The sequence below is a fragment of the Apteryx rowi genome, unplaced genomic scaffold (assembly GCF_003343035.1).
Source record: "Apteryx rowi isolate R43461 unplaced genomic scaffold, aptRow1 scaffold_12, whole genome shotgun sequence".
NCBI classification, from domain to species: Eukaryota; Metazoa; Chordata; class Aves; order Apterygiformes; family Apterygidae; genus Apteryx; species Apteryx rowi.
In genome coordinates, this window is record NW_020447419.1 from 3,902,841 (window position 1) to 3,974,929 (window position 72,089).

A 72,089-nucleotide genomic window follows, 5' to 3' on the forward strand; every position below is an offset into this window, starting at 1 on the left:
CTGGCTTCTCTGGTTTTCTGCTTGAGGAGGAGAAAACAGAAGGAAGTTAAGCAACTCTGGAATAACACATGCAATATACCACGCTAGCTCTTTCTTCGGGGCTACACAGCAAGGAGGGTGAGGCTGGAGCCACCACCGGTATCTCTATGGTTACTGATACAGAGATGATTATGGTGGGGAGGAGTTAGGAAAGCTGCAGGCTGAGTTAGCAGCTTCTGTGGGTAGCAAGGTGCAAACGATTTAAAAAGTCAGGGTAGCAAGTTCCAGGATGCAGGGAGACCCTGTTTTTGCTTTGAGTCTCCTTGTTACATTTTTCCCCCTGAGAACATGTGTACAACAGCTTACCTTCCCACCTCATGCAGGCAGCTTAGCCAGAGCCTTCTGATTCACACTATTTCCTTTACACCCATTGGGTCCTCCAGCTTTGCATCCTCAGAGGACCCATCGTCTTGACAGGACCTACCTGTCCTTCCTCCCAGCCTATCGATAAACCGGGCTTATTATATGTACTGGTGACCTTCCTCTTCCCCAGCCTCCACGCAAAGGCACCTTCACGCTGAGTATCGCAGCCCGTTCTTTTGCACCAACTGACATAACCTTGGCTTCTGTGTGGCATGATTATAAAAATGAGCCTTCAAAACCCAGGCAAATTATGTCCACTCTTTCTCCTTGCCATCACAGCTTGTTACTTGTTTTAAAACCGTCAGACAGGTATTTTTAGGCATGATCTCTCTTTTGTGAATCCAGGCTGACTCTTCTTAACTAAATAATACATTTGAGGAATACCTAGAAAGGTAGCTCCAATTTCCATTTTGCCTGTCACTGAAATCAAGCTGAAAGATGCAGCCTGTTCAAATCCTTCCAGGCCTGCTTTTCAGAACTACCAAAGCTGCACAGAACCCTTTGAAGCCACAAGAGAAATACACTCCTGGCTTTCTTAGGGCATCCTTGGTTTCTAGCTTAGATACCAGTGAGAGTAAGAGAGTAAAAAAACAAAATTCACAAAAGGTTCCTGTTAGGCCCCAAAACTCTTTTTTATATATGATGAAGCTACTAATAACAGCAATGTAAGCTTGTGTATAATCCCATAATAATCCATCAATTCTGCCTTGGGTAGAGCACATGGAAGGGAGCAGTTCAATCGCATGCAGCTCTCTGCTACGGAGGTGCAAGAGTCAGTGACAGCTGGTCAAAACACCCCAAGTTCAAAAGCCATCCACGGAGAAGGAGAAAAAGCAAACAAATGAGTCACAGTCCAAATTTCAGTGTGGCAGAATACAAATCACAGAAGCAAACCTCAGTCTCAGAGAACCACTAAAACATCAGTTAACTCATCCAATGTCTCCCCGTTGGTGCAGCCTGTAGGCACCTTGTCACGAACCCGTTGGCCACGGAGACTTCCCAGTCCCTGGAAGGTGACTGCACTTTCCAGTTGCTTCCATGAGCCTGAAATATCAGAAACAATTGACGGCACCAACACTGCTGTAGAAACCCAGGCCCCTTGAGAGCGCCACGGCGTTTTACAAAAACAAATCACTGAACTGTACACATAGAGGAGCACAGTGTCTTTGGAGGCCGAGAGACAGAGCCGTGGAGTCAACACTGCACTAAAGGGAGCCTCAGAGATCAGATAAGCTGACACAAAACTCCTGCCTTACAGTCCAGAGCTCCTGCGGTGCCTACACTAGCTTTCCTTACTGTTTCAAACATGCAGGTAAAAGAAAAGAAGGATAACTCACCTCTTTATTTTGGTTTTAATTCCATTGCCGGCCAAGAGATAAATTGCCTACTTTTTCATTACCACATAAATTATAGCCACAACAAACTAAGGAGAGAAGGGAAGTCAAGTTCTCAGGCAAATGTGCTCTGTCTTATTAGAGCAGTGTTGGTGCATACAGCAGTCAAAGCACAAATGGTGATTAATCCTCTGGTTTACTTAAAGGTACCATTTCTCCTACAAATCCTCCCTCCCACACAAACAAGAGATGGAGACAATTCACAGGGCAACATGCAATCACCCAAGTGCTCGGCCCTGCGAGGGACCCAGGATTCACCACTTCCCCTTTTTTAATTTCATTTCTCAAAATCCTACTTCTTCTAATTAGGTGTTTGCTCCAAAGCTGCCTCCCAGCTCTCTTTCCAAGCACTGCTTCCTTCTCGTTCCAGATGTTCCCCATTTTTCCCCTTTAACTCCCATTACAGCCCATTTTTCTTTTTGCATCCTTCATTTTACCCCCCTCTCTCCGCTACCTAACAACCCTTGGCCCCATCCAGCAGGTAAAGGGCAGAGCAAAGCCCAAAGCCCAAAGAGTATGTGCAGCACAATGTCGTTGAACTGCTTTATTTACTCTGCTTGTCTGTGTTAGTCTTTCCTCCACAACCTTGTCCTGTCTTTAGAGGAAGCTCTGTCTTTTCTTCTCTCTTGCAGAGTCTCTAGTAGGAAAGTGGTTGCTCAATACACTTCTGAACCAAACAGATGCTTAAACCAAGCTGTAGGATTCAAATTTGCCAGTTAATGCTGAAAAGCAAGGTCAACTTTCCCATTATACCTCAGCCTACACTGAGAAATGGGCAGTTCAGAGACTAGACCACAACGGGTTGATACCTCCAGGTTCAACCCCCAGCCTTAAGCCTTGAGGTAGCCCCGGGTGCTCTGGTGTCCCTCAAGCAGGGCACCAGCCTGCCCTGGAGAACTGCTCTGGGCACTCACAGTACCTGCCCACGCAGCCACCCTGCGAACAGCTGTCTCACGGCGGGATTCTCAGAGGCACTGAGGGCTTCTCCATGCTATCCCTTGGCTTATGACTAAGAAAATACTGCAGATACAAAAACTACAGTTTCTTCCGATCATTTCTCTCTCTTAGCCGACCAAAGCGTGATGAGTCAAGACACAAATTTTGCTTACACCAAAATATCATAGTTACTGTGACATTACTCAAATGTCAGTTTGTACTTCACTTAACCATGTAATTTAGTGGTCCTTCAGTTAACTGTCATGTCATACCTCATCACAAAAGCTTTAGTTATTATTCTGTATTAAATTTATAAATAAAATAATTTACAATCGTGAATCATTTGTTGAATCAGATTTTGCATGACATGCAATTAAAAATGTAACCTCTGAGTGAGCATGGCCTTAAACATACATAAAACAATAACTGCAATGTAAAATATACAAGTCATCTGTTGTGCTTAATTGTGGGTTTTAGACAGTATTTAAATTCCATTTCTGCTCATGACAATGGGTAAGCAAAAGCCTAAGTTCTGTTTGATTCTGTGGGATGCAAGGGAAATACAGTACTGAAAACAGGTTTTTCTGAAATGGATCTCCATCTGCATACCCAGAGAAAATGGCATTAGATTCTTCATTTTCATTATGCTAATAAATGAATTTTAAAACCAACCTTTCTTCAGAGATCTCTTTCCTAGCAGCTAAATCCTGGCCTTCCTAAAAGCTGCCATTAAAAACTAGCTATTTTCACCTATATCCACACTTTAAGAAATTAAAAACAATCGGTTGATCCTAATAATTCGCCACCTCCTTGACAGCAAATCCAGCTACCTAGGCAATAGAAATTGCAGTAACACAACGTTTAGCAGAATTGGTTTGAACTGCTTCTCACTTAGCAATACTTTGTGTAACACAGGCAGCCAGGCAGCAACGCATGCAAGAACTAGGAGCAGCTCAGCTGGGCGTGAAGGGAAGCAGCTCCGTCCTCACCAAGGAGAGGAGGCAACAAGAGTCACCTTAGGAGAATGCTGCTGACTAGCCAGCTTGACCCACATTTACCCAGATGCGATACCGCGCTGGGACAAGGCAACGGCATTATTCCACGTTTGCCCGGCGACCCCAGCTCTTTGCATGGAGAGGAACCTATCCAACAGCTGTCCTTCATAGGCTGCAGATTTTCAGTAAAACCAACCCTAATTAATAGCCACTTTGACATCTACAACAAAACCCAGCCAACACAACCAGAAGCACTTCCCTGACTTCAGTGCACTTGGATCTGAACTTGTCTTTTATGCATACTCTTAAGTATTTTAGATAAAAAGGCGAGGAAGGGTGACACGTACTGAACATTGCAGATCTCCTCTTCACAGAGGACCCCTTTGCAAAGCACTTTCGGGATTCTGACTGCTACATTTACTGTGAAATGAACAGAGCACATACTGCAGGCTAACTCGTTAGCTACTTGCGACTGATTCTTGTTTTCATCACCATGAAAAGCAGATTTCCTGCAGGTAATATCATGATCCTGATTCCCCCTTTGCTTATACACACTTAAATCAGCCACAGCTCCACTGAGTCAGGAGTTGCTACACCAAGGCTAAAATGGGTTTAATGATTGGAGACTTGGATTTGGTAACTTAAACACTGGTATCATTTACTCTAGTTTCAGAGCACTGTCCAAAATGACTTTTAAGCTCTCTGTACATGAGAACTACTTCACTCGTCTCTCGGAGGTAATTGCCTTCAGGGTGAAAAGCAGCAGCTGTTTCACAGCGCTCAGTTACACTGTCCATGAGTTTAGGGTAGGAAGCCGAAGATGCCACATCCAATTGCCATCACCGGGGAAACTTCTGGAAGGTGTAACATAATTATAGTCAAACCTTGTTTAACAAAATGGGATGGAAGACAAGAAAGCCATTAGGCAAAATGGTATTTCAGATAAACACAGGACTTCGAAATCTATCTGATATACCTCAAGTATACCTCAGGACGTGACCTTCTTTTGGATGAACAAGTACTTTGCTCAGTGGCATTTTAGATGACAAGCCCAAAGGGCAGTACTGCCAGGAAGCCAGGGAACTTTTCACACTGTTTCTTCAACCACCATGGAAATTCTTCCTACTGTAAGCCATCCGGACTGGCTTATGCTATGTTCAAAAGACGGAACTACTGTTCACCAGAACAGTGACCTACAGCAACACTGACAAACACTGACAAAACAACATGAAAAGGTTTGCTACAACCTGAAAAGCAGATGGGGAAGTCATGGTTCAGCAGAGAAGCATAGCAAAGATGCACAGAAGAGTAGCATGGAACATTTGCCTCAATTTTCACAAGTAAGAAATGGTTAACAAATACTGCATGCAATAAATTTTAAACGGAAACAGAATCTTGGGTCAGAATAGGAAAGAACAGGTTAAAGAACGCTCAAATAAGATAGACACAGTTCAGCAAATTTTGAGAGTCCTTACTTACTGAAGAAGAGCATATAAGATTTCAGAACAGATCCCAGAGAAGATCAAACATAGCGCTATCTTTTGAATGGAAGTCATGGGAAATTATAAACCAGTCAGCTTAACCTCATTCCTGCAAGTATTTTGGAACAAATAACTAAACAAGCAATTTCCAAACACCTGGAGGGCAGTAACATGACTAAAAAAGATAAAGCTGCCGATATGAATTTGTCAGTAATAAAACCCAGCAAACTGATCTCATTTTTTCCTCTGACTTTGCATTTATAAAATATAAAATTTCACATGACACCAAGTTGGGATGAGCTTTTCTTACTCAGAAAAGCAGGTCCAAAACCTAAGATGATCACAGTATGCTGCAGAACATCTTCTGGATCTAAATGTCAATAATCAAGAAAAAGGCTTAACAGCATATTGAGAAAAGAGGCCTCAAACATAGAGCTAGACAAATAGGGAATCAGTAGCTAGGCAGTAGTTTGGCAGGAAAAGGCTTACTGTGGGCAAAAAAAGACAAATCACATTTTTATTTATCTTAATGGAGATGCTGTACCTAAAACACTGATAAAATTATTCCATTTTCTTTGTTGGTGGTGATGTCTCAGCTGGAGAAGTGCCAAAATTTGGCTTCTGCACAGTAAGAAAGATGGTGGCAAACTGGGAAGAGTCCAGATACAGGCAAAAGGAGAGGAGAGTTTGGGAAAACATTCTTTTAATCTTTCCTCATAAAGATTAGGGCTTCAGATAGGTTTCACTAAAGAAGAGAAAACCAAAGAGCAATAAAAATCTTCCAGAGTATATGATTTAGGAACATGAAGCAATCAGCAACATTCTAAATTGACTTGGAGGGGAGAGGAACAAGAATTCACTGGGTTAATTAACAGCAAAGATGATTTTTTGGTGATGTATTTCAAAAAAACAACAACAAAACAACAACAACAACAACAACAACAAAACCTTTCTAATGCTAAAGCACCAGAAAATGCTACCAAGAAGGGTAGGTCAAGCTTTCTTTTTTATTAAAACAAACAAACAAACAAACAAACAAAAACCCACTAGAGACAGTGTCTAAACACGCTGAGTGAATGAAGGTCCAGGTGTCCTCCTGTGGTCCTATCTTATATGTGCCTGGTTCCTGGAACTGTGCAACCCAGACTATGCATAGACTGGGCACCCAGTATAGCCCCCAGCAAAAATCACGAGCGCCACAAGGCAGGCCTCGTTTATATTGCCTTCTTTTCATCTGCCAGAATCCAAATCAGAAGCCACAGTGCTGAAACTGCTCCTGCCACATGAAGGCTGGTCTCCCTGAGGACATGGCTGGCAGCCCTTAAACCAGGCATGACAAGCCCTGCAGCTCTTCCTCTAGCAAATTCCACCTCCCGCTTCCCTCTTTGCTGCTGGAGCACCTCTGTGGGGCTCAGGACAGGACCAAGGCAAGGCCCTTGCTTTTTCAGAGTGCTGCTGAGATCATAAGTTTGGGTCTGGTAACACAACAGTTCTACTGAGTTGGTGACCTGCCATCCCCCAGACTTCCAGCCAGTCCACAGAGCGGGACTGGTTCAGATGAAGCTGCTGGTCCACTTTTTAAATTCCAAAAGAAAGATTCAAGAATGTAGGTACTCCTAGCACTGGCAAGGAGACTCCCTGCTTCTTTATAAAGAGCTCATAACCAAAGTCGGTCTTTGGGCATGATGGCTCTGACATTTGAGCAGAAGCCCAGAGCAATGATGTGGAACCTGCAAGTAGAAAACCAGGAGCACAACACTATTAAAAAAGACCACAGAAGGAAAGAAGAGGATATAATAAATGGAATAACTAATACACATTTGCTCCAGGGTTCTCTCTGCACCAATTGGCAAAAAGAATACAACTGAATCATTAATAATTGAAGAAACCCGAAGACAAAGACATTTTCAGCCAACATCAGATACAGGGATGAAAGAGGGCTGTAATGAGAATTCTGATGATGGTACCATTGGGGGTGCAGGGTGGGAAGGAGGGTGTTATATTTAAAAGAAATAGTTCCTTTGTAAAATGAGAGCAAGCACACTCATTACTAATGCAGACAGAGGCATTGGAAAAGCCTTATTCAGCTGATGGTGTCACTGAACACCCTTTTGGAGGCGAGTTCTCCACTAACAGTGTTAAACAAGGAGAGGATACTGCTGTAGTGGAATATGAAGTGTCGCATTTTTTTGCCTCATAAATCATTAAGGGATGAATATTAACAAGCATCCATCCTGAGCTGCTTCCTAACTCTGATAAATCTCTGCAAGCAGTTGACAGGGGTTTAAACAAGCTCRAGCCCTCAGTTCTTTCAAAAGTTGGCCATGTAGACCAAGTCAGCTCAAACATTCCCAGCAAAGCTGGTAACGCTGTCCCTTCAGGACAGTTCAGGAGGCTACTCTTGGACAAAGGGATTTCCACAGACACCTTTAAAGGCCATCACCAATGGACTTAGGCACATTTATGTCAGCCTCTGGTTCAAAGCTTTGAGTACTGCACAGGTTTCTGAGTAATTAAACTGTATAAAGAGACAAACAAAAGGCACATGAATTTTACTGGCTCACTGCCATATTTTGGGGAAAAAATGTTCATGAAAACCCAGTAGGAATGAAATGCTTTTTTTTTTTTTTTTTTAAACAAGCTACAAACCACCAAATTAGATAATTTTCCTTGAAGGAGGGAAGAAAAAATATCTGTGCATTGCCTGCACAAAGGACTAGCAGCAAGCTGCCATGAACCCAAAGCACACACACTCTCAGGGTATCCACCCCCAAATTAACTGGATGTATTCAGGCAAAAAAGCTAATGTGTGTAAACCTTTCCAAGCCTGAGGAAAACGGCAGTGCAAACCACAGAAGACACAGAGGAATTTTCAGATTTGTATTATACTTTGTGTTATACCATCACAACTCCCCACAGCTGAAGTCAATGGGAAATGAACAACCAGGCACATTCCATTATTCTGCAGCCAAATCTGCAAGCAAGCAAACACCCATTTTAATTCCTGGAGAAATCCCTCCCCACCCCAGATAATTATTGCTTGAATTCATCTTATTCCTTTTTTTTCCCTAGGAAGTTAGGGCAGCGGAAACACAAGCAACCTGCTGAGCGTGGCATAAGGGCACAACCTGTCTGCAATCCCATGTACACAACAATAAACAGCAGAAGGGGAGCCCACTTGCAACTGCTCCCATCCAGAGGACTTCTTCCCAATTCCCATTAAGGTTACCCTTTCTGTTCTACCAGATTTGTTCAAGCCACCTTCCCCTGCACGCTGTGAATATCCCCACTGAAACGAATGGGACCACTCGAGCTGTAATCGCTACTCAAGCCAGGCAAGCGCAGCAGACCGGAGCCCCGAGGAGCCTATTCCTGGCTGCCCTCCCCACTCAGAAGCACAGAGCCGTAGAGGCAGAAGGGGCAGAATTCAGTTTACAAAGACAGTGTTTTTCCTTTGCGTTACTCATTGCAGATAACGCRGACCCCTAACACATGCAGTATCACCGTTGTAATTCCTGGCTTTTGGGCGTTATGTTATTTGTTGATATCTTCAATGACACAGTTTTAGCTGAGTCTCCCTGAGAAGGTCTTTTCAGTTCTTGACGAGAGCGGGCTATTTGCTTGGCTTGGAAACACCTCCACGGCTGTGCCACAGCTGGAGGCTTTTCAGCGAACATCAAGGCCATCCACCCCACCTGGCTCAGCACGGCAGAGCACCCCCAAGGCACCCACCTACCTCCCAGCCACTGGAGGGCCTTGACACTAGCTTAGGCTAGAGCGCTAACCCCAAGACAGCTCAAGTACACTAAGCATGGGATTCAGCTCAGTTAATAGCAGCCCTCATTCATACAACTTGCAAATTGCCTAATATTTTGTGCTGCCCTCATTAATCATTTTTAATTGCTTTCTAGCCAATGCAAACTAAAAACCTCAGAACTTGGACAACTAGCAACATTTTTTCAACATTTCATTGCTTACACTCAAATATAAATCTTCTGCCTGACAGAGCTTCCACAGGACAACAGACTAGTGAAAAAGAAACAGGTTTTCATTATAGGATTTATTTTCTGTTCATTGTACATGTGATTTTTTAAAGCACAAAATCAGTCTGTGTGCTCATTTGGAAAAGAAGTGCCAGTCCCCTCCCCAACTTCATTTCTTTCTTATTCCTTCCTATTTAGAAACTTAATTTTGAAGAATAGAGAAAGAAGTAATGATTTCAYTCCTTAATAAAGGGAAACAATGAAAAGTTATTAATAAGTCATGAAAAGCTTTAATAAACAAAAAAAAAAATATGGCTGTGCCAAAATAACCAGCTTTCTCATGCAAACGAAACACAAGACACCTACACCTGCTGCAGAAAGTTGCTAGGTCGAGAGTCAGAAAATTCACAGGTGGTAAGACCCAGTTTGGGCCTTTGTTAACATCTGATATTTCCCCAGAATATTCTGATTCTTTGCTGCAAGATGTCATCTGTTAAGACTATCAAAGGACCAGGAATTCTAGCACAACTCATGCTAAGTCTTTCTGAAACGGCATCCGCCGGTTACATCTGGGCCCTAGAAACCCAGGCACCTGAGCTTTAACCATTGCAATGCTGTGAAACATGCTTTTCCTCCATCCAGCCCTTTTCTTTCCCCAACAGACTGTGTTTGCTGATCTTTCTTGCTGGAGCTAGGCCACTTCCAGCTGCTGACCCCCTTGAGTCCAGCCGGATGGGGCCCCTAATGAAATCAGCCTTCTCATAACAAATTTTCTTCTCACTGCTGTTCCCCACTGTTAAATTCACAGATGTCTTCTCTGCTCTCTTCTGCAGCCGCTCGTGAGGGCAGAGTTCAACATTACAGAGGCAAATCACGTAAGGAGCGTATGCCGAGGTTCAGTGAAAGACGGCAGTGGCGAGAAAGGGCTTGCTTTTCCTTTTACGTTTTGGAGAGGCTGAGAACAGCTTCTCAGTAAAACCACAGCTCTCCACATGCCCCACCTACCGACTGTCACACGGACTGACTGACTCCTGTCTCCCACCTTTCCCAAATTCCAAGATACTCTGTTACTCTGAGAGTTCAACTGGATTTTTCAGTCATTAAACACACTTAGAAGTTGTGGTAGTCTTACAAGTATTCAAACCTTTTTTAAAAATGCACGGGCTTATCTTATCCTCTGATTTCCACTTCTTAAGTCACTACTCACAGTCCACATCTGATTTGAAAAGCAGCTTTTCCTCTCTGAGACTCACAAAGGTTTAGGGCTATGCAAACACTGTATTACCCTGAAATATTTAGAATTCTGAAATGTTTTTATGCTTATTATAAATATAGAAGTAAGCTTAAATAAACATAAATTAGATAAATGTAAAATACCAGCTTATATTACTAGCGCCCCGTTTCTTCCATCCTTTTCCCCTTGTTCCTCAATCCCTTTGCTGTAATACTTAACAAATCTTTCTCACTTTTTTTGCTTTGTTCCATCTCTTTCCCTTTTCTGCTGTTTCTTTGCATCTCTAAACCCTCTTCCGCTCAGTGTCCCCTCTTCCTCCATTGCCTCTCAAGGACTGTGCTTGCCGATGTGCCGCTCTGCCACAGCGCACAGCGCCTTGCTCCCCCGTCCCGTCRCAAGCGTCCCGGCTGCGCTCGCGCTGCACCAGGCCCCGTTGGAGGCCCGCGGTCTCCCAGCCCGCCAGAGCACAAGGCTTCCGCGGCCGCGCTACGCTGCTCTCGCACGCTGCTGCTCCCAGGTGCGCGCTGCATGTCCTGCATGGGGCATAAACCCTCCCTCCCCCTGAACCCCGAAGCTGCGCAGATCCCCAGCGCAGCCTTCACTGCGCAGCTCCACCCTCCCGGTCATCCCAAACGGACCAAATGCTGCTTCATCATCTCACAGTGGTGTGCCAGGAGGCACAAGTAATTACCGCTTTGCAACGCATTTCTCAACCCTTAACTGGAAGCTGTTTAGTACCTGCGCTGAACTGTCCGTCAAACTGCTTTCAAAACTGCAGTGAGCATGCCATGGGTGTAAGCAGAACAGAGCAGTGCTTTCTTTCCCCTTTCCCCACCTATCCTTAAAGCCTTTCTCCTTGTCTCTTCCCTTCTCCTTAAACAAGTGAGAAACCAAGTGTGGAAGCCTTCTCTATATAGAGCTATTTTTTATTTATATGTATATACATACCCATTTGTTCAGCTTGACTCCAACATTTCAACAAGGTAGAAATAACTGTATACTATTTTATTTTTTGTGTCTCGGTACAAATGGTTTTACACTTCAAGAACGTGAAAAACAAGTCACTGTGACCAATAAATGCCTTCTACTCAGCAACATGAAATCTGATGAGCAGAAGGCAGAGTGCGAAAAGCAGGTACCACCTGAAGATAAAAGTCTCCTGACAGCATGTCCCCAATATCCAATATCCATGCACTGAGCAAGTGTTTACCATCTGATCAAGAACTCTGAAAGCAAGATACGCTAAAAAGCTTAAGGCTTCTTTTTTTGCTATCCCATTTTATTTTTATTCACTACCACTCCACATGTTGCTATTTAATTTTTGTGGCTTAAGGTTTTGTCCCTTTAAAAGACCAAAAGAATCTCCCGTCCTGAATTAATCTTTCATTCCTGAAAAGCACTGGGCTGAATCTCCTTATTTCCCCTGAAAAAAACAAGGCTAGTGACGACAGATGCTTGCCCGCACTGCCCAGTCGATTATTGCTATTTTCCTTCCACAGCCCACAAAGACTCCTCGTGAGCCAAAGCTCCCTTAGTGCGAGGCACTGCACTGACACCCCCTAAGAAAGGAGCAAGTGAGATGAGAGAAGGGGCAGGAGGAGGAAAAAGGGACAAAACAGATCACTTGAACCAGTTTACATTTTATCTACACTGCAGCCGCCCGAGGCCTCAGTCCCAGAGCAGCCCCAGCACACCAGGTATGGTATGTGCTTGCCAGAAGCTTATCAGCTATGGATCAGACAAACGACGACGTGAATACAGATAGACAACGCTGAGCAGAATGATGAGACATCATCTCGGCTCGGACCTGTTGATGCCTTTTCAGCTGGCGTCACACGACATGGGAATTGTCTGGGGGCAGCAAGGCGGCTTTGTGGGAAAGCCTGTGGAAAGCTTCCACAAGAAGCTTTCCCGCTACTCCCAGCCCACATGGAGGGGAAGCAGGAAAGAAGGCAAGGGTGCAGCTTGAGCGTTTGTAGCAAGTGGTGTATGGGCTGAGAATAAGACGAACACTGAAAAGCCCAGATAAACAAAGACCCCTGAAGGCAGAAAAAGAACAGTCAGGTCCAAACAACTTATACTTCATACCGACCTTGGCTGAACAAATCTAATGTCTCTACCAGTCTCCCTAAGTGAAAGACAGCCAAACCCCTGATGCAGCCAGGTTCCATCAAGCTCTTAAAAACTGAAAGCTAACCCACAGTATTCTTTAAAAAAAGAAAAACGGATTTAAAGAGAAAGAACCTCTCTAATGACTTATCTAAAGATTCACAGAAACAACTATGCAGTAAGCGAAGCCCAGCCCTACATTAACGCCCTGCCAAAAGCTCCTCTGCGCCCAGGGAAGAGCCCACCTGAGCAAAGCCTGACCGTAGGGACAAGCCTTTGGAAAGAGGGGCGAGAGGCCCTCCAAGCAAACCTCGTCCTCTGGGGAGCCCTGGCCATCAGCGGAGCAGAGCATCCAAAGGCAAGGCCCAGCACCTCCACCATGGGATAGATGCTGCAGAGCAGAGTCCAAGCTCACAAACAAGCTTATTCATTTGCTCGCTGTTTATTATGTACGAGCACTGTGCCGTCTGCTTTACTCTATCCTTTAAAAGGCTGTAGCAGTGCGGAGGAAGGCTGCCTGTTTGCCATATTGCTGCTGCTGAGCACTGGGTGTAATAGGCTCCCCTGCACGGAGGCGAAGCTGCCCCTTCCCCGAGAGCATCCGGGGGCTCTGCTGCAGGGCTCCTCTGGAGCCCAGGCACTGGGCAGGCGGAGAGGGACCGAGCCAGAGGGGAAACAAGACCAGGACACGGCTGGGAAAAGCAGAGCGCTCTCACACAGCGGGGAAGGGGGAAATACTTGTACAGACCCAGAAGCTGTTACAGGCCAGAAAGCCACCAAGTTGCCGGACTGACAGCAGGCCTGGAACAAGAATCGCTAGAACAGAACGAGCAGGCTTTACCCATTAGGTTTTCCCATGTTGTCTTGCCTCGACTCTTTGGGTTTGTGGTTCTGTTTCGGTGTAAGGGCTCCAGGGCTTACAAACCCTTTGATGCATTTTGGGGGTACTGACACCTGGGAAAAGCTGCAAGCAGATCCACTTCACTGCTGTGGTGATTCAGTGCCCCATCACAGGCTCACTGCTGGCCCTGCCAGTGAGGGGGCAGCAGGGAGACTGAAGAGTCAGGAGTGAAGTGGGCGTTCAGTCCGTACTTGGGAAAACACCAGTGCCTCTGACTGTAACTGGAGCACTGCCTGAGCTGCACAGTGCTTTGGGCACATGGCCACAGGCATCCTGGCTGCTCCAGAAGCCTTAGCGAGAAAGGGGAACCCACAGTCCTGCAAGCTTTGCAATACAAAAAAAAAAAGAGTTGCTGCTTCCAGAGTCAATTCTCCTTCTTCTAAAAAGGGTCATTCCCTAGAATGAGGGAAACGACCTCGGTACCACTAAGTGAGATGAAGGCCAAGGTCTACGAAGAAGTTTGTCTATGGATTTCAGAGCTGGTGGCTCCAAACCAGGAGACAAGACACTCTTGTAAAGGGTGCCTTGAGGTTGCCACAAAATGCAATAAAGCTGCAAAATATGGGACTGTTCCCTGAATATGGACACATCGCACAAGGTCTAGGGCAAGCCAGTATTAGATCAAACACTCACCCACTGCTGGTTACTGCCATCCTCTCCCCCTCACACCCCCAGTCTGAGCGTGGCTGGTAAAGCCTCAGTGCAGCCCTATGCAATCAAGTGCTAGAGAATTCCATGTAATTTTTTTATATATATATTTATATATGTGCATATATATATATATATCACATAACTGTGAAACACCCCATCTGCTCACGTTACGACACTTTAAACACATGCAATTAACTGAACTGAAATGGCATAAGGATCTGGATCAGGCAGTGTCTTTTTCCCTCCTCCCACTAGTTCCACCTTCCTCTCACCCTAACATATGGAATGCCATATGAATTACTGAATGGATCAGGCTAAAACTGGGGCCTGTAAAATCTACTTTTAATACAGATTACGGGGGGGATATTGTCAGTCCATGCTGCAGCATTGTTTGCCTTAAAAGCTTGGTCTGTCACTATTTCTGGCAAGCCCCACTTACAGCTCTGACAACCAATCTTCAAACTAAATATTTTTCTTCAGCACTCYGAATTAAATCTCATTTTCCCTCCAAGTTATTTGGCTGGAAGTTTGAGAGAATTGTAGGTCAGGTGAGAGTTAGTACACTGCAGTTTTTCCAGCCTGCCACTGCCGTTCTGGAATAGCCATGCGATGTCTAACAAGGATGCCCAGTTTTCATTGCCAAAGCCACCAAGGTATCTACTAATCGAGTGTGTAAGGCAGCTAATCTGAGGTTTCATGAGAAGAGCAACAGACAAATGAAACTTCAGGAAGAGACACACAAATCATGTGCTGCCCCAAGAAAGAGCCAGAGGAGTCTGTATGTATTCCCGGTGGTGGGTATAAGCTGGGAGGGTACAGGTTTTCGCCTTCACGGAAAGCCTCTCCACCCTAAGAAGCCCACAACACTGCGGTCAAAGTCTTGGCAGGAGAAAAAATCGGAGCAACCTGGTTTGTTTGCATGCTGATAATTAAATCCTGATGCAAAGCTAGGAGGATACTCGCAGTAGAGATCTAGCTGCAAAAAGACATGCACAAAGATACAAAATCTTTTTACAAGGCCACAGTGAGCTCTACTGGGCATTTTAAATCCAAGCCAGGTCAGGTCAGCCAGGTCATTACTAGCTTTAAGCGGCCCACCCGTCAGTTTTAGCATACATCACCTGAAGCTGCAGAGGTTCTCAAGTGCATTTTCTCCTGCTCTTGAAAATCAGTTAAATCATTACCAATCTGACCTTGGCAATCAAATGCACTGCGAGCAATGCAGAGTCAGGCCAAATCCAGTGTCAGAAAACAGGCTTCAGGTCAGGTCATACAGCTTTAAAGTGAACATGTCAAGTGCCAAGAGAAAGTGATTTTTGGACAGTAATCATTTCTCTCTTTTTAATCTATACAGGCTCATCAGACTTGAGCTCCACTGGAAACATCTTCCTCCACAATGAATTTAACAATTAGAAGAAAAGCAACACACACACGTGGATACACAGTTTCTAACTGATTCCCAAAGTGATGCTCACATTTGCTTTTTGATTTTACCTGAGGAAACGCAGGTGCTGTCTAGGGCAAAATCGGAGATTGGGAACAACCCAGCATTTCCGGATATGGCTGGAACGGAGACAGAGCGGAGATGAACCAGCTGGTGGTTCAGAGTTTCCAGCAGTTCGGGAAGGGAAGCTGGGTGCACTGAAGCAGCTTTAAAAGTGTTTAACAAAGCAGAAACTGGAACTGATGCGTCACAAAACACTATAAATTACCATGAAACTGTTACTTTATTTTAACGTACAACAAATCTAAGTCTGCCTCTTCAGGGTACCGCCACTTCATAAGTAGAGCTGGGCACTGTGGCAATAGTGGCATAACTCTGTAGGCAGCTCAGATCCTCACACTTTACATGTTTTTACAGATTTCCCCTTTTCCCTCTGTGAAAAAGAAATCCCCAGCCATTCCCTCCTGGTTACTCTCTGCAGGATTCAGGAGTTTTGGAAGCGCTCGCACGGCTTTGCCTGCAACTCGGAAATTTGTTGGCAAGGCTCTGCCTTCTCGCTGCATGTCTGCAGCATATCAGACTTTCACCCTTTATACAAAAAACCCTTTCTCAAAACACCACTCTGCGCCTCAGACATTTTATTTTATTTCCCCTGAGGTACCAACAGATCAAGGGACCTGAAGCATTTTAAAACAGGGCTAGCATCTGACACAGATTAGGCATCCGTGTAAAGGAACAGAGGCCTTACGCTCCCACGCGAGCTGTCTTCTCGTTGGACTCAGGCGCACACAAAAGCAGTGGCGGACGTCTGCTCCTCCTCCTCCAGAAGGGGCAGGAAGGAAAGGGTAGACACCCCACTACTTCTGGTCAAAGTGGCTAAACTACATAGGGAAGGAGGCCCAAGCCGAGAGGCAACAACCAGGAAAAGCCAGCAGGAAATTAAACGCCTAGGACGCAGCAGGGCTGGGGAGAGGCCCCGTGCCCGAGATGGTGCCCAAGGGGCGCTGCACCTCGGCCCGGGCGCCAGGGCCCGGCCCTCACGGAGCTGCCTCGCACGGCGGCACAGCCCTCAGGCTGCTCCGCTGAAGCCTCCCCAACCCGTGTGTTACGCTGGCTCCGGAAGCGCCATACGCTATTCCTTTGCTCAGGCAAGGCAAAGGGGGAGCGAGAAGGGGCAAATGAATTCAGAAGCTCTTGGCAGGCATATCAGTAGTAACAAAATAAAGGCAGAAGTTATGTAGAGCTGGTCTGCGCTGCCAAATGAAGTCACAAGTGGCTTAGTTCAGATTTGAGTCTTTTTATTATTATTGTTGTTGTTATTATTATTAGCATTTGGCAAAAGTATCCAGGAAATACCTTGCTGGTGATGTCTGCTTCTCCCAGCGTGAGTCAGTTTGGAAAGCTGAATGGCTTACCCTGAAAAAGGGGCAAYGGCACCATTTCTTAGCCACCAATTTAAAACGCTATTTATTTAAGCGGCATTGCAACAATTTTTTTTAAGACGTTAATATGCAATGAGAACAAATCCTGCTAAGAATGTTCTTTTTTCCCCCTCCTCTGCTAACTGGACACTGTCTCCTGAAGAGGGGGAGATTTCCAAACACACACACACACACACACACACTGGTGAAAGTTGAATTCCTATTTAACAGGAAAAAGCCTCTGTTCACTCAAAGGCCTTATAAAGAAAAGAATCTTGAAAGAATCCTGTCTTTCAGATGTGTAAACACAAAGCCAGAATTCACTGGTTCCTCTGAAAAGTGAAACACATGATCCCCCTGCAGGGTATAAATAACTCCCAGGCAAGTTAACATGAATGACTTGCTCCTTGCCGCAGCAGAACGTATGGTCTAAGAGGGCATCTAATTTTGAAGGAACCCATTTTTAACTTCTGAGCAAACAAGAGCTTTAAGCATAGGAGGATATAAAATTCTATATTTTACCTACAAAAAAAAGGCCCAGTTTAGCAATACAGAGAACATGAATTGAATTCATAKAAAACTATGCAAGACACCTACAATTCTCTTGCTTGAAGTAAAAGCCAAAAATACAGCTCTCTCTTTGACGGAATATACCCTTCCATCTGCCTGCTGCTTCAGGTCAGATTAAATACTGTAGCTTCCTGGTAAGCTAAATAAGCTTTACCTAAAGGGACCCTCAACACACGGACRCACGACTCAGGCTGGCTTTCTTCCTCCTCTCCAGAGTTTATAGCCCCAGAGTCCCGTGCTGCTGCCGAGACTCACCACGCTACCCCGAGGCACGGCTCCCTCGCACCAGGCTGTTGTGCCAAACGCTACACCTTTATCATGTTATCTAAAAGCAAGCCGGGGTTGGAAACTTCTCCTGGGTGGGCCCCAGGACCAGGTTTCCCCATTCTGCAAGCCAAACGTTTTTCAGCGGTGTGGTTGTTGGTAGGAGTTAGCTCTACAGTCACGCTTTACCAGACACAACAGGGTCCCGTATGCTCAATCACACACAACGCAAGCAGTTTGTACTCCCACAAGCAAAGAAACCTTACAGGGTAAACCAACCTTAAATCCAACAGCTTGGTGCCAATACTTCATGAATCAACCTAATAAATATTCAGATAATTGTAATTATTGCAAATGTTTCATACACATATTCTTGAAAAGTCAGGACTCCAAGTCCTTTGGTTGAAAATATAGAACTAGTGGCATCTCAAATGATGGAGAACAACTGCAGCTGTTTGCATTGGTTATTATCTACCCAAATTGGATGGGACACCAGCATTCTCCATGCCGTACATCACGCTCACCACTATATGCCAAAATTCAGTTTAACTCACTCTTCCATGCCTGTCCTAATTTGCAAAGAAGGGCATTTACCTCTCTTTCCTAACTACTTGCTAAAAGCTGACGGTTGTTCACACRACTACATAGAAGACTATTTCATAATATACTGGATTACTGAAGGAATGAGCTACTTCAAGAACATAATAATACCAGTGTGTCTTAGATGCAAAATTAATCTTGCCAAAAACCGTCCTTACTTAAAATCTGTAGTAGACACAAATACTTATAAAAYCTGGTGGTAAGAAACATGAAACACACACAGGCTTGAGAAAGATATCTGAAACAGAGCATCTTTAACCATCCTGTATAAATAGCTGTTTCAGAAACACCTCTTGTGCGTGAGTGTTTGAGAAAGCTCCATTATTGCCAAGATGGCATTACGCGCTTTACACAGTTACATGCCTGAATCACTTCCATGCTAAGGTTTTACGAACCGCACAGATTCATTGCTGTTCTTTCCTACACCACCATAAATTCTTGATGGAAACACAGCTCTGGTAACCAGCCACTTTCAGTTTGCTGTTTCATATCTCAGGCTCCCCTTTTTCTTGTAGCCATGGCTGCCAGAAACCACAGGTGCAGGCTGTATGTGGAAGCAGGAATTACCAGATTTATAGTCATTACTAAAACAAATGAAAAGTCAGTGAATGGATCAGGGAACATGAGGGGTCATAACGTCTACCATGTCGCATGTATCAAGTGGTTAGCAGAAAGATAAAACTTAAATCAGAACAGCTATCCAGCTCTTCAAGAAGAAACAGGGCAAGAGAAGCAGCAAAAAAGCAGCAGCCAGAAACAAGCTGGATGATGATACCCATAACCCTTCAAAGCGTACTGTCACAAAGCTAGTGTCAAGCACATCAAATTTCTTCAGAGCACTTGCTAAATAAATGTCAATCATTTTGTTTTAGCAGCCTTTTTCACCCTACTGTGACAACTGTGTAACTGCACTCATGTAAGAGAGCTTTCGCAGCCTGCTAACCACAGACACACACGCAGAGGATAAGGTTTGCTCCGCAGAGGATAAGGTTTGCTCCTGAGGACACAGCCCAGACTCTCCCGAGCACAAGCGCTCACAGCGATGCCGACACAGCTGCACACACGTGCGCTAACCAAGCTTTCGGCCCGGAAGAGACCGCGCAGTAACCAGCATGCTGCAATGGCCCTGCGATTCTCTGCTGTCTCCCCCGAGCCCTGAGCGTGACAGCGAGGTGCCTGGGATTAGTTCACGTACAAACCAGTAAACGAAGATGTAACACAAAGTAACTTACTTTTTTAAGTAGTCACTGTATTGTTGCACAGTCTACTTACTGTTAAATCACTATTCCTTTATATCTCTATAGTAGAGAGATGTATGTCTACACGTATAAACAAACCCTAAATATCCACAAGACCACATAGGTTTTTCATATGGCAGAAGCAGCGCTGCACCCACGTTACAGGAAGACAAAGCTCACAGTGCCGACCAGCGTATTCATTCATTCACGTGTCCAGCAGCACCAGGTGCCACCCTGCGCGACAAGCAGCAGACAGCCAAATTACAAGGAAGACCAGTAGGGCACGAATTACTGCACTTCCTTCTGAATCCAATGCGGTTCTACCCCTTTTCAACGCTTCCCTTTCCATCCCTTATTGTCTCTCTGAGCTGAAAGATAAAACTGCCGTTTGACAGAACCACAGGGAAATGCAAGGACACAGACGAGTTATTCGTAATCCAGAAAATCTGCCTTCTGAATTAGATGCAGCCAAAGGCTGAATTCTCCAAGGCATCTTGCTCCCAGCACTTGATGCGGCTAAGGATAAAGCTGACAGGGCAGAATAAAAGCTCAAATTTAAGCAATCACTTGCTGAGCTGCTGAACTGAATACAAGCACAGAGACAACTTAAGAACATTACTAGACACACTTTGGCTTAATTTCTGCATCAGCAGCTTCCCCCTTCCCCACCTATGGCATACAGCTGCAGCCGAGGTCAGCAGAGCTGTCAAAGCCAATGCATTCCCTCTAYGAACATGACAGACTGATGGGCATTTCTCTTTGAGGATTATTTTGGCTCATTCATGCTGGCCCTCCACGAGCTCCGGTTTGCTGCAGCAACCAAAATAACCTTATTTCAATAAAGCAAGAGTTATATGGAAAGAGTAAATTAACTGGAGTTAAGTTCAGAGAAGACTGAAAAGAGATATGGTAACGGTACCATATCCAAATATTTAAGACTACTGCACATTGCAGGGAATGTGCAGTGGATATGAAAAATAACAGTCTACCACAGCCGCGAAGATTTAGGTTAGTTATCGGGAGAAACTTTCTACCGGTAAGGACAGTGAATCAAAAGGAAAGCCGCACCAGCAAACAAGCCACATCCCTGAACTACAGCGAGRGACCTGGGAACAAGCTCTAACCTCTTCTAGCCGACCCGCTTCCTTCAACCAACCAAATACTTTCATTTGCAGTTTTTGCAGCTCCCAACACTGCTGCTTCTCCCCTTCATTGCTGCGATTTTCAACTTCATACACCATCATTCTCTGTCCTGSTATATTCCCTCTGAGCTAATATCCTGCTGTGAGGGACAGCAAAGAGCCTTTCCGCTAGATTTTAACCTCCCATTTTCTGTGACGTTCATGGGGTGCATATTGCCACATTGCAGAAAGTTTTAATTCAGCAGCAGTCCCTTTTGCCCACTAGCTGGATCATTTGGCAAGAAAAGGCAGCTTAGGAAAGCATGAGAAAAAACATTCTGCATACGCCATAAAAAGACCAACCACTCCCCAGACTCTCCTTCCCCATGTGCAATCCATCCATGTCCCCACAGCCCAAGTTTGACAGCCTCCAGGGAAGAAAGCTCAGAAGAAGAGGCAGGAGCGGCATACGCCCACTCACAGCTCTGCGCCCGACCAAAGGCTGCTCCAGAGTTTCCCCTGGGAGGCAGGACTCACGACTTGCAAAGCAGAGCCTGACTAGAACTTTGCTGGCAAACGCGGAGCCGTGCTTTCTTCGAGCAGGAGGTGCTGTTAAGTCTTGGCTCCCCTGCACTGCTCATCGGCAGGAACAGGGCTGCGGGAAGCAGCGCAGTTACAGCAGCACGGACCTGCCGGAGCTGTGCAGCTCRTGGCCAAGACCCACCACTTAGTTCGCCCGAATTCCAACCTCTCCTTAACGGATCCCAGTTAAGGTTACTTTAAAAGGCCCTGTCCCTGCTCCCTCGGGCCTGGGGTGGGGGACCGCTGTGTTAGGTCTAAGACACTTCACAGGCCTGGCAGAGGAGCCCTTTAACATGCTGGTATCTCAACCCATCCTCCTCCCTGCAAAGGCTTAATGAGGGCTGTTTCTAGCAAGGTTGGGAGGAAAACAATTATCTTTTTTAGCTGCATGAACACAGAAACCAATTGAGCAGAGTAAGGAGGAGTGGGCAGGAAGAAGAGAGAATACATGTTTTTTTTCTCCCTCTGCATATTGCTCTGAGCAATGATTGAGTCTAAGGGATACACAACATCTAAGCCGGCAAAAAATATGAAAAGAAAGGGCAAATAACCATTTGAATAAAAACATTCACTTGACTGTTCAGGGAATTTATTTGGGTTTTGCTGCTTCTCGTTCCCCAAAATTAAAGAGAAATTGCAATGAAACTGAAACTTTTCATCTAAACAGATTTTTCCCTTCCTGGAACCTTTTATACTGCACTAGCCACCCCAACAGGAAGAGTAGTTTTGCAGGGAGCAGGGAGGTAATAATTTGCTCAAGGGGGAAGGCTTTAATTTGCCTTCGTCGCACCTAGACTAACTAGGCACAACTCATGCTTCACCAGGAGTACCAAAAAAACCCCACAACAAGCAAGCAGTGGCTCTAAATTGCTCTGCAGAAATGCTCCTCTCCTCTAACACTATGTTCTGTATCATCCCTTTGCTACCACAGCTTCTCCCATTGCTGGGATCACCCAGGATCAGGCTCTTAACAACACGGGGCCGTGGAGGCGCAGCCCCCTTCCCGCTTTGCTCAGCCGTCCTGCGGCCAGGCCTGGTGCCCGGGGTGCCGCGTGGCTAACAGAGGCACCACGAAGCCAGCCCGCACGCGGCTCCTCGCGCACCATCTGCCTTGCARGGCTGCTTCCGAGGAGCTGCTCCGCTTCGGCTGCTCCTTCCCCGCAGGCGGCTGCGATGGTGGCAGCAATGCAAAGTAAGCATCCTTCTGAAACGGATTCATGTCTCTAAACCAACTTGGCCTAATAAGGGAAAATCAAACAACCCCACAGCTCTGCCCTGTATGCTGCCATCCTAACTGATGCAAAAGGAGGCTGGAGGCAGCTAYGCTGCTGCAGGTCTGCCCTGTCGGCACCTTGCGCTGGCTTTGCCGAGGTGACCTGTAGAGGCACGGACAGCAGGCACCACAGTGAAAAGCTTGGCTTAGCTTTTGTATTTTCTCAGAAAGTGCGTGCTCCTTTCCATCTATACGTGCGTCACCCTTCTATACAATATTATTCCATCTGGGCGCTTTTGTGACTAAGCTTACAGTAGACTGTACCTACTTGCCAAAGATTATTACTTCTTATTTTGATTACAGCAGTGTTTAGGAACCAGCTGAGAATGGGGCTGCATTGTACAAGACACTACACAAACACTCAGTGAGATCCTATAGACATCTAGGTGTTGTAAAGTATCACAATGTTTTCTGTGGAAAATGATCAGTAACAAGTGCATCTTAAACAGATTTTCTAGCCACTCCAGGACTACTACTTCGCTGGGGTAAAAATGCTACTTTGCATAAAGTTATATCCACCCATTTTCATTTGGTGGGGGCTTGTGTGATAGAAGAGACTCTGAAAAGAGATTTGGAAAATGCTGACATGATTGAAGGGCAGGGGAGTATTTTTCAAAGGGGAAGATCTCTGTCTGAAAGAATTCACTATTTTAATCAACATGAAGTATGAAGGAAAAAAACTTGCATTCCTTCATTTATATGATGCAAGTACTTAGTTTGGTCCGATTCAAAAACTATTATTTTAGCTGCCTCAGCTTCTATTTAAAGCAATATATTTTTTTATTTTAAATGGCTTGTGCTAGAGGTCAGAGAGTCAGTATTTTATATCAGGGTTCTTATTAAAATATCTCTGTTGTTTTAAACGCAAGTAAAATATCAAAGTTCACAATTCCAGTAAGACCCGTAAATATGGTGAAAATTAAGTACCCTAGATGGCTTGTTATCAGTTTGAAAATTGTCACAATCATAAATATGATTTTGGAAAGATTTCTTTCCTATTTTAACAGTTAAACATGTCTCTGGAAATAAAAGGAATATTCACAGCCTTGAAGGGAACAATCGTCTGGCAAATGCCGTCCTGTTTCCCACCTATGCCATATACTCACGCCAGTTTTTGTTTTAATACTGAATTCCCCAAACTCTTTTTTATATCACATCCATATACAAAAGCAGAAACCGCTCCTATTAGTGATTTTTTGCATGGTAAAATATGCAAGAGTTTAAGAGCAACACTGTCCTCCTTTCATGTGATACTTGAAGCTGCTGAGCACTGTGTGAGGTCCCCTTCCTTCTCACTCACTTCAGTGGAAGTTCCTACAGCATCCGTTGGGATATAGTCCTTAAACACTGAGTTTACAAAGCATTTGAGCATCTGTATAACTTTAAGCACTTGTACAATCCACCCTTATTTAGCAGAGCACTTAAGTACTTAAGTAAATCATGTGCTTGGTGGCTTTGCTGATTCGAGGCCCTAACGTTATGTCTTTACAGAAATATCCAGCTTCCACAGTGCAACTGGAATACACAGCCTACAGCCAGAAGTTGCAGGTCTAACTTGGCTTCGGTTTACAAAAAGAGTATGGTTAACAACTAGAGTATTGTGTACCATAAGCCTATTATGTGAAGTACATAAAAAGCTCTGATTGGGATCAGATGTCGGCAGGTGTTATTAACTTGCTGTTAAAAGAAATAAATGCATGCATTATAAAAGCCAACTAACCTTTGGAAATCAGCAGCAAATAAAAGTACTCTTCAGGATGAAAGCAGGACTGAACACCAATTAATGATAGCAGCAGGTTCAGTACTATGTATCTAAATACCTGCAAACACCAGAGCTGGAGCCTCTTGTTCTGATACCCTTTTCAGTTATAGATTAGTCCTGCTTTAGCATGAGTTTATTGGCTGTTGTCACCGTAGTAACACATCCAAAACCAAGAGATGCATATTGCTCTCCCTCCCCTTCCGTCAGCCAATTTGGACTGGATTTAGAGTGGTTTATATGGCTTTTTAGATTTACACACAGCCCCCAAAGGCTGGGTCACTACAGGTGTCCCAAACAGCGAGGCTCGGTATCTTGCCCTCTGCAGGTCCCAAAGTTCATGGTCTGTACGATTAGCTGCTGGAGTTGATTCCTGCACACAAGTCGAGTTGTGCAGAAACTGCTTATCAGCTCTCACCACAAGCCCACCACAGGCAGTGGCAGGCTTGCTACTGATTTAGTTACTGTTGTTCCCATTCATGTCCCATCTAATCACCAAGGAAAATAATCCTCAGTTTAAAAAAAATAGTCTTCAAATTTCAAGCCATCAACAGATTTTGGTGGATTGATCCATTGTCTACTTTAATGCCTAGGATTGAAAGTTTACAATAAAACCCTAAATGATAATGAGTCACTTCCCTCAATTACAACACTTTTTCTTCCCCTAGATGAGCGATGGAAAACCTGTATTTGTTAGCCTCCAAATACTGGAAACAGGACAGTAAGATGTTTCTCTTTCAGAAGAACCCAGTTTTTGTGTACACAAAAGAAAGTTAACTAGGACACAAGAGAACATTTGCTGAAGAGGAATCTGAGCCAGCAAGATGTGCAGGCAGGATCAAGCTGTCCTCAGAAAGCCCCAGAGGAACAGAAGACACTAAGCGCATGTCTACACCATCAGTTAAGAGCCTGCTGTCAGATCAGACTCACCCACCATCCATATTGCAAATCCCTGGCTCATGCTAAGAGGATGCTTTGAACCAAGCTCTCTGGACAAAGACATTAATCATATTCAGCACCTTAGCACAGGCCCAGGCTATTAATGTGAGCTGGGCGGCTCAGGCATGGGAAAGACAAAGCAAGCCACTGACAGCCCACCAGCAGACTGGAGAAGATGGCTCTTCCTAAGCACACTTTCAGACACTTTGATCGAGACATACAGGCAGTCTCTGGCCAGTCGCAGTGGGGGCTGACATGCTGTAGCCTGCTTCGTTCTTCACAGTGTAAACATACCTGGAGCGAAGAGAGGTGCAACAATTTCCGTAGAGGCAAAAGTTACCTAGACCACCATGATGAAACAGCAACATCTGAGATCAGGCCCCATAGAAGGGAAGCAGAGAGCAAGAAGGAATTTGAGGTGAGGTAGTTCGCAGGACTGGAAATGTCCCAGATGAAACCCGCTCGGAAAACTAAGCAGGCTGCTTTATAAAAAGCAAGAATCCTCGTGCGTTCACAGAACAGAATCGCAGACTGGCTGAGGTCAAAAGGGACCTCTGGAGATCGTCCAGTTCAACCCTCTGCTCAAAGCAGGGTTGCATCTATTCATCTCAGTGCGCATTYATCCAGAAGCAAATTATTTAAAGTAACCCTTTGGTCCAATTTCATTAGAAAGATGATCAGAAAAACAGAATCCTGCACATTAACTGGTCAGGTCAGTGGATGTTAGACTTAGGCCTTTCCTGTTGAAAAACACTGATGTTCACCTTTGTTATGAACCACATCACAAGTCCCTGGATTTGAACAGCCCTAAGCAAAACTTGTATCTTGACTTGAACTTGGTATCCCAGGCACTTGTCTGATGCATTCCTCAGGAGTACCCTAAAAGCATGTTCTGCTACACAGAGTCTGAGCAAATGAGTCAGCACATGCTGGGTGTGAATTTGTATTGCTCTTTACTTCCTGTTCATTTATCTAGGTGTAAGTCAGGAACAACCCCACTGCTGTCATCTGAATTACATCAAAGAAAGAAAAGAGAAGTGAACATAGCCTTCTAAATGGAAGATGCACTATCGTGTTTTGTAGTCTGCATAAAACTCTGAAAGTCATTATAAGCTCATAGAAACATGAATGTTTTATATGCTGTTTATTAAACTATACTAGCTGTCCTTATACAAGAGTGACACAAAAAGGGCAGGGGATGAGAGTGCTCCATGCAAATGCAAACCTTGCTGCTGTTGGAATTCCTGCTAACACACAGCCCCCCCTCCCCCCCCATCGAAGGGGTCACAAGAAAAAGCAACTGAAAGAAAAAAGAATGAAATGGAAAAGGTTGCAAGACAGAAGTCTGCGATGCGCAGCACGTAAGAAAATAGAAAGCGCTCATACAGGACCCAGGGAGCAGTTCTCAGTCCCAGCTTCATGCCAGAGCAGTCTGCTGGGGGCGCAGTCCATCTGCTGGCCAACAAGAATTGCTTTAGCAAAGAAGTCTCCAGCAAAGTGGCCAGCAGAGCTGGCTCCTTTGACAGCCACCCCACACAGACCAGCAAAGCGGGGTTGGCGCTCACACCCCTGGTATCAGGTCTCATCACTGTGCTCCTTGCTATGAGAACTCGCATCAGGCTAAAGCAGCCCCCAGGTGACACTTGGTGAACCTGAGAGAGACTTCCTCCACTCTCCTGCCTGGGAGGTGTCTTGAATCCTTTCTCCCTTCGCAGTAGTAGAGGGCAAGGGAAATGCCTTGGCGACTTGCAGGGTTGAAACGCAATGTAGGACAGTCTTCACTCAGTACTGTTAAACTGGAAGGGCAGCTGCTTAATCAGTACYGAAGAGCAGCTGCTTAAAAGCCAGGAACTGGATAGATAGTACAAACCTTTTGGGCAAGCCCTTGTGGCATCACTTTGATAATGGTTTGCTACTTCTGCAAGAAATCAGGAGTCTTGGAGAATACAACCACTCAAGGTCTTTGATGTTCCTCAATTAGCTGAAATAAAGCTAGTACCRCCTTGAAAGAATTGGCACAAACTGGCTTCCACCCACACAAGCACAAGAACAACCTGTGCTCTTTGCTGCTCTGGTATTTCTCAAGCACCTGAAGAATCTGCCTGGACGGCCTGGTCCACACCCTTGTCCACAGACATCTCCTGGATGGCTCTTGCGACTTAAAATCATAGCAAGGGAAAACAAACAAACAAACACAAACAAAAAACCCTACAGCTCAAGTCCATCTTAAGTCAAAGAAAAAAATCTGTGCCTTTTCAAAGATGGGGCTAATACTGGTGATCAGATTAGTTTTGCCAAGGAAAACACAGTTGTACAGATAAATATGTATGTACAACAACCCTGTACCATGATGAAGCTTTAAACATTTGAGCTACAGCTGGGCAGAAATGGTCTCTTTCATCTGGTTCGTTGTTAAATAGCTGTAGAGTCCCTCCCTCAGGTAGTATTTACATACCTTTCCTTTAGTGAGATGCAATCTGGGTCTGCCCAGTACGAGAAGAGAGGAATAAGACAAGTGTATGATGTCCTTCCTACGCTCTCAGTGCACTGTGCAGATGTTAGCAGTAGGACCACAGTTACTACCAGACTGGATGGGACCAGCATTCCCTACAACCTTGTATCCCATCCCCTACGAGACTTGAGACTCGAGACATTTTAGCAGACGGTCTCCATTTTGATTTTTTTGCACACTTTGTTCCATTCATTCTGCAAGGTCACTGATCATGAAGTCAATACTCCTGGAACTGGAGGGGAGCTCAGTAAAAAAAGGTCTTATGCAGGAGCAAAACTTTAATCATATATGTATTCCCCTAAGGTCTATTTACGGGCTTGAAAGTTAAGATTGCACTTGACTATTTTTCTGGAAGAAGGAAGCCTATCATTTCCTAAAGTGATGGGAAATAACAGTGTTCCAAGGCAACTTTATTTACTTTATTACTTAATATCCACATTCTTCAGTTCACCACTTCAAAAATAAATGCTTTTAAACAGTCTACTTACAGCACTAGTTATATGATTGATTCAACATTTTCCAGTTATCCACAGTTATTTAAGTGCAAAATAGAATCAAAACAAAAACACAACAGAACCAAACAACTCTGGAGTTCAGAAATAACAAAAAGCTCCTCCTGTTCTTTAAGATATTTTCAATACATACCAATTGTATGGTATTCTGTCACACAATTGTTTCTAGAATGAAAATGAATGAGGCCTTCCAGCCCAAAAGGTTACTTATAAAACAGTTCATGGAAGAAAAAGAAAAAGAAGGAGAGAGCAAGAAGGAAAGAAAGAAAAAAGGAGGGAATCAGAACAGAAATGTCATCTTGCTAATAACTATTGTTTCTCTATCAAATAGTTTCCTTTAGTGAGGATGATTCACAGCAAACATCATTTTCACTGCCAGCCTACCCCCAGCAGCATTTAGTCAAACCAACGTTGCAACTCTCAGGAATAACATGAAATCCCCACACCGTTTCCTGCAGCGCAGCATCAACCGCCAGCCCAGCGCTACGGTAGCAGGCGGGCAGCCGTGCCTGATGCAGTGCCAAAACGCGCCCCCCGCAAGGGCTCAAAGCAATGGCAGCACCTTGCCCAGAGGGCCAAAGTCGCACGTCTTCTCAGATCTGCCCCACTCTGCCGAGCTGCCAGCGTAGCAGAAAACTTTTGCCAACATTTCAAGGGAAAAAGGGCCATTTCAGCACACACCTTGCCAAATATAATTTCTCTCTTCAAATTATAAGGAAGCATTTGTTCACTGAAAGCTAACAAGTAACTAAAGTAACTTGAAGGACCAGTACCCCAAAACCAAGGAAAAAATCTAAAGGCAGTTTGACAAATCCTCTGACCTTGGAAGGGGGAAGTACCAGATGCGTTCATCCTAGAGCAGCCAGGTTAATAAACTCTTAAATCATAACTGACAATCATTCAAGACACCAATCTAATGGGAGGAAAATGCAACTGTTGCTAGATGTGACTTGAGCAGACTGTGCTTCAGATGCCAAATGACTTCAGAGCTAAATTCTCAGTGTCTTTTGTCAACAGTTAGTATCTATGAGAAACCAGGGACGTTCATCTTTCTTATTAAGTATCTACTTATCTTACTGTGGGTACGAACCAGGGCAATTCTTTGCAAGTGCCAAAATAAGCATACACTTTTTCTTTCCATAGCTAGGGAAGTGACCCTTTGCTCTGCACGTTACGTTCTCCTAGCATTTTGATTGCAGAACACACATCTTTCTTGATAACACATTTCAGATCAAGTCCAAGGATGTGATTTACAGAGCTGGGGAGGGAAAAGTATGGCTGAAGAGGGACCTAATCTTTTCTGAGTAAAAGCACAATACTCCAAAGCTTTCAGTATTCTGCCTGGGAAAGAGCAACTATCACAACATTGCCTTTCTTTCCTCCTTTTGTATTTCTAGGAGTCTGGCTACCAGAAAGCTATTCATGCAAAATTTCTAACATCATAAAGTGGTATCTCCAACCCAGGCTCTAGCATGACATTAGCTGTTTTTTGAAAGGTTCCCAGATTCTTGAAGTCTTGGGATAAAGTTCAAACAGACTTGGATTGGTTTTAAATACACACATGACTTGCAGCATGATAATTCTGTAACTGCAGCCAAGATTTCCATTTACTTTAATGCAACGTGACTGTTCTCAATGACTCCTCTCGGATCTCTACCACCCTGTACTCTTACTTGGCTCTCCTTTCATTTCCTCGCTTTGCCCGTGCATTCGGGCCTCTCTCAGCCCGCTCCCTGACAACGGGCTTTAGCCCGCCAGGTTCCTCGTACAGCCTCCAGGCCAGTCTGCCGACCTTTACTCACTAGAGCCAAGGGAATTTCAGGCCCACTGCTGCACCCACTTACCCGCACGTGCATCCATACTCACACGAGTAACATGGTACATGAACCTAAGTGTCTGCAGCGTCAGCAACTAAGCAACTTTGGCTGCAGTAATTTGGAGCTACTTGGTCTCTGTTTTAGCTCAGCGGCGATAAATAGAGCAGTCAGGGTTCCTCTCTCATCCGCTCCCATGTGTTGGTGCTGACTTTTTCATGTAGCTCTAAAGCGCTAATCAAATTGTAATCAGGATACACATTACCTTCATGGCTTTTATTGGTGCCTTTTAAAATTGTAGCCTGGCCCAGCTGCAAGAACCATCAGAGTAACAGAATGCCAAACAAACATCTTTTTTTTTTTTTTTTTTTTTAAGAAAGTAACTAGGAAAAAAAAAAAAAGAAAAAAGTAGTAAAAATAGAACTGGCTGGAAACCAGAAACCACAAGAAGAGCTGGCTTACAGGAAATTGCCCTCATCAGTTACTAGATGGGAAATTCTTTCCCATGTATTACATGGTCCATGCTGAGACAGGAGGGGTGTACACACACATACACTAAAGAAACCGTATCATCACAGGACAAGCTAGCTTGCAATCTTGTATGCTAGCATGGTTGCAGAGTAGGGGAAAAAAGAGGTAGTTTCTTTTTAGTCCATACCAGTGAAGTAGAAAGGACCCAGGAAGATTCTCTGGCCAATTCATTAACTAAGTTTCAGTTCTTTAGATGAGTTTTAAAATATAAACATTAAAATGTTTTGGCCAACATAAAGCGTCAAAGCAATGTGAACAAAACAGTAATAYGTACCCCCTGAAACACAGGTGTAGCCCATTGACTTCAGTGCTTCTATTCCTGTATGGGAGCATTATTCATGTTAATACTGCCTCATTTGCTCAGGTCTTGACATGCTGTTTCACTGCAGAAGTATTACACCTACTTTCACTGCGCGACTCTAATTGAGTTTAATAGCACACTACTTAACCAGGTCTACAGCTACCGACATACCTTACCTATTGCTTTTTAATACAAAAATGCTAACTTTCCTATCCTGCCGATACAAGCATTTTTGTGAGGAAATAAGCAGATGTTTGCACAAATGTGGCTGCTGTTGCACGATGGGGTCTAAGCCATGAATGAACACGAATAGCTAAAATCCCCTCCCAAACAGACAGCTTTTGTGACGTGCAATCGTAATCACTGTTTGGCGCTAATGCCTGGCTAGGACTTCAAAGAGCTTTTACTAGCTCCTCTGTTAGGTTTTCCTCAGTGCTCTGCAGGCAGTAAACTGCAGATTTCTCTCAGAAATGAACTATTCACTGACAGTTTGTTTTTGTTTATGAAACCAGTTCTAACAGCAACACCGCTAATACACACTCAGCAGCAGCATGCCCACTCCACATTTCTGAAGCGTGTTATTAGCCCTATTTTTAYACTGCTTGAAGTCACCCAGGAAGTCAAGAGCAGAGAGCGGGTTTTGAGCACGGCTCTCCTGAACRCCATTCTCCTTTTCTGCTGGCCGGGCCACGGGACTGATGCGCCCAGAGATATTATACCGTGCTCTGCCACGTACCGCAGTGCCCAACGCCTGCCACTGTCACAGCGAGAGTCCTTCTACCTACACAGCAACCTTGGATCAATCCTAATATCACACTGATGGGGAGCAGTAACAGCTAGGGCTGGTCTCCACCACATGCCAAGCTTCCATCGCCTCAGTGACTCATCTTTAGGCTGTTGCTATTATTTCCACTACGTGGCTCAAAATTATCATTCTTAGAAGAACCATTTAGCTTCTTGGATCAGCAAACGCCCCTGTCCCCAGCATCTTTTTTTTTTTTTTTTGGTCATTCCCAAGGGTTAGTATGCCTCCCACACGCACGCTAAACAGCACCATCTTCCCCAGATGGTCCCATTGACTGACTGGAAATCTAACGCAGCGGCAGAGTTTGGCTCTAATGCTGCAGGCAGGGGAGGACCAGCAGTCAGCTCTGGTGCCGAATTACAGACATTAACTGGGCTGCAGCCATTGACATGAAGGCCAAAATTTAGATTATAAGAATGGATTGGCCTGGGGAAAAAATAATATGCAACTGCAAAATTTAGACATGCAACATATAAAACACCTGGTCTAGGAAGCTTAGATAACTCAATGGATTCACTGTCTGAATGCTCGTGCCAGATGCGGCATTATGGCCACCTCCCAGTGCTCACTCCCGGAATTACRGAAGAGTAGAAAATCACAATAATTCAGAAGTTAAGTTTTAAGGCTACTGTTATGCTTATTTTACCTCCTTTAAAACACAATCATGAAGCAACTGGTCCTATATTTCTCTTACAATTACCTTTTTCCATTTATATTTAAAAAAAAAAATTCAAAGAAATATCCATATTATGCAGAACTGCGTTTTCCTCCAATACTCATTATAAAATGGATATTGAAAGCTCAAGAGAAATAATCAGGTCATAATCATGTTTGTTTATGGAAATCCTTATCTTTCAGCAGTTAGCAAATAGAAAAGGTGATGTGAAAGTTACTTTTTTTTTTTTTAGGACACTAAAGTCTAAAGTCCTAGACACTGAAGACACTACCTCTCCCTTTATTCTACACCAGCATTTAACACCTGAACAGCATTGCTCCCTACATACATGAACACATACTTTTAAAAAAGGCGGGACTGAATGCAGTGCCTCTCTGCTGAAGAGCCTTTAAAACTAATTTTGCACCCTGCCTATCAGAAGGCAGACTGGAGGCTCTTCCCAGACCCTTGCAAGGYCCGTGTTTGCTAACCTCTCTGCCTGCCCTCGAGGGGCAAGTCTTCTTTACTCCTGTACAACACATGGCTATAGARACACTACAATGTACTGTATAATATGAAAAATGTTAAAAACAAAGGTCACAATATGGCACTGAAGTTTTTCAGCAGTTCTTTACAAGCCACAGCCCAGGCTGTACTARCTTTATTGCAACAAAGGGGCTCATTCCTCCCTACAAATTCCACTAAATACAGAAGGAATAGCCAGTCACTGTCAGCATAATTCTCCTCGTCAAGGACTACACCGGCACACGTCACCTCTGGAATCACAGTTATGGAGAGAGCTGCCGCACTGCCACTGCCCTACAGCGTGCGCCATTTACCTGACGGCGAGCACAGACCTTATGGTCATTTTCCCCTCCTCGCTGCTGCACTGCGCTCCCCGGAGCTCACACTATCCCCAATCTAACCTCACGATGGTAAGTGCTCATGGTCTGTGCCCTGGGCTCAGGCAAAATTTTCACATGCACTGCTTGATTTGGCATAATTTTCCTAGACTTTGGTATTCTTTCCTCATCTCTGCGTGACTTTTTTGGTGTTCTTATCTCTGGTTTCTTTTCTGCCCCATCTCCTTCAGCACCCAGGAAGCCTGCAGATCGCTCAGTAGCTAACCTCTTATATGCAAGAACATTCCTGCAATTTCTCAATTTGGAGAATTCCAAAGGAGAAGGCTGCAAAAGTCCCGGCTCTGCCCTGAGGAGCAGAAGCAACGTCATGTCTTCCACTGCTTTCCTGCTGATAATGCAAGCAATCTTTCTTGTTCAATATGCGATCAACACTCAGAAGTCCTGCAGTTTAAAAACATATCTTAACACAGGCTCAGCACAACTGCATTATGCTAGACCAAGCTGAGAGACACTATCGCAGGTGCTATATGCAGAGTCACAGGGCCCCACAAAATGCAGAGCCTGGTCCCTGTAATGGGGGAGGCATGGGGGACAACTGCAGCATCCCATCATTCTGATCTAACCTGGTCCCAATCCCTTTCTTTAGTGTAGCAACAACAATTTTGCTTATGCTCTGCTTAAAGGGATCTATTTTCATATTCCTAAGGCAGATGACAGCCTCCCAAGATCTGCAGAACTTACGAAAGTTGATCYGAAGAAGCTGTTGTGGGTTAAAATCTCCTGAGAATCACTCCTCATTTCTGTACCTGCAAAGGGGAAACCCCGACCTTTCCCCCATAGCCACCGACACCTCACTGATTCCACACGTACCTGAATCTTAACTTCCAGCTGCAATATAAAGCTATTTAGGAAACTACTACTGCTTCCTAATCTAGGCAGACACAACCTAATACTGGCAGGGCCGTGTCTACTCCRCGTCCATACAGAGAACGGCACACTGACCATCACTTAGCCTGACAGCAGGAGTACAGCCACACCGGTCCGGCTGCACAGTTAGGCCACACTGTCCTCTCTGGTAGAAGATAACACAAAATGCCCCCCTCGGCTCCTGATCCGAAGGCACTCGGCAGGGCTCTGCGCGAAATTGCACACAGAGGACTGGGAGAGAGCCTGGCAGTTCTGGACCAGCAGGGCGCAGTTGTGCTTTAGCCTCGGATCAAAGATCCTAAACTGACATTTAAAACAGAAAAATACCCCACAGCTTTGTGAAAACTCCTGGATCAACTCTGAGACGATCCACTCTGCTAAAGGCCTCTCCACCTTTTTATTGCAAGAGCAAGTTTCACCCAGAAAGTTGCACACTTTAAAAATGCCCTGAACCCACAAATCACAGTCACTGTGCCCAAGCATGTGATTCATAACCACAATAAAGTCACCTGAGGCTTCCCTACTCTCTTCTGCACTGACTGTAATTCTAAGGATTAAAACTCAGATGCAGAGTGCTTCTTCTGCAAATACACTCTGCAGCAACCATGAGAGCTGGGCAACCTTGAGCCTCAGCTTTCTCCCTTACCTGCAAAACAGGTACCGTAAGGGCTTAGGTGCCCTTATCATCTCCCCATGCTTCTCCTCTCTCAATAAATAAGTTGAAGTACAACAAAATATAAAACCTCTTCACACTCTGAAAAGAGCTCCAAGATCCCATTTCTTTGTAATGCCAACCTTTGTCACCAGACACAGGCCTTAGAAAGCAGCTTCTGGAAACACTGCTTGGAATAGAAGCCTTCTTAAGAAGGCTCTGAACCCATTTCTCATGGGCRGATGCTTGTTCAGGTTGCACAGCAGTGAAGGAGCACTCTGAAAGCCTATGATTATAATAACTGAGGTCATGGACTGCCTGACATGCTTTGGCTAAAGCAGCAGAGAGCGTTACACACATTTGAATATGCCCAAAGAGACTGCAATAGAAGAAGACTGGTAAAAGTACGTCAGCGGCCAGTGATCCGTCAAACAAATGCTGCTCCTAAAAAGAGGTGCTTGCATCCTCATAATTCATCTTTCACCTGGAAATACAGCAGACATTTCCACACACAACAGCAGCACCCTCTCTGCTAACCAACGGTTTCATTCCTTCCACAATAGTAAGGACCTACTGAGGAAGGATAGGTGAAGTGAGCATGGGACTGGAAAGGTTAAAAAAAAAAAAAAAAAAAAAAGTTTGCCTCCTCCCCCAAATAAACTTCTCTAGCACACAGCTCGTCTAAGCAACTCATGGGCTCTAGGTGCCACAACCTCAGTGAAACCCATGGGGCCCCAAAAACCTCATCCACTTTCCTACTGTTCAACTGAATTTGAACGTTTCTGCCTCAGCAGACCAGCTGAGAGGCCCAGCTTTATATCTGCTGCTTTCATAGCAGCTGTGTAATAGCAAAGAGCTTTCAGCTCCGGGGGTCCCACTAATGGGGGCCCCCCTCTGTCGGGAGGGTGGCTGTGGGACCTCCCCATTTCTCTCCAATTGCTTTCTGGCCTTTCCAGCTAGGAATGATAGAGGTGCTTAGTACAAGTTCAGCAAACAGTTCCAAGCCAGCAACTGGTAAACAACTTTCATTTGCACCTTTTGTTTTCACCATCTCCCTGTGTGTATGTTTTTGCTCCATTATAGCAGGCAAGACTACGCAGAACTGCTTCAACCAAGGTGCAGCAGAACACCTTTCCTTTCCTTCGAATGACTGCTGTTACTCCAAAGAACACTTCCCTGCAGGGACAAACAGGTTACACGATTTTTCCCAACTGCAATTCTATTTTATTATTTTTTAACAATTAGGAGTGCTGTAGAAACAGAACACAAACTCAGAATTCAGCCCTAGACTTTGCTTTGAATTATCTCCAAATGAAAGGTGCTCTCCACTGTACTGCACTTGTAAAAAACAGAATAATTGTCTATTCCAAGTCAGACCTGAAAACCATAAGCAAAATGGGAAGGGGTAGAAACAAAAAAGGAAAGTTTCTGTGCTACGGTTTTGTGAAACACAGTGACAGATAAACACTGAAAATGATTTTGCATCTGGTTCTGTCAGCAGATCAGACACCTAATAAGCCCCAAGATGTAGAAAACACCCAGAAGGCTTTTTTTCCTATTTTTTTGCTGCATAATTACAGGCAGTAGTTGCTACACTAATGCTACCTCATCCTCTGCCCTTGCAGAAATAATAGGCAAAAAAATGTAACATCACAAAAGAATCCAGGGGAAAACCTAATTGCTACATTCTGTGGAGATACAGGACATCTTCCAGACGTCTGGCTTGTACAGGGTCTGGTGCTATTCTTTACAGATGTAAGGATGGCTTGATCCAAGTAATTCATTTTCTTAAATGGTTTATTTGCATAAGACTGTCAGACACCTGATAGCAGGCAAAAACCAGCCGCAGCAGCAGGTGCTGCACTGATCTCAGGCCTCAGTGTTGATTAACAGCAGCTTAGACGCTGATCCCAAGGAATACACAATTGCCACTAGCAGTCCATGGCTGTTTTCCCAGCCCCGGTACCTCACGCTGCTGTGCACAGAGGCACTCGCGTCCCAGCAGAACCAAAGGGTCTGCTCTGCGATGGCGCCTAACAAACTGGGCTTCTACTGCACTAGCAGCCCCCAAGCAGCGTAGCTGACTACTATTCACGAACCTCGACATTTGATAAGCCTAACACGAGTGAACGTCTAGTGTCCTGCCGCAGCACTGCGTCCGACAGCAGGGCCTGAGCACAGCCTGGAACAGCGCTCTGCAGGCCTGGACCTGGTGAGGTCCAGACCTGCTGGTAAAGATTCTGGTGGTTTCAGGGAGGCCAAACTTCACACAAGGGAAGCATTAATCCTGTGGAAAGCAAAAAGAAATCATGGAGACTTGACACTGTATGATGTTTTCCTGACCCTTCGCACTGATCCCTCTGAACCGAAACTGAAGTTCCTCAAAGCTGGGTCCTTGTCTTCAAAAAAAAATTAGCAGAATCACAACCATAACTGACTGTTGTTTTAAATTTGGTAGGCATTACACTCCCAGACAATTCAAATACCTTTACAAGAGCCTAACCAAAAAGAAAGCAAAACTTCCACCAACGATCACTAGATGCAACCTCTGAGACCAGCAGCACCAAAAACAGCATAAAGGTTTTCCTGTTGCTATGTTACAGATGTTGCTTGGTATCTTCATGGTGCATTTCCGAGGCTCAAGAGCCCGTTTGCTGGCTATGATAAATGGATGTGGGTTGTAATCTATCGAAATCAACGGAGCTACAGCAATTTCAGAGATAAATAAGCATCTGGCCCTGATCCTTCAAGCTTTCTAGCACAAACACAACATCCACAATTACATTCTGAGACAAAGAGCCTAAGCAAGATAAACACAGCAATCTTCAGTTTCAGCTCTTGCTTATTAGGAAAATGCTTAATTTTTAATAAAAAAAACGCTGGCAGAATCAGAGTCAGAACTGAATTTAAAAGTCTAAGCTTTCTAGATCTGATCTCACAGCCCACATGTGAAACTTTCCCCTTGTAGTTACCTGCTTTTCTTTCAAAGCAATAGCTTCCTACTTGGTCAGCTGGTGCCCTATTTTCTCCTCTGAAAACATTATAATGGGTCTCAGGTGCACACCCCCCCATTCTAATTAGAAATAGAAGTTAGAGTTTGCACTTGTATGTGTCCATACTGTTCCTGTTTACACTTTGGAGCTATTCCTTAGTTGTTAGATCAGCAGAAGGTGTTAATTAAGATGCATAGTGGAAACAGGCACTTTGATGGAAGAAATGACTAAGGCAGTGCACTGGGGCTTAGGAGATATGGATTCTGATCCTGTCTGGGACACAGACCTGCCCACTGTCTGCAGATAATCTTAATGTCGTAAGATATGCCTCATTTACTCACACACAAACTGGGGAAGATAATGTTCTACTTCAGGAATGGATAACCAAGGAGGCTCCCCCTTTGCCGTCTGTCTGCCTCACTGCTGGCACTAAACGCCTTCCCAGAAGAGTAACATGGCACTTTTCTGGCTCCAAAGCTTGCCCCCGCCCCAGTCGCAGAGAGCCAGAGTGAAGAGACAGGGCTGTACAGACCTGGGGAATGTGCTACTCTCTTCCCACAGCCTTGTCCCATGAGCTCAACCTCATTCATGATTCAACACAGGCTCGGGTTCAGGAACAGTCGGTCCCTGCACATTCCCATTCACTTCCCATCCTATTTCCATTGTAAGCATTTTTGGTCAGGCTCTATTCCCTAACTGGTTTCTCCAAACACATCCCAGGTCTAAAAGTCCTTCACTAATGCAAATATTTAACTACACAGAGCCTTTTCCCCCAGCTGGTTCCTATCCCCTGGAAGAGCTGCACTCATATTCCCTGAATCTTCTCTACAGGAAGATTGTTATTTAGCTCAGCAGGTACCTTAAGGTTAAAAAAAACCTTTTAAAGCTCTGGATTTCAAATTCAGCACAGTGATGCACTATACCCTCCATTGCTCTGAGCTTTTTAGTTGAATATTTGGGAAGGGTAGTCTTTGAACTAAGCTTCGAGCTAAGCTTTGAGCTTTGAACTTTGAGCTAAGAGCAAAGAGATCAGCTGAATTCTTGCCTGTGGTTTGGTGCCATGTTCAAATTTCTCTCAAGACTGCACTTACCAATTGAGGACTGGGATTTTTACATTTTCAGCCACACAATTACCCTTGACTCTTGTTCAGGAGAAGGTCTTTTGGAAAACTCAGCTTAGAGCAATGGATTCTGAAGCACCATCACTGCAACATCACAGTCTAACATAACAACATTCATATCATGTCTCCCAACCCAAAGCATTGTGTTGTACAGTATCTGGAATATAACTCTGTCTGACATGGAGAAAAGCAGCAAGGTGTAAAGAGACCCTTGCACAACAGTGGTTAAGTACAGGCCGCTGTGACATGGACCTCTACACAAGCGTTTTCTTCTTTTTCCATGAGGAACAAAATGTTAAGAGATCCCCTTCACGCTCTCCAAGCACAATGTGCAGGGAATTCAGCGTGGCAGCTCTAAGATCTCTCTCAGGAACTTTGGCTCCTGACACATCACAGAGAGACAGAGAGGAAGGGAGCTAAGATGGGATTTGTCTCATCTCATCCATCTAAAATTCAGACATGTTGTCTGTGCTGGTTCTTATGGCCCCAGCAAAGTGAAGAGAAGTACAGAGAAGTGAAGAGAGTCCAAAAAATCAGATCCTCCTCCTCAAACAGGTGGGATGACTCATACTTTGGAGGTGCCTAAGTTTCTCCATTTCTTTGTAGAGGGAGAAAGACTCCCAGACTTTACTTTTGGATGCTATATGGCAGTGACCTGGCCATGATTAGATGGGAAATTGTGCACAGCAAGATCACTTCCAGGTCTCAAAACTCTTAGGCTAATATTCCACACAATGAATCAGTCTGCTTTCCATAAAAGCATAGGGCTGACTTGATTGTATCAGGATTTGAAACACTGGTCCTAAGCAGACCAGGTATTATAAACCTTGACAAAGTTATGTCAGCTATGAACAAACATCCAGAGAAGAGGTAAGAAAAGACACAGGATCTGCTTATTCTCTAATGTGTGTGTTTAGTCCTTTATACAGTAAAATAATCAGATAACAATAACAGTAAAAAGTCAAATCAGTTCCAAGCAAAACCAGTGGGGTTTTGTATGTAAGTTTTAAAATGAAGTATCTCCTGGCTTTGCACATTGCTCAGACAAATGAATTGAAGCCAACACTCTACAATCCACCTTTCAAGTCTGGAACTCAAGAATTAGGTGCATGGCTCCCATTAATATGTGCAATTCCTCAGGCATCCAAAGTGAGAAGCAACACTTAAGAGATGCTGTAATGCCTCCTGGTAACAAGGCAAGTTTATGCCTGCAGCAGTTAACAGCTGGAAGAAGAAAAACAGCTGATTCTTCCGACAACTGTTGTAACTTTTCTCTCATGATGCTTACAAGCCTGGCTGCAGGGAAAATCCAACATTCCCTTTCAGCAGAGCTGCGGCAAGACCCTTCATACTATTCTGTCAAATAACTTTCACCCTGGGTCTACTGTTATGGATGCCAATGGAAAAACTACAACTGACTTCACAGGAACAAGATTAAGACTCGACATATCACCTATTCATTGGTGATGGTTTCAGAAAGGTGTGAGGACAGAAGGAATGGAAATACAAATTTACGAACAGGAAATGAGTTGGGGTTGTAAGTAACAGAAGAGCTTCCATCGGTGAGTGCTACACATTCAAATGCTCTCCCACCAATGACAAAAACATGCTCAAATTATAGAAGCCTTACAGACACGATGCTCAAAGGGTGTAAAAGTGAAGCAAACCTTGTGGGTAGAGACAACATCTCCTAACGGACAGCTCACACAGCTGGTAAAAACAAGGAAAGTTTTTGGGAATAGCAGCCATTACCCAGGTCTTCACTACTCACTGGGAAAACTTGTCTCTTTTTTTTCATGCTATTCAGACAGTCTAATAAAAGATGTTTTCCCTCCCAAGAGACTTGCCTTGCTTAATTTAAACTTTTCAGGTTAGAATTAAAGGGCATAATGTCTCTTCTTTAATACTGTCTCAGCAGACATCATTGTTTTATTACAAAGAAAGGGTCTGGCTCCTACTCCCATTGAAGTCAACAGCAAAACTCCCACTCACTGCTATGGAGGAGGATCTAATCCTAATTGTTATTATCATTCTGCCATCCAACCTCCTAGTACAGCATGCAGGAGGTAACAAGGGATTTTTTTTTACCCCACTGAATTACTAAAATAAGGAGAGAGGAAGAGCACTGTAAGGGCCTACTGGCTGATCTAGTAATTTATACCACATAAATGAATTGCATCAGAGAGTATTTGAAGATTGAGCATTAAGCAGAAGCAGATGCTTGCACTTCTACAATATGTCGTTTCCTTTTAAAAAGTTGTGTACCACCTGTTCCTTCCATTTGCTGTTTTTTCCTAAAGACATTGCTGGCAATGAAATTAGTCAGTAAAAAACAACCCACAAACAGGTACTTGGTTAACGAACTAGCATTCAGGAGCTGCTGGCATCAGTAAGAACAACTTCCTCAGTAAATGTTTTCTGGTCCTGCCTCTGGGCTTCACATCTAGGTTTGGTAGACCATTAACTCAAGCATTTGCTATCACTCAGAAAACTACCACTTTTTCAATTCCGCATCTTTATAAATAATCTCAGGCAATGAAAAACAAAGCTGCCCTTAAAAAGGCTACCTATTTCTGTATATTCATAATCTCAGGCTTTGAATCACTGACTTGACTGAGTAGGGCTTTGGACATGTAGTCTGAATGCCCAAATGCATCTGAAAAAGAAAAACAAACAAGCCAGTTCTTCAGCTGCGCAGAACTGACATACCTGTGCTGACTTCAGTAGAGTCACGCCGATTAGAAATCCAGGCCATTTGACCCAACACTGCAAGCATAGCTGGTTCAGCATCATAAGTGCCAGCTGCTTTGCCAACACTAGTGGATAAAAGCAACAGCCACAACCCTCATTCAGGGCCTGCCACTTTCTGCTTCCTCTCTGGTAGAGATCCTAGGGCTGACGAGCTTCCCTTGGCCCCATCCTGCTCCTGGACTTCTGAGGAGGAAGATGTCACACCGGTGCCTTTCCTGCTGCTCCATGTATGAACAAAGGGGATTGCCACATGGCTTTACAAGGTGCAGTCTCAGTCCGCAAGCTAGGGCTGGTAAACACCACACTTTAACAACCTCTATCCTGAATTGCTGGATCCAGCCTAGGACATGTGTTTTTCTAATTCTTCAGTGTACTGGCTGGACCACAGCTCTCCCACTGCCCAGGGCTAGCGGGAACGCCCGCTCAGAGCGCAAGGCCGTGTGCGGCATGTCACCCTGAAGTTCTGCTAGGGGGGCAGACACCACAAACCTCTAGATGGGGAAGCGCTGCCTCTCTACCCCCATGCACTGGAGGGCTCTTTCGTGCAAGAGGAGGGAGCAGCTGCTTGGAACAATGATACTCCCAGTCACCGGGATTTGTTTGGCAAGCTTGTGTCCCTTGTAACTTCAACACAAGCAGCCAAGGCTCAGCCTGTCCTTATAGCTTCTGCCTCACGTGATGGGAAACATACCATCTTTCTAGCTGAGGTATTTCACAGTCCTCATCACCAAATCCAAGGATGCTGAATGCGCTGTCAATGCCTTTAACAGGGAACTGGCGCTAGCTTCCCCCCCCCCCCCAAAAAAAAAACACACACAGAAGGGTGGTATGAAGAGAAAAAATCACACAGGAGAGCTGCAACAAAAAAAGGACTTGGCCTGAGGGTCACATCCTTGTCATTTGGCCACACGGACTGTCCTCACTCCCTGGTACTGCCCATTCAGCGTCAGCCTGCTCAGGAACCAGTACTGCAGGACCTCTTGCTCTTGCTGGAATTTTATCGCACTCGGTTCCCAGCAGAAAAGGAGAGAGGAGAGAGACTGGTAACGATCGGTCTTTGTGAGGAGCTTCATAAACCAACTTGAGATTTACAGATGGGAAGGGAGGGAGGAGCTAAATTTACAGGTAGAGACTTCCTTCTACTTCTCACATGTCATGGGCTCTAATTTCAGAAACACATTTTCCTTAATTCATTAAAGAAATCAAAGGTATACCTCAAGAGACATAAAACATCTAGGTAAACAAGTGCCTCTAAAAATAACTAACCTGTTAAATACTAGTTTTTATGATGTTTGGTAATTCTTGTTTACCTGCTTACTGATTTAATTAAGAGACAAAGTAGAATAGAAATCCCTGTTTGCAATAACCCAGCCTTTATTCCTGCCGTGTACTCACATATAAAACAGACGTACAGGCAATCATGGAGACTAGATCCCTTCTACTGGGCCAAACAACTGAGTGTGTTACCTTACAAAGAAAACTAGAGATCTAATACACTGTGGTGTGATGGCACTCAGATTTCTGCAAGAKACCAGGTACATTATTACCATTTATTTGCTGTGCTTATAGCAGACTACTTTTACAAGATAAACAGCCTGAAAGGCCAACAATTTCAAAGACAAAAGCAGAGAAGAAACCATGCTATGAGAACCGGTGATCACAGTCACAATTTCATTCTTTTAAGAGTATAAAGGTAAATGCTCAACTAGCACCCTGGCTGTTTACAGGGCTTTTAAGAACACCAATTCACCCAGTTACTTCTTACCTTATATTAGACAGTGAACAGAGGTGTCCCAGAGCCAAAAGCTTTTTCTATAAACAATGGAAAGAGAAACGTTTTCCAGAAAATGACTCCCCTATATATGACCTGCACAATTCTCTTGAGCTGCTCATCTACAGACTCTGCTCTCTGCAGAAGGACAGCAGGATGAGCACATAAACAGGTAACATTTATAATAGAATAAAATAAATCTCATATATATATATATTACATAATCTTTATATAAAGAGGCAATCATATGTATTAATTACATGATATATAAAGTGCACAATAACAACAACTTACTGTACTTCCTGTCTCCTCCTCAATTAATTCTGCACAATTCAGACAACAGACTGAGCAAGTCAACATGCAGCCTTGGGAACCTGGATCTCCTGTCACTGCACACAGCCCCTCTCAGAGGAGAGTCCAACAAAGTTGGGGCTTTTTCCCTTTTCCCTAATATGGTATAATGCCAAGAATACAATCATTCATCTCCAAACCACACAGTTACATGCATCTGAAATAAAGCTGTTTGTGACTAGCTTGGGACTAGTAAGAGCAGACAGCACATTCAACACCTACCATCAATATTTTTGAAGCTCAGACTTGCTCCAGCAAATTAAAAGGCAGAAAGAACTCTCCTTGACTTCACTATGAACAGCCTCATCTACGTTTTAGGCCCAGATCCTCAGCGCTCTCACTCCTGTTAAGGTTACTGGAGTTGGCTATGGTTACAGCTTTGAAAGACCTGGCTTTTCCTGAACATTTAACTTCTTGCCTAATGATTCACATTCAATGCACTGAAAAGTCTTGACATGCAGAGTTTGACAAGGAGCAGCTAAAAGAAGAGAAGAGTCTTGCACTCTTAAATCAAAGCAAGATCCTGCCTCACTGGACAAGGATTAATACCATGAACAGGACCCTGGCAGTTTCATTTTATGTCTGTTGACAACTGGAGGCTCGCTGAAAATTTTTCATGACTCACGTGTTTCTCTCACTACCTTTCACAAACACACAAATGACAAGGCTTACATGACTGCAGCAGTTCTTTTTAGCATCTTGAAAATACAGTGTTGCTGCACCACAGTCTGTCACTGTTCATTATACAGGAGTAATGCAGTATTGTGAGCTGACCACAAACACTGTCTTCTGAAACACCAAGCAAAGACTGCTGCTCTCATGCCATGACTATGCTCTGTAGAGAAGACTTCTGAATGCAGCAGAAGGGAGAAGGATAATAGTGTGCCCCCACTGCACCGAGTCCAGCAGAAAGCACACTATCCATGCAACCTGTTGCATTCCTCTGCCACTGAGATGCTTGCAATGAAAATGGCAAATAAGAAGGCAAGTGGAGACCCCTTTACCTCAAGGTCTGATAAGACCAATTCACAGGCTGCCATTTAGACTCAGGGATTGGCCTACCCCAGATGTCCACAGAAAGAGGAACATAGGAAAGAAGATCTACGACCTCCCAGAAAGAAAAGAAGGGAACTAGCCAGCCTGGCTGCAGGAGGAGTAGCAGCACTGCAGCCAGAAGGGACTGCCCCAGGGATACAAAGGCATGGCACACACAGCCCAATTTTTATGCCATTTCCTACTCTGGAAAAAAAGGGGGGGGGGGGGCACAAGAACCAGCTGCACATAAATTTTGAAAACTATGACTTAATCCTGGCTGTGCAGTGTCACCCAATAAACCTGGTGCTTCAAAAGTTCAAGTAGCTGAGATAGCATTCTTCCTGACTGAAGAGGAGCGACCAAGTAATTGTCCTTGCAAAAAACACCGGATAACCTCAAAATGTTATTTACCAGCTCTCATTTTGTTGTTTTTCCACTTCAGCCCCTCAAGTAACCAAAAGCTGCCTGCACCCATCACACAACCCTCCTCTGAATAGATAATGCCAGGGTGCAGTTGGAAATGCATGAATCAGCATTTCTTTGTGCCTGTGCTGTGCTGCAAATTTGCGCGTTCTGTAAACAACCTCAATAACATTTCAACAAAGCAGAACAACGAACCCTCAAACAAGGAGCTGCATGTGGTGACTGACTTGTCTATCAGTGCACTTTGCAGAGAATGTTCTTGGCAATCACTAACCCTAAATTTGAAATGTGAGAAAAGAGAAATGCCACGTCATAGGTTCAGCTTATAGTGCTTGTACTCAGCAGCACTGGCATTTGGACAGCTTAACTTGCTCCTTCAGTAGGACATTTCCTACAGAAAACAAACATCTGCACAAAAAAGTTGGCAAAAATCTCGATGCCTTTTTATTTTCATTTAAGTTTCCACTCTGTGCCATAAACTCCTCCACTGTACAGCCTGGTAAATGTACTCATTGTTTTTTGTTTAGAACACCAGCAAAATACACAACACAGACAGGGACAGGAGGAGTCCTGTCAGAAACAATTTTTGTTTTGTTTGAACAAACCAAAGAGATTTACTAGGCAACCCATCCTAGTAAAATCAGAGATGTGCAGCATTGCTGGTGCTCTGGAATGACCAATATGAGACCAAAATAAACAGAAAACCCACCTCTCAGTGTAGCTGTCACGTTGTCAGTCACAGTTCAGGTTTCCACAACCTGAAACAAAGCAAAATGCCTCAGTTAGTGGCAACTATTAAAGGAGAAAGGCTCTTATATTTTATTAAATGAGTTAAACACTGATGAATTGCATCATGTGATTAAGAAAATACCTTCGTTCTTTGCCTTTGGTAACACGTACAAAGTTATACCAAACTTGTCTTTCCAGTGACCAGAACCTCCCCTGCCATCATAGACCACATCCCTTTGTATGCATCAGAGCATGTCCCAAAGAGGTTGGACCCTCCAGAACACCTGTCTTCATATAAAGTGGATATCGACAGAAAAACAGGCTCCATAAAAACATAGGCTACACTGATGAGTTTTGATAGGATCAGAGTTTGGTAGAAATAACTAAAGCCCTTCTTTCTTCACAGAAAAGAGAAGATCTGCAAGCAGAAGGCCTCTTATGTATCTAGATTCACCAGGGATGATTCACCACAGATCACAAAAGATAATAACAACGACAACCAAAAGTACAAGGACTCAGCAAACAAATAAGAACGTGGATAACATGACATATTTTATCAAAAGCTTCCTTGCTTCAAGGAATGCCATAGTTACACCTCACTGTAAAAAAGAGGTGCTCACAAGCTGCAGACCAGACTGATGGGACCTACAAATTAGGTATCATGTAATTGAATATCATGTACCCCAGAAAAGCTTCCATGAGGAAGTGCTGCCAAGCAGTCACAAGGGAGGAGCTGGGGCACAAGGACTCTCAAATTCTCTCCCTGGTGCTGCAGCTGTTTACTGCAAGACCTTGGGCATGTTCTTAAGTACTCTGTGCTCTAGCTACTACTAAGATGAGCATAATGTCATCACAGCAGCAAAAATGAAGATTAATTACTGCTTTGCAATTCCTCGGAAAGGTTGGGCAAGGAAGAAGCAACTGTACAGCGCATATTATTGCTCTTTATGAATTGCCTAAGAAGGAGGGAGAAAACTAGAATTCCCTTCCCAGCCTTAAGCCAATGACAGCCGGCAAACTGACCATTTTCCAGTACTGTCACCTTAATCAAAATGCATCCTACGCGGAGAAGTAACTTTTGACAGAATGTGGCTAACAAACATCAGAGTTGAACAAAACTTACTAAAATACTCCCTATTGAAAGGGAAAGGGTGATGAGCAGATAAATGCTAACAAGAATAAAAGCACTTTGTAATTTTAGTCGACTTTACTATGTCTCACAGTACCCGTGAGTGTAAGCATTGTCACTGAAAGCAGCAGGTTGAAATGAAGTAAAGGGCAGATTCAGTGCCTAGCCAAAGTTAACAAGAGGCAGTGGTTGAATCATGAGCGGAGAGCAAGGACCCCACCTCCACCTCCTGCTTCAAGCATGGGGCAACTTTCTGAAAACAAAAAAAGAGCAAGTCTGTATTACACACTGCTGTCATGACAGAACATAGAGATGAAGGTGCAACCAGGAGAATATTGGAAGAAAATAGCTTAACTGTTTCTTCTTTCCTCCCAATACCAGAAAATGAAAAGTCAGTTCTTACAATATGCTGGCCAGGCGTGGTTCCTATTATCTTTGGTTAATTCCATATGTCTGAGAACGAAATCAGCTCTAAACCAGTTAGACTTGCTACATGAGATTTGTCTAAGGCCCCACCCCCAGATGCAGTGTCATGCTCCAAAGAACTGGAGTTCTTTAGGAAGATGCTACTTGTCCAGATGCCATCAATAACGGCCAGCAAAACATAACTATCTAAATTTATACGTAATATTCTCTTCTTGAGCAAACCCCATTTAGCAACTCCTAATCTCAGAGCAGCTCCCAATCAGTATCCAAAGCAAGAGATGACCAGGGTTGGTACCAGCAGGCTCCCTTTTGTGAAGTTTCTGATGAAGGTGTGACAGAGAGGCAGCTGACACGGACATACAACTCTAGAGTCTCCAACTAGCAGAACTCCCCAGCATCTTACAGGCCTGGACCACAATGTGTTTACTCCTTGAGAGAAGGCAGTAACCTAGACCTGTCCTAACACCTTGAGTCATGATGAGATGGGTATGAACAGCAGAAATCACAGAGGCAAAGATGTTGCTAACAAGATAATATGGCTGTGAAACACGCAGATCGTGCACCTATTCACTTTTCCGTTTCAGTTACACTCAGTAACCCCTTTGCTTTTGGAACCTTGGCATTTTCAGAATCACAGCCCTGACTCATACAGCCTGGGTGAACACCCAGGACACATTTAGAAAAAGACTACTAATAAATAACAGAGCCATACCCATTACCTGACTCAGAGCAAAACTAATTAGCACTGCTACATGTTGGCATTTTGTCTTCTGAATGCTTGTTGGCTAATAAAATCAGAAGCTGTTTTTAAAAAATCATGCCTATATCAGATAATTTATCCACTCCCTTCCTTTAAGTACAGGGGCATTTGCTAATGCTGTCAGTTTTTATGTGAAGCTGGTGTTTCAGCAAGGAGTCATACCAGCAGATCTGGTTGGTGAAGTCTTTCATTAACAGCTTTTCAGTAACAGACAATAGCAAAATAAAGTTGCCTGGTATTTGCCACCTTTCTGACAACATCAGCCCGGAGAGAGATTGGGTGCCCACAGCAGAACTTGGTTGGAGCAGGACCCAAACTACGGCAGACAGGCAAGTATAACTGGTGATGTGGTCAGCTGTCCCCAGCAGCCAGGCTAGGTCTACCACACGGTGCTCACAGGAAGAGTGTACCTGACAAGGTATGACGGTATGACACAATATAAAGGCAGCTTCATTACTCAAGATACCTGTTGGTATGGCTGGACACATCAAGTTCTTGTAACATCCTGGAGACATTTCATTTCAGTAGATAGATTTGGTCCTAGCTAAAAGGGAGAAACTGCTTGAAATTCTGAAGGTGGAAAATGTTTTGGGTAAAAGCAATCATGAAATGAAAGCACCACCTATAACCACAGAAGAAGAAAAAAAAGACACAATAGATTAAGGACAGTGAATCTCAAAAAAGGCAGATTTCAACCAATTCTGTACAGGTCAGCAGGGCCTCTTGGGAGTGCAAAGGGGTACAGGAAAGCTACAAGTGCTGGAGATGGAATAAAGATACAAAAGATAAACTGTTCTGTGGCATAAGAAAGCTGGGACAAATTACAGTGCTGACGAAAAGACAGAAAGAAATATTTAAATAATATTAACAAAAGATTCATGTAGATAATCAGCTGGACCAGACAGAATTCACCTTCACATGATTAAAACAAATAAAAACAAGGGAACTAACTCTGAGAACTCATGGGAGATGGGGAAGTCCTAAGGTGCTGCCTGAAGGTGAGCACAGAGCCACCTTCAGAAACAGAGAGGAGGACGACAGCACAGGCAACTAGCGACCTGTCAGTTTAACTCGGATTTCTGAACCAAATTTTTAATTGATTACAAAAACACAGGTGAAATGATCAAAATCAGCAAATCTGCTTCTTAAAGAACAGACCAAGATGGTCTATTCTGTTTTTCTTTGACAGTATAGCATATTTACTGGAAAGAGGGTAGCACAGACATACTATATTCTGCAGGGCTTTGAATGAGTTCTCAGAGGCGTCTGTCTGAGGCTCAGTTCTATGCAATATTTTCTGTGACTAGTCAGAAGAAAGCACTAAGCAGAGAGAGTCTGGAAGCATTTTATTAGGTCCAAAATCAATGCCATGAAATTCAGTGATGCAAAGTGCTGTAGCACTTGGAAGAAAAACAGGGGGTAAGCTAGCACTCCAATAGGAACTCTATGAGACCACCACCGTACTTGCTTCCAGCAGCCCAGCTAGTTTATTAAAAGTTTGGACAGGCAAAGTCTGGAGAATCCACTGCTGTGATTCAAGACATCACTGCTCTTCTGCTGGAGGGAACTGCTCTAGCTTAGCCAGCAAAACGAAACATGTTTCAGCACACAGCTTCATCCTCCACGATCTTAGCTGAAACCCAACAGGCTGAGGCTGGGTACAAGACTTTGTGCTGTAGGGGCTGAGATGCAAATCCACCTTCCTTTCTGCTGACTTTTACATGGAGGCAAGTCATTTGCGGCAGAAAAGCAAAGTGAAGAGCCGGATATTCAGCTTCCACCGATAGATTTTCCAGAGAGCTTTGGTCAGAGCCATCAACCTAGTACTGCTAATGCTGCGGTCTGTGACACAGACATGCCTTAGAAAGGAGATAATCCTCCAAAGTATAAAGCTAGCAATTGCTGAACATGTCTGAAAGACTTGCAAAGGAGATTTAGGCTAATCTAACTAAATTAGTTACCTACTGAGGCTGTGTACCATATTCACTGGACAGTCTAAAAACCAGGTAAACAGGACGGATCTCTCAGGGATCCTCTCTAGGCCCAGAGGTCTGCACGGGCCCTCTTGCAGTTCCTTCCAGCCTTGCGCATTCACCTTTCTTTGATCTGCCCATTGCAGATAGCGGACGGGTCCAAGATCTTTGCTTGTCTGCCTGCCCACGTGAGATGAAGCCAAGTGGCAGGAGCTGCAGATGTACTCTGAAGGCCCCCTTCCGGAAAATACATCAGGTTAATTAACATTTCCAACTGAGGCTCACATTTGAAGCCTACTGCTGCAGCCATGCTCATAGCAATCTATATGAAGACAGAAAAAAATGCATCTTCTGTTTCTTTAAAAAGCCAGAAATTTCAAAGCACACTGTATCGCTAATTGGAGTAAGACTATTCCTCATCTGCTGTAGTACTTTTCATAGCCTCTATCTCCAAGTCTCATGACACGAAAAATTTAATGAGTTCCAAAAATCCCAGAATATTTGGAATTGTTTACACATGAAGAATGATCCATGGCTCAGAGCTGGAGAGGTGAGTAACATAACAGCTATGTAGGGCATTTTCCCTGCAGCGCAAAAAAGGAATAGATGCACATTCAATATTGTTAATGGAAGATGAGAGCTTAAGTTTCCCAGGAGCTATATGGAGCACATACCCTCTAAACTTTCATCTGCCAGTTTCAGGGACAGGAATTTATGCCGAAGGTACATTGCATGCTGTCATGACTTCTGCAGCAACAAAGCCTCATAACTTCTACTTCTTTCTTTGATTGGTTCTGTTATCCTTTTGCCATTTTTTAGTTTTTAAACACATTTTCAAAGATGTGACTTGACATAGTGCAAGGGTAACAACGGTGCAAAAAAATATGCAACTGAAAGAAAAAAAAACTGACTTGATTTTGCAAAAGCAATCAGTGTTGCTCTAACTCTGTTACTATTCAAGTCAGTCCTGTATCCTCTCTTGACAAGGCACTTCTGAAAATCTGAACCTGAAAATTTTGAATTGCTTTTTATGCTCATTCATAGGCAATGTCTTCCTCATAGCAATTTTGATTTCCAGGGAGTTTATCCTGAATTTATACAGTTGCAAAGAAATTTAACCACATTTTCTTTATTACCTGCTGAGCCAATTTTCAATTCATTGGTATTAACACTATAAAAGATAATGTGGTAGGAAGCTTTCAGTGATGAGAGAATTGCCTGAAACTTGGGTTTTCTTCCACAAGATTGAATATTCAAAAGTCAGACCCCTAGTCATACATCTTGGACGCATGTCTCAGAGAACCTGAGCATGAGTTGTTCCTTTCTCTGTAGTGATGAAAAGATGCTTGAAACGTATCTTTGCTTCCTTTTGGTGCAAGGGAACCTGTATTCTCCCATTTTCTCCCTAAAACAACTCCTTGAGCGTTTCTCCTCACAACACCTGGTCCTGAGCCCCCAGAGCCAACGAGAGCTTCGCCACTGACCACCATTGCCAGCCACATTGCCACACGCAGCCCTGCCAACCACAACTTGTCAAGAGGAAGTGTTAACAGCCATCCTCCATCTTACAGGCTCCTGCTATCCAAACCTCTCACAGTAACATCCTCATAATTCCTCTATGACATGGCAAAAGATTAGTTATCCCGGTACAGAAGGGTAAGTGAGGCACAGAAAGATTAAGTTATTTACTCCATGTTTCCAAGGAAATCGTTGCAAATGTGCATGGATCTGAATTCAGCTCTCCACTATTTTAGGCTCCAGCTTCCTTTCATTAGAGAGCAAACACAGCCTAAGCTGTTAGAAGGGGTACTCATTTACTGAGTAAATGAAACAGCTTCTACCCTACAAGCAACAGGGAAATAGAGGGGTTTAGGTCTTGAACCACTGAAAGCAACTGATTTTGGAAGCAACTCTGATTTGCTTTTCCAAAGATGGCTCTGGCCACAACAGCCACAAACAGCAGCTAGATGATACTAAGTACTTTTAAAATGGAAACAGCACCCTCCCACTGAAAACTTAAATGTTGAGAGGTGCACTTGCTTTGAGACACAAATAGTTTTAGTGGGGGACTGTGCTTTTCTTGTCCTCATGACTGAGGATTCAGGCTGAATTGCCTGCGTTAGTCCTTCAGGAGTCACCATTACCTACAAACAGATGCACTAGCAATGTAAAGAGATACTGCAAGAAAGGGTTTTTTTTGTTTGTTTTTTTGTTTTGCCAAACTGCTTCAAAACCTGTTACCTAGGACCTCCATGATTTAGTTTATTAGCATAGTCTTCCTAAAACTTTTAGGATAGAGATTTCTTTCCTTTCAAAGGAAAGTGTTCCCCAGACCACAATAATAGTCAGATGTTTGAGGTTTATGGTTATATTGTGATTTGGACTGAACTTCTATGTAAGGCATAAGAAACTCTCTGCAGCTCCATCCGCTTACTTTGACAGAGGACCAGAGCACGTGGGAACACCTGATGTTACCTTCCTGCCTGATCCTTCCATTTCGAGGTGTGGGGAAATGGCAGAACATTGCTTCTGCCCCAAGGCTACACACAGGAGAAGACCCAGAGCCACTGCAGTTCTTAAAGAGAGAAAATGAAGAAAAAAGACCTGGAAGTATGTGTCAAAGGCACTAGCTTTTCTTCCTTTCCCCCAGCTTCTCCTGCAGCACTACAACATAAATACTGCTCTTCGCCTACACTAAGTCAGACCCCAGACCTTTATCCAGAAGAAGGGAAAATCTTATTATTGCAGCAAGAAGTACTGCAACTTGCTTCCTTTTCAAAAATCCCTATCCGCCAAGACAGTGGCCTCATGAGACTGAAATTTCTATTGTTCTCTTCCAGGCTTTGCAGGTAGCAGCAAAAAAATCACATCTTGCAAGGGTTGAGACCTAACTTTGCATATTTTAACTGTCAGGCTCAATTAAAGCACTCAGTATCCTGTAAAGAACTCCGTTCGTCTACGTATCCCAAGAATGTGTGATGCTTTTCCATATGTCTTTCCTGCATCTTTTCCTACCTTCCCCATAAAGGACGTGTGGAATAAAGCACCACGGAGAGATCCAGTTGTGCATTACAATAGGAAAACCTTGTCTGGAGCAAGCACAGGCACCCGAACCATTTGGTTTTTTTTCACACCCTGGAGGCACTAATGAGAGAAACAGGCCTGCGCTCTGTCATGTGACAAGCCCAGGTTTCCTTCTGCTCAACGCTGCTTAGTGGCTCTCATCATTGCCATCACCACAATAATAAAAAGATGATTGCAGGGGCACCCTTGGCAGAGGCTCACTGCCCCTCAGTCGCCTCCTAGAGTAAGTTGCAGTCCTGTAGCTCTCTGGCAATGGCAACCTCCAGGGCAGCTGACCTGTCTTCTGGGTGCCTGCAGTCCTCACTTTGCTCCACAATGTTACACGCACTCAGCTGACACCACAGGTACTTGTTAAAGAAGCTCAGAGCAGCTGCACAACTTTTCTAAGTCCATAAACAGCCTCAGTTAAGGGCTAACAGTCAAGAAAAAACTACTTAACTACCACAGGCAGTTTCCTTTCAACAATCAGCAAGTTACAGATGGATATAACGCAAAGCTTGTATAATGCAGACCAGAAACCAAACAGCAGTCAAATGATGCTCTTTTCTAAAAATGAAGTTCTATTTGAGGTAATCGTACCAGAAATCAATTGAGGTTTTTCTGGGGTTTGTAAATATCACAAGTATGAAGGATTACTTTGGGAAAGCAAATTTGTCTTAATTAGATCATTGATCAGTTCAATTTGTGGTGACCTTACAAATCTGAAAGACTCAAATGAGCTGATTTGGTGTACGTGAATCCTGCGCATTCCAGAAGTCTCTGCCATCCTAGACGCCATCCAAAAAATAAAATTAGGAAGTTAAAGAATTAAGTTTTCTGAGCAGTACCAACTCCAGCTTCTTGACGCACAGCTTTTACCTGTGCAATCACAGTAGGACCTACTGCTCACACACACAGAAAATAAACCTATTCCAGAGACGAAGCAAAGGAGGTAACCTCTAGGACAGCTGTCTCTGACACCAAAACTGAAAGGCACATAATGAAACAAGGAGTGCAGATGGGGAAAGAAGTGCGCAGGTTGGGGAAGGATAGTCTCAACAGTTAAAGCAAGATAACCTAGACAACCGTTTCTACCCCGGCCTCAGCCCAGGGGCTGGTGTGCTACTTAACATCACTCTGCCGAAGCTGCTCCCACAGTGTCAGACCAGAGCACTACCAACTCCAGAGTGAGACCAAGCAACTTCCACAGGACACCTACAAGTAGGAATGCTTGGACTTTAAAAGTCCGTTCCATCTCTAAGGTGCAAGTACACCACCATTTCACAGCAGGGCTCTGAAAAGCAAAAAAAAAAAAAAAAAAAAAGCAAAAAAAAGCACAGAGATATACACTGACAATACAGGAGAAAAACTAAAACACTGAGTAGCTGGTCCCAAATGGAGCAACATCCATACCGTGCACTTAATGAGGCAGGAGTCCTGTGGAAACAGATAATAATGTGATGACATGATTAAAGACTGCTTTATAATACATATGCAGAAGGCAGCTACAAAGACCACACAAATTCCAAAATTTCCTGAACCGAGCCATTTGACTTGCAATGTTAAAAGGTTCCTTTAACACAGCTTTTTCAGTCTGAGATACATCAACTAGATACAACTGAGGTCAAGTGGATTAAGTATCTGAGTACAGTTTTTGGACAGCAACATGATAAAAGAGGCACTGTCCCAATTGCAAGGGTTGACTAGCACTTGAACTATTTCTACAGCCATACTAGAGACTTTGATGGAAGTGTACAGGACTTGGAATTCAACAACAACAAAAACTTATCTAAAAAGTTTAATTCTGAAAAAATATATAGAAATGCTAAGTCTTTGGAGGCCTCTTAGCCCCCGTATGAATAGCACTGACATCACACAGACAGCACGTTACAAATGCTTCCCAGCCAAAAGGTTAGTTGGGGAATATCGGGACACACAGCAAAGCTCTCTGGGTGCTTCACCCAGAGACCTCGCTCACAAATAATAAAAGCAAATTGACTCAAATCTGGCTCAGAAATCTAAAGATTTATTAACTTTTCATTAGAAGGCGCAAGTGTCATTCTAATTTTAAATAATCCTTCCTTAGGAAATGACATTATCTCTATTGTATCTGCATTTTAGCCAGGGAGAATATACTTCTTCCTTTATTAAAAGGACTGACACCTCAAACAGTGACATAATTAATGAGCAGCTTTGAATATCATCTCCTTTTACTACCCTCTATTCAGGATCAGAATACTGTTTGTAATTACAGGTATCGACCAAAGAACTTGTCTTGGTACATTTCAAAGTGTTAAACTATGTAGTTCATTCTTCAGCCTTCTTAAAGTGTGCAAAGGGTTCAAGAGCCTTTAAGCATGGCGTGCTTTGATTTAACAGGGGCTGGTCACTCAAAGCAGATACCCAGAAAACTGCTCCAACAGCCCTTAAGCTGACCACTGGGGCAACTATTCTTATGAGCAAAAAAGCAAATTGGGCTCTGACCCAGCAAGCTGTGATTCTTGAAAGTAGTCCTTAACCACGCAAGCAGCCCTGCTAACCTCAGGGGGTCTTATCAAGTAACTGCCTGCAAACTAAGACTCAACTCTGCAACCAAGGAGCGTAGGGCTTTAAGGATCCAATACACCATTTCAGCTGACACTTTTTGGCTGTGGAATAGTCTCCCTGATAGTGCTTTTTTTTTTTTGAAAGAGCTAAGGAGAGGACTTGGGAGCCAGCAAGTACAGCTGTAGCATTAAGGAAATCGAACCAGCACTGCAGAAACTCCAGACCATGTGTTGATTTCAGGGAGAGGAGGTGTGGGACAGGGCAGGGGATGTTAACTTAATCACACAGGCAGAGGCAATGTGAAGTTCTCATATTCAGAACCCAAGTCAAAGAGAGCTGGGGTATGGAAAAGCTGCACGTGTTCTGGTCCTTAACCTTTGCGTGTGCACGTACGTGTGTATGTCTATGTACATACACACACAGAGTGTGTGTATACATATAAGAGGCACACTTTTTTTTCTTTTTTTTTTTAATACAAGGAAAGCAGGCATAAAAGGAAGTGGATGGAAAAGAAAGGCAGTCAGCACACGAACATCTGAAGAGCAAATATACTGAAAATGAAACATCCTTTTCAATTATAGTAGGTTTTCTGAGTATTTTCTCCTCGGCATTTACAAGCACAAGACTGCCACTGAAGCAAAATGACTACTTCCATCCTGTGAGGAGACCGCACCTAATCTGAGCCCTCATGTTGTGTCAGTTTATACCTACAAAGCATGTAACCACTTGGTCCTACTTTCAAACAGGCTTGATTTTTAAGAAATCCTGTATCACAATAACTTGGATGCTGAGATCTTCTGCAGTGGTTGGAAGTGCTCAGCACCTCTCAGGTTAACACCTTGTGCTGGCTGCCAAACACTGAATCAAGCTAATAGGCTGTGTGCTGCTGCATGCTGATGGTGGCACTTCAAGGAATCACAAAATATTCAGTTCAACTCATTAACCCTTTCATGCTGCCTCCCATCTATCACAGAACCTTCTTCTGTTGCTTCCCAAAGCCTCAGGAACAGGTGAGCCAAGTGCAGTACGAACAGGGGGGTACCACCATCACCACCACCACACAGGACAGATGAGGAACAAGATCCCCACTTTTTTTTTCCTCACCATGCCCAAGATTTCTTTTCTCTGCTTAGCACTGACAACATCTTATCTCAACTGTTCCACCTTACAATTCTCAAGATACAAATGCTCATATTCATACAAAGGTGACTTTCCCCATCAGCTGGCTGCAACAAAATCCTGCCATTTGTAGCCATCAGGCAAACCATGGGATAAATGCACTTTAGAGGCATTATTTCTCTAAAACCCTGCAGATAACACCGTATAGACATTTCACTGAATCCATGATAATTACTTCACGTAGGACACTTCTGCACTTGACCAAGAAAGAAAAGAGCGTTCAGTAGAGCAAATTATCAAGCAACAATCAGCAAACAGCACTTAAGTCAAATGCAATCACAGTTACATACATGGGTACATTGAGTTGATGATGTCTTTAAGGCTAGAGCCTATTTTGCACTGCCCCCAGCTCAAAGACAAATACGCTAGTAGTAATGGTAACTGAACCACTGAACTGGATAATTTTGCCCTGAGGAAAGACTACTTGGCAAAGAGTGAATCAAAAACCAAAACATCCCTGGCAAGAAAAAGCTTCAGCACCTGCAGGTACCTGCACTTCACTTGACCACTGGGAACAGATCTCATCAAACACTGCATAGATTTCATTAACTGATGATGCACCTGATTTGGTGCAATATAGGAAGCGATCACGATAGCATGACAGGCCTAACGCCACTGAGGCGGAACATCAAAGCAATTCTGCAAACAAGCACAATAACCCAGCACACATTCAGGACACCAGAGGAACCGGGTTGTGTGGTCACAGTCTGTGTATTTTCTTTCATTCACATTTATTCAGCAAATATACCAGCCTAAAAACAAAAGCAAAGAATCAAAGCACAACTTCCCAGCTGGAGCCCATAGGCTGAAAATTAAACAAGGTAAATTAGACAAGCAAGGAAAACACTGATGGGGATGGTGGGGCATGAACACATTTATTTTCATTTTCTGGAAAAATAATAAATTGGTAAATAAAACAGAATCAATGGTTGCTGGGCTTTTAATTCATTTCTACATGTGTTTCATCTGTAAAAGAAAATTATCCTTATCTTCTTACGCAGTTAACTCTGACAATGTGAATTGATAGCTTTGCTTTCACCGTTCAGATCTGTCCTGGACAGCAGTTCAGGTTCATATCCAACACTTTAAGTCATTCAACCATCTATCCCTGGTAATCTCTGAAGCATCTTAATTACTCAGTAATCTGCTACAACAAGGGTTTCTTTAGAGAAGATTTGATAACCATGTGGGTCTTGGTATGTTTGGAACCCGTTTCATTAAAGGATTTATTTTCTTGAGAGATTATAAAATACATTGACAAAATCGCTCACGCTTTCCAAGATAATGGACATGTTACAGCAATTCCTTAGATTTAGGACAGAAATTTTCAAAAACATGGTAGCACCTGGACAGACCATGGAACAACAGTTCTTAATCACCTTTCAGAAAAGGATACCTTGAAATGTTCTGTCCTTTTAGGAGACGGTAACACAACCCATGGTACTAGTCATACCCAAAAAAAGATCTAGGGCTGAGGATTACAAGTCATATTCTTTGCCCAGTCTCAATTTATCAAGCAAAATCTAAGACCTTTCTCAACTAAGAAGGAAGAAGAAAAAAAGCAAATCCTGCTGCATAGAGCAAATCTTTTCCTTGTATACCTCTAGTTTGAATACTTTACAACTGATCCACTGAGAAGATCTTTTTATATACATATATGTGTATATATATATATACACACACACACTCCACAGAACCACAAGCTGGATATCTTCCCCTCTTTCCTCCCTTCCCAGATGCCTAGAAAATCCTTCTAGATTTACAAGAGCAGAGACCACAGCTGTCCTGTTAAGCACACAGCAGCAGCTTTTGGATGACCACCAAATGCATCTTTCCTTGGGCCAGGAGAAACTGTCCCGAAGCCAGCGCGGGAGCCTGCCCTAGCCTGAGACTGCATTTTCGTCGTGCTGCAGGTAAGCGCAGAGCGGCTGCAGCGCAGCGCTGCTGGGCGCGGGGGCCGGGCAGTGGGGAGCAGCCCTGGCCCACCGCGCACCGCCAGCATCCCGCAGACATGGACAGGCATTCGGCACGGCGGCACCTGCTGAGCACATGGCAAGGGCGGCAGCAACCTCCAAAGGGAAAATAAAAATGAAAAGGTGGTTGTGGCCTGGCTAATCCTGTAATCAAATAAAACCTTAACAGCTCTCTGGTGATGCGTAATGCTGGTGGAGGAATTATGCTGTTTTTGTGAAAAATTATAAATGAAATCTACCTTTCTCCTAGTGTTTTGAACAAAATTTTACAGTTTTATGCAAATTGCCAGCACACAGTTTCAATTTTTCTTTAAAATACTTGTATGAAAGCTTAATGTTTAGTTCATCAAAATGGCAATCTTCCAACAAAAAATATTCTTGACTGAGCTGCACTGATAAATATTTAATGATTATTAAGATAACTTAACAAAACAAAAAACTTCCTTGGCTTTTTGCCTCTCAATGCAAGCATCTCACTGTGCGCTTCCCGAGCCTTGCTCATCTACTGTCAGAGTAGATGTTCCGTAACAAGCAGCTAAGTGTACTTCAAATTATTTAATCCTGCAGGAAGGTGTATGCACAAGACTTGCGCTTTGTAACAGGAGGGGAAGAACCTGCAAATTGTATGTCCAATTTCCAAAAGATAGCTTATAGTCAACATAAAACATTTAGACAACTGCTAAGGAAGAATAACCAGAATAACTAGAACGTGCATACAAGCTGTATGCTACAAGGGGAAAATAAGGAATTTTAATGATATGATCTGTTGTACAAGAAATAATACAACCTTCAATGCTGTTTTCCAGACAACACACAGGAAGAAAAGTACCACCCTATTTATTACTATAGTAAGCACAACGTCTGTGCTTGGCAAGTGTCCTTGGGAAAAGGGGCGCAAAGTAAAGTATCCCATTTTCTGGAAAGTCCACAGGGAAAAAGAAAACAAAGCATCTCACCACCTTCTGCATCGCGGTCAGGCCATGACCTGCGAGGCTCATTACTAGGGCTGCCTCAGCTGCTCTCATAAAGATACTGCTTTGGTTCTTGCCCAGCAGTATAGGCTTACTACATTTTTACCAATTTGAAATTCTCAAACAAATACATCTGGATGAACTATTGGATCACTCTAGCTTTAACCAGATGGGAAAAAGCAACTACGGGAATATATCCTTTTTCTCTCACACCTTGTCTGCAGAGTACAACAGGTCAAATCTTGTAAAACTACTCAATAGAATAAACCAGCAAAAAACTTTACATTTTGACTAAAGTGCCCTTAATTTTTGTAAGTGCTTGTACTTCTTTGACCAGCAGTAAGAGACTGAGATTTTCTGAATTTCAAAACAATGTGAAAGGAGTTCAGTCAAAAGGAAGAAAAATTGGCCTTTATTTTTTAAATATCTATTAACTATATATTACATATTTTATTTTAATTATATATGTATTATATATTCATATATTTGATTGTATATAATATATAATATATTAAATATATTATAGATATTAAAAATCTATTAAAATAAAATATTTTTTAGTAATGATATCATCCTGTTGTCATGGAAAGAAGAATTTACATTTTAGATAAATTTTAGAACACTGTTTGTGCCATCAGAGACAAATGTCTCAGATTTGTTTTTCTAGGTTAGGTCCTATAATTGCACGACCAATTGGGAAAATACTCCTGACAGACTTGCGTCTGTCAGAGGTAGCAAAGAACGCTATCCATATTGGTACAATGCTCTCCTTAAGCCTGCTTTTTGTACACAGAAGTCAAACATGTCTGGAGTTTTCACAATCTTTGTTTTCTCTGGTTATATACTGTCCCTGATGCTGACTCCTGAGACCTTGATTTTCCCAATGAAAGTCCCTCAATTCCCTTATCAAATGCATCAAAGTTTTAAAAGAACATTCTATGTTCAAATTGTTAAAGGAGTTGGCTAGGAATAAAACAACCATCTTAGGAAAAAGTATTTTGTTCTCTCCTGCTCTTCTCACTTTGTTGTTGATGCTATTTAATTCACCACAAATTGATGCTTCACAAGTGTCTTGCCCTCTATCCTCAAGACATGTTTTGAAACTAGAAATGGCATTGGTACTTTGGGTTTTTTCCTGTGAGCAATTACAGTATATTATACAGCAGCAAACCTCACCAGCTTAAAAATCTCAGTGCAGTACAAGGGTGGGATGGCAGAGATGGTCGTAACTCCTCCCCGACCTTCTCTTTTCCCTCTAACATCTCCGTCAGGACGGCAGGCGAGGACAAAGCAGGGCACTCCTCCCTGAGAACACGTCCAGAAAAACCGGACCGTCCCCAGAGCAATCACTGCAGTGCTGGGAACTGGACCACACGGCCATTCTAAAATGGGAATCAATACAGGGAAAGAGAAGATCTACATCTCTTAAATGTAAAGTCTAAGGTGAATATGTGCCCTTCTGAGAAGGGCTACATCTTTTATGGTACACACTCTTCTAAAACATCTGGAGTTTTTGTCTCTAGCTATCATGTAGTACAGTCTCAACGCTCAGGCAGCTAGGATACTTCTTGCTTGCTTCACTTTGGGAGTCATTTCTTGAACCTTCCATTTTTTTCCAAGCACTTGGTCTAAGTTTATTTGCCGTGGCCAAGCTCATGGACTTTGAAATTAATCCATCAGCAGTTACTCTTATCCATTCAGTTAGCCACAGTATTACACGATCTTATTTCCATTTATTCTCAAGTGATCAAAATGGCACTTCAGAAATATACAACACGAACATTTAGAAGAAACAACAGAAGTTTAGAGAGAGAAAAAGAGCAGAGGTACTGGTTCAATACTACAACACCATTCTACCTCATTTTCTGGTTGTGGTAAATACATCCTGTATCACCTGTTTGCAGGCACTGCTTACACCTTCAAATGGTCTTCCCATTATGTCAGTATTTAAGAAGTTTGATTTCACTTTAGGTTTGTTTGAGGAAAAGTCTCAAATACAAAGCATACTGATAAGAAGTGTTTCAACTCTCAATTCCTGAAACTTGCACTGAAATTTAGCATTTGTTAAATCTCTCCCTCTACCTGCAGCATATGCCTCCAAAACTAAAAGAAAAAAAACGCACAGGACTGAAATAGAATTGCTGCTGCAGTGTTACCTACACTGCCATCAGAAGGCTCCAACATGATCTCAAAGCAAGGGTCTGACATGCAGCTCAAGTAACTCCCCTGGATGTTGGTATTAACTTGCTGGCTTTCAGAGACCTAATCATAACAGTACCCAAGTGCCTCACTGCCACTACGTCATCCTCGCAGCACTCCTATTTCGAAGGCAGAGGACAGAGGCTGACCGGACTACAGCAGAGCCCTGCGTTATAAAATCCTAATGCAGCTGCTGTGGCTGTCCAGCCCAGGAAGGCATCCAGCACGTGCAGCTGCGGTAGCGCAGCATTTGCTCACAGGGTAATTACCTGCAAACCTCCACCAATCCCCCCCCCCCCGGGTCTAGAACTACCTCGGGGTCTCTGCAGCGCACAGTGCGCTCCATCGCAAGCTACACATGGCCACCCAGAGGGAGTTCATATACAAAACAAGGCCTGAACCTGGCTCTCCACGTTCCAGACGCAACACCGTGTCATATTTCTTAGAGCACTTCTCCTGGTCTTTGCTTTTATTATTTCACAGAGGTCTCCAAGTGTAACAGAAATACAGTTCTCTGTTAAAGCACACAGGCTGTTTTAAATAGCACTTGTCCTGGTTCAACTTCATTTGCAAAATCCTTAATCCAGTTTTACAACTGATTTTAAATGCATCTGTCACCCAGTGGGCAACATCTGCTGCACATTCCCAGACCTGCTTTTGCTATACAGGAAGGGAGTCTGTTACTGTTGCTGCCAGCTCTGCAACTGGGGTGGTTTTCAGCTAGAAGTAAGTCTTGGCCAACACACAACCACATGGCACCTGCACAACTAAAGCTAGTTATGCCAATGTAAAGCAAAGCACAGCAATAACCCAGTAATGCACAGAACATTTCACTAGGAAACATGATTCCTCATCCAGCTCAAACTGCCATGAAAACCAGCACAAGGGGATTAAAGCACAGATGTCTCACTGCCTTCCTCTCCCCACCCTTAAAATCCAACTACCAGACTGGACTGATTTATACTGAAAAAAATCCCTGTTTGCCAACATTTAGTAGCTCTGGTGATGTCAAGAGGTTGAGTCCATGATTCAAAGCTCATGAAGAAGAAAAATAGATGCAATGTTTTAACAGGAAAAGTCCTCTCCCTTTCAAATGCTGAGAAAATCTGAATTGATTTAAATTCAAATAAACTTATTGAAATCCAGTAATAGTTAGGTTAAAACATCAAGAGTGTCCTCTTTGGGTGTCCGGGGCTGTTGGACATACTTAGGCTAACAAGTATCATTTATTACTGCTTGGCCTCTCTTTTCAAAAGAGCACACAGACATGCTCTGTGCATCTCGGCCCTGTGGGAATTAAAGGAAACGGGGCTATTGGACAGCATGGGGCCAAACAACCAACACTGTGGGAAGGGGGTTGAAACAGGGAGAGAATATTGAAAAAGAGGCAGAAACAGAACAATCCCAAAAGAAAAGGGTAAAAATATTTGATTCAGAAAAGAAATAGCTTCTGTAGGTCCTCTGGTAAGAAATATCTGTTCTTTCAGTAGAAAGATGTGCAACAAGGATTAACTTTAGAAATAATCAGGGTACGATACAGCATGGTGAGCAGCTGGTACAGTGTCACGCCTCATTACCCACCAGTGCCAATGTGAACACCTCACACCTGGTCCCCCCGTCATTTCAGAACGGAGCTCCAGGTTCCGCTATTAACATGGGAGCTATTGCCACCCAATTCTTAAAAAGTACCTCTGAAAGACATACATTTTCTGCCTCTCTGAAAGGGGACCAGTGAGAGATGGACCTAAGAGACTCAGAGGAGAAACTACAACCCTTCAAAGTCAGCTCTTCCCTTCAGGGGAAGGGGAAGGACATGTTCGGGTGGGGAGGGGTACAACAGAAAGCAGACAATTCCCAGATGTATCGGGTAAGCAGGGCACAGCAGCCAGCAGGCCTAGCTGCTGCTTAACAGACCCACTGAGCGGCTCAGGGTGGATTGGTGCTCGACGCCCCTCCACCCTTCACCTGCTTTGATGCCAGTTGTCCAGGACAACAGCTCGTATCGTACCCCATGCCTGTATGCTGTCTAGCCCAGGGAGCCTTTTACCTCACTTACAGCATGTAGATGCTACCAAAGCACAAATAATTTCACAGCAAAAACACTTAGCATCCAGCATCCACATGAGCAATGTAAAAACTTCAGTCCCAGTTTCAAGAGTCACTCAACCATTTGTCAGTGTTACTGCAAGTCAGCAGGATCCACTGGACACTTCTCTGCAGAGACCACAAATTCCACGGAGCTATTTCATTTCTCCTATATTAGCTGAATGAAAATGGGAAAGCTCTGTTTCAGGACATAAGCGACAAATTCAAGCGTAGTAACCATTCAAAAAAAAGAAAAAAAAAAATCACACACTGGCACATACCAGAACACATTCCAAACACTGATAAAGTTTGGGTTTTGCTGCCCTCAGCAACCTTCTGTCCTGGACTAGCTGCTGAAACCCAAACTGATTTTCTTCTCTGTTCACTTGGCTTTTAGACAGTCCTGACAGCTCCATTACAATCTCATTGTTTATCTCCTCTTCATGGATTCTCATCTAGACAAATATTTATTTTATTTCTTCTCAACTGTGTACACTGTTTCCATTACCACCAGAAGGCTCTTCAGAAGGATTTAAAATAATTTCCTCACCCATTTGAAAGAAACACTGCTTTTTCCACCCCATTTAGAAAGGGAAAAAAGTATTGATTAACAATTGTCAACTGTTCTTCAGCTGCTCTCCTAGGAAACATTTTATTGTCTTTCTTACAATAAGAGCTATGCCATTAAGCCCAATTAGGAACAGACTTCATGAATAACTCCAAAATATCAGAATAGCAGAGGCCCAAAGGAAACTAGTATGTCCTTGAAAAATAAATCTTCTTCCAACTTTGAGATGCACATCTGGCACAGTCCTGTTGGTCTCAGTCAGGAACATAAAATCTACAAATATGTTTATCAGCAAAAAGCTATCTGTACAGACACACAGTTCCTATTCATGTTATCAGTAATACCCTAAAGGTTTTGAAGTCCAGACAGCCAATAGTTCTATAGGGCATCCCTGTAAATAATCCCATAATATTTTCAGACCACTTCCCAGCAAGGGGGAAAAAAAACATCAGTCAGTCTTAAATACTGATTTTTAAACAGGTAGGAAGCACTTCTGGCTTTCCAGCGTTAGCAAAAAAGATATTTGGGTCTCACCATTTTAAGTCACATTTAACTGTGCAAACAAACAAGCAAGAACCCCAAAAAGTAAGAGTGGAACTCACTGGTCCTTATTTCTCACAGATGCCTAAACCAAAGTAAAAAGGCAGTGAAACAAAGCAACTGTATCTTAACTGAACTCAGTAATTAAGAGTAGGAAACAAGTAGCAAACCAGGAACTGCAATACAGATGCTAAAGAATTATTTGATGCAAATACAATTCATTAGCGTCATGACACTTAAAAGTTATGTTTAGCTTAACATTCACATAAGACCATTTTTACTGCCTGCGACACACTTTTATTTTTTATCATAATATAATTAGTATCAGTGGGGAAAAAAATTAACACCCTGTTAAGAAAAGCTCAATGGTACGCAAGAACTTACCAACTGTTAAAATAAAATGTCACCAGTCAATTTCTTTATACCAAACATGTCTCATGGAGCCACAGATGAAATCAGAACCTGACTGAGCTATGTGCTGCTTCATAAATATAATAAGGACTTCTGTTCTGAAGAGCCTCCCACTTAAATAGCTGCCCCCCTGCCAGATGAGCAGCACAGCTCCCAGCAGCACCCAGAGGACAGGGAGAGCTGGAAGCCAGTGGTCCTGGCTGTAACTGATGGCACCCAAGCACCTCCCAAACCTTCGAGTTCCTCCTCCCTCACAAGCGCAGGCCCAGCACACAGCCAGACACTGCTGCTGCTGCTGGAGGCAACACTCAAACACTACATGTTCAGGGAACAACAACATACGTATTTTTAATCCTGACTCAAGCATGTTTGCAGGGTAAGAAAGAAACCACATGGGAGAACCCATTAAACATCTCTACCCAGTATCTGAAACACAGTTGTTTGTTTTGTTCTTTGTTTGCTTGTTGTTAGTTTGGCTGTTTTGTTTCTTTAATGAGTATTTCTCTTTATGTGTGATCCATCTATTCAAATAGAACGGCAAAGGATGTTTCAATCCTTTTCAATTGTTTTTGTGTAGTAATAACACTGGTACAGCAGAAACAAATACTTTACTCTCAAAGAATGTACTAACACAGAAAAGTAAAGCACTCCTGGCTGAACTCCAGTAGTTTAAGAAAACGGACCCTTACTAGTCAACATGCTGCCTATATGCAACACTGTCTGTGGGAAGCTCTTTAAAAGAAAGTTTAGATTGCTACTCCATCTCTCTCTCATTCACCAAGACAGATGGGAAACAACCATTTCCAGAGAATTATCACTGCAATACTTCTCTAAGACAGAGAAGCAATGGGACTTGTTCAGGAAACACCTGACAATTTTCCAGAAGCACATTTTGCTGCGCATGCAAAGCTTCCAGCTCGGGCTGCGCAGGGTCTGCTATGATACAAGGGCACTCTAAGACCAGCCTTGGCCCACACTGTTGGGCTGAAGCCTGCTGAGAGCCCCTGTGTGAACAGTTTCCTTTTAACCTCCAGCATTTACCAGTTCCAGTCTGGAGGAGAAGTACATGAACCCAGGGCTACCAACAGCTGTAGCATTAAACAGACTGACAGCCCATGGGTCTGTCTTGAGCTGCAAAATCTAAAAGAAAGCTCAAAACAGCGCCAAAGAAATGATGCAGACTAAGTTTGTCTGATCAGAAACTATCAGATAAGATTTCAGGGATCAGAAAAACTTCTGCTCCATTAGAGTGATGGGCACAAAAACATCATGTTCGTATGTTCACATACTATGTTCATTTGTGAAGGGATACTGGGCATCGCTCAGCCTTGGCAGAGACCCAAGTGTGGTAATGCACTGGAACTGCAAGGTCACCAAAGCAAAAAAAACTCACTAATATTCTGATACTAGCTGCAAATGAAATGGGCTGTTTATTTCTGGCATTTTTTAAGAGCTCCTGAAACAGGTTTTCTATCTTTAAGAAAAGAAACCTCATAGTCCAACCACTTTCATGACAAATCCCCCAGGAGGGACTGAGACATGAACCATAGGTTGGTACTGCTTCCTTTATTTTCTCCCAGTCTCATTCACCTCCTATCTTGCTAGTCAGCCTTAACTGGGCAGAAGAGATTTAACCTTGCAACACTTAGCTACAAAGCTATAGTAGTCAGCAGCTGTTGGCAAAAACATTTGTCACCCACAGACTGGCCAGAGGAGAATAAAAGTAACCTACGATGGGCAAACATCATAGTCGTCCTGCTGTGGGAAAATGGCAGCAGTGCCAAAAGAGCTATTTTGGTCATGAATTGCATGTGGACCTTGTGGTTGTGCAGTAACTAGACTGTGAGAGTCAAAAGCTGCCTCTTCCTCTCTTTGCTGCTATCTTCTGTTGACTCACTTGGACCCATCTGCCCCATCTCTTCAGCAAAAAACAATATAATTCTTTCCAAGAACCTAAAATTGACTCTTTCCCAGACAAAGACCATCATATAGAATACTCTTCCTTTTTACAAGGGGATATTGTGTACAAAGATGGGAGAGCAAAAAAAAAAAAAACTATTTTGTCACAGAAAGCTATTCTGCTAGGTTTGTACATCTACCCATGCTCCCCCCACCACCATTCCTCACTTCCACAACACCACCCCATATTTTTAAGTGTATGTTCTTGTACAATTTACAGCAAACTCCTCAAAACAAAATGGCAGTACAGAGTAAACTGGAGTGGAGGGAGGGTCTGAACACCTGCTTTACTCTCTCCATTGCACTCCAAGGCAAGGCTAAAACTCCAGCTGATCGTTGCAGGAGTCACACCAAGGCTGACTACCTTCAGCACATCTGATCTGCACTGTCAGTTTATGTTCAAGAAGTCATGACCTTCACACAGAAACAGAATCAGAGAACCATGCAGGTTGGAAGGAACCTCTGGAGGTCACTAGTTCAACCTCCCATTCAAAGCAGGTCACTCAGGCCTTCTCTAGTTGAGCTTTGAATATCTGCAGGAATGGAGAGTCCTCAACCCCTCAGAGCCCCTGTTCCAGGGTTTGACCATCCTCACAGTGAAAAAAGGTTTTCCTATATCTAATTGGAATTTCCCCTGTTGCATCTTGTGTCCTTTGCCCCAGCCTTTTCATTGTGCACCTCTGAGAGGAGTTTGGCCCCATCTTCTCTATACCCTCCCTACCCATGAGGTAGCTGAAGGCAGCAGTAAGATTTCACCTTAGCCTTTTCCCTTCCAGAATGAAGAAATCCATTTTTCTGTCTCTCCTCATATCTCATGTACTCCAGACCCTTAACCATCTTAGTGGCCCTCCTCTGGACTCATTCCAATACATATCAATGCCCTTCTTATGCTGGAGAATATGAAACTGGACAAAATATTCCAGATGTGAGCTCTCATACTCTGCTGTGATTCCACAGATGATCTGCCTGGAAGGTGCGCTGTATTACTTTTCAGTAAAAAAACAAGACACATGAATGAGATGAGATAGGAAAGCACAATAATTCTGCTTTTTACAGAAACAGCAGAGCAGAATTCCCAAAAGTGGGTAAAAGAACAGAAATTCTTATATACTTTCTGTGAAACCTTTGCTCTTAACTCACTTTATGGTGAGACTTCTGCTCCTGTCTCAAAGCGTTCTAGAAATTCCATGTTTCCTTTGTCTTGAAAATTCACCTGCACACACCCGTGCACAGGGTTTTACATCTTCTAAACAGAGGAAAGTATTCTTATGGGCACAGGGTCTAGCTGAGCACAATATTCCCAGTGATGCATGACACTGCAGTTGTGGCATTTCCCTGAGCTGCAGCAGGACATGTGGAGTTCATCCCTCTCTATGCAGCCTGCTAGGCCAGCCTGTACTTCACACGCAGAAGGGAGCAACCATTGGAGCTCCCAGCTGAAGGCCTCCATATCAAGAAGAAAACATAATAAGAACTTCCCTAAAGTGACTCAGAAAGCTGAGCCTGAGTGAAAGGCAATACCCTCGCCAGCTTCTGAAAACACAACCTCAAGTCCTGTGTTTTGACACCTTAGAAATTTTGTATCCTCCACTTGAATTCATGTGTTTTGTGTCAGATGTTCCCAGTTCAATCTTCAGCCACAATCAAAACAGTGGTCAGCACAAGCTCAGCACCGATCTCTCCCAACCTCTAGGTATCATCTTTTTCCTTCCACTTCCAGCAGGAATCATGGCCTATTTCTCAGAACCTGACATAAGGGATATTTCACTCTCCAACATTCACTACTGAAAATTTTTGACAAAAGCCACACATTTTGCTAACCCAAGCAGCAAGGAATGTCCATGATAGCTGCATCTCAGCCAGACTGGCAAAATCCCAAAACATACTGGTTTAACCTGAGAGCTAGGGTTACAGACAGACTGCAGGGCTAGGCCACAAGCTGGAACAGGGGTTCTGGATGCCTAGCTCACTGGGGAGCTCTCTCTGTGCAGCAACATCTGAAGGGCTGAGGAGGCTGGTCTAGCACTGTCATCCATTTAGTTAAACATCAGTCTGCAAGAGGAACATGTTTACCATATATATGATCCCTCACACTATTTTAGCGATTGCAACCCAATCCATCACCTTCTTTAATGAATCTCCAATATCATTTGGGCAACAGATGGACACAAAGAAACCCATCTAAGAATCCTCACAGACCACATCAGACTTTTTAGGACAATTGCTCAAGCTAGCAGACATGAACCATGTAGTTAAGTCCAATGCTGCCAGTGAACAGCTGACCTGCTGTTTATGGGCAAATCAAGTCTAAATATGAAGGGAAGGCCTAGTAACATGAAAGGGGATGAACTATGGCATAACTCCTGCTGACAGGTTAGGAATGTAGGTGATCCACCCACCTGCAAGACACCACTGGTTTATGTCAGCAGAGAATGCCCTGATTCTGTCACCTGCCACATGTAAGCCTGGTCAGCAAAGTGCAAAGCCCTGCAAGTGCACTGGCGACAAGGCAGTTAATCGCATCCTCACATGATTACAGGTTGGACCAATCCAACTTCTTCTGGATTCACCCACTGATTCATACCAGTTTTCCTAAGTTTTCTGATCTCCTTTACCAAATTACCACAGAACTGAAAAGGAATGTAGTATTATTTGGGGTGTCAGCCAGCATACACTGCCAGCAGCTCTGACTGCAAGCAAGTTCCAAAGGCTTAAATAAAAACACTTGCTCTGCACTGAGACCTGGACTTAAGTTAGAGGAAACTTAAAAGACCCAAAACGTTTAACTAAATATGAAGCTGGCCCTCCTACACTATCTACAAAAGAAAAAGCAGCAGCAGCTCACCAGCCATCACAAACACCCCATTATCTCCCACTTGAGGTCGCCTCCCTGACAAGCTGTCAGCCCAGCTACTCACATGAACTTGTTGAACAAGCTGGGTTAAGACAGAGGTATCATTGCATTATAAACCAGTTCATCAGTAACAAACTGGGAGATGGAGCCTACGCACACAAGTAGTTCGGCCAGTAACAGGTATCAGTGGTTGATGCATTAAACTCTGCTATGAGTGCAGGTGCTGCAATAAGAGAACAAACAAGCAAATCTTATTTCAGATAGTGCCACAGCACTGTCTATTTGCACCACTCTTCTGCAGGCCTCACCGGGCTGCTCCACTCAGCCACCGTGCAAATGACCTAAGTGAAATTCCTTGATGGTGCACTCCAGCTGCTAATGGACAGAAATCCAGGTCACAAGATCCATTATCCACACAGTTGGCCCTTTCAGTGGCAGTCTCAGCAAAGAGCCAAGGACTGAAGGCCACACACCTCAAATGGAAGTGGATGACTCACTCCCAAGTACTTTATTCAGTTATTGATGGAAAAATATTAGTGCATTATTCATTAAATGTTATTTCTCCATCAGTCGGGCTAGATGAATAATGAAACAATGATTCACAAACAGCTTATTGCCAAACCAGCAAAACAAATGCCAACATCTTTTGCAATGGATTGTTTCAGCAGCTCCACCTCAAAGTCCCAGGGTAGAGTCTCCAGGTCAGTCTCTGCATAGGAGGACAGTATCTCAGATGTTGTACTCCTGCTGCATGCTTGCTATTCCTGTTCTGTGTGCTTCCAGGACTTTCAATCCAGCTTTCAAAAAGGTGCAAAAATTCATTTCCAAAAAACAAACAAAAACCATAAATGAACTTCTCATACTAGAAGCAGATATTTCTTTTTCCTTCCAGAATCTATGCACTCAATACGCCTGACACTGCTGCTAGTGTGCCAACCATTCTGATTTAAGGAGAGCATTACCGCAAAGCAAGTTTTGTGCAAGGCATCAGTTCTCTCCTTGACGCACAAGAAAGGGAAATGGAGAGCCATCCCATCTGCAGAGTCCCAGCAAAGGCACAGGTTTCCAGGGCGAACCGTTCCTCTTCAAAGGACTCAAGTGGAAACCAGCTTGGCTCTCTGCAGCATGTGCCGCAGAATCAGGAGCCATATCCGCAAATGTCCATCTGCCTGGCACTGTTACAGCATGCCGGAATGACCAAGACGACAGCTCCCACTGAAAGCCAGTGCCATGCAAGGACACAAACTTAAATGTAATTGTGTCTCTAGAGATGCAGGCAGGTGCACACTGGGATTTACTACCACCACCTAGGCACCTCACCTCCCAATGCTTCCAGTAAAAGCCAAGATTTGTAGACATCAGTATGACTGTCTGCAGCTATATGAAGTTTAAACACACTTTAAAAAAAC